Source organism: Danio aesculapii, chromosome 16 (assembly GCF_903798145.1).
Source record: "Danio aesculapii chromosome 16, fDanAes4.1, whole genome shotgun sequence".
NCBI classification, from domain to species: domain Eukaryota; kingdom Metazoa; phylum Chordata; class Actinopteri; order Cypriniformes; family Danionidae; genus Danio; species Danio aesculapii.
Window position 1 is genome coordinate 15,009,218 of NC_079450.1, and position 72,089 is coordinate 15,081,306.

General features: G+C 34.9%; 2 protein-coding genes across 4 annotated transcripts in view; one reads left to right on the forward strand and one right to left on the reverse strand.

The window, feature by feature from the left end:
• Positions 1-1,470: 1,470 nt before the first annotated feature.
• si:dkey-199f5.8 (beta-1,4-galactosyltransferase 3) lies at positions 1,471-56,870 on the forward strand. Its single transcript, XM_056474847.1, has 7 exons — positions 1,471-1,577; positions 29,441-30,502; positions 33,149-33,384; positions 42,361-42,548; positions 44,583-44,705; positions 48,721-48,825; positions 51,273-56,870. Exons 2-7 carry the CDS (start codon positions 30,244-30,246, stop codon positions 51,436-51,438), a joined length of 1,077 nt encoding a protein of 358 aa, XP_056330822.1. The 5' UTR covers positions 1,471-1,577; positions 29,441-30,243; the 3' UTR covers positions 51,439-56,870.
• A 4,704-nt stretch (positions 56,871-61,574) lies between these two features.
• The window catches only part of mtdhb (metadherin b), an 18,983-nt gene continuing 8,468 nt past the window's right edge, over positions 61,575-72,089 (reverse strand). For 2 of the 3 annotated variants that reach the window (XM_056475462.1, XM_056475460.1), the window contains 7 exons: positions 70,788-70,847; positions 70,582-70,644; positions 70,371-70,492; positions 67,662-67,772; positions 67,493-67,567; positions 67,306-67,414; positions 61,575-64,269 (listed from right to left, as the gene is read on the reverse strand). In XM_056475462.1, coding sequence (XP_056331437.1) covers positions 64,202-64,269; positions 67,306-67,414; positions 67,493-67,567; positions 67,662-67,772; positions 70,371-70,492; positions 70,582-70,644; positions 70,788-70,847 — 608 coding nt within the window. In that variant the 3' untranslated portion in view covers positions 61,575-64,201. The remainder of the gene's footprint in view (positions 64,270-67,305; positions 67,415-67,492; positions 67,568-67,661; positions 67,773-70,370; positions 70,493-70,581; positions 70,645-70,787; positions 70,848-72,089) is intronic. The other variant, XM_056475461.1, reaches the window with a different exon arrangement.

Here is a 72,089-nt window from a genome sequence, read left to right on the forward strand (position 1 = left end):
ACACCACCAACAACAGCCTGAACCTTTGAAACAAGGCAGGATGGATCCATGCTTTCATGTTGTTAATGTCAAATTCTGACCCTACCATCCGAATGTTGCAGCAGAAATAATCAGACTCATCAGAGCAGGCAATGTTTTTACAATCATCTATTGTCTAATTTTGGAGAGCCTGTGCAAACTGTAGTCTCAGTTTCCTGTTCATAGCTGACAGGAGTGGCACCCGGTGTGGTCTTCTGCTGCTGTAGCCCATCCACCTCAAGGTTTGATGTATTGTGTGTTCAGAGATGCTCTCCTGCACACCTCAGTTATAATGAGTGGTTATTTGTGAAAAAAACTGTGAATGTGATAAAAGGTAAAAATAAATAATCCAGTCCACAGTTACTTTTTATATTGAAAATACATCATTTTGTGTGTTTTTTTTACACTAAATCAGTGACATAATTTATGAATTTGGCAGTTAAAGAGTTAAAAGTCTGTAAAACAATTTAGTAGTCTTGATCAGGACCGATGTTGATTGACAGATTTATGCAAAAGTATTAGAATTTTTTTTTGATCTGATGCATTTTTACAGCAGTTTAATCTAGTGAATGTTTTTATCCTCAACATAACAAAAGGGTAGTCAACCGTGCACAAGGGTTAAGAGATTCAGAGCACTCAAAACATTACTTACAATACTCATTCTCTTTATGTGTATATAGTTCAACAACTTCAAATGGCTTTTCAAAATGTATAGACTTACCATATACGATTTTTTAAATTCTAAATATAAAAAACATATTGCACAAAATAATGTGCCTATCTATATTATATCTAACTATCTATATTTCTGTTGACATTACATTAATAAATAATTGATTTAAGAATTTCCAAATCCAAAAACTAAGTAAACAAATAATTAAATAGAGATCAAATAATGATTTTAGCATGAATAGTATAAAATATAAAAGTATAAAATAAATCTATAGCCACTTAGAAATTTGTTTCAGAGATGAAATAACGATATAAGATGACAGTGAATGATGATTTTGAAGATTTTATTTGCTTATAAAGAATGTGTAGATATAAAATAATACAACTTTAATGTTGCTTTTTGAGAGTAAATACAATTTAGGTGATAAATTAACCTAATTTATGCATTGTGACCTTGTTAATATCTGCTAATTGATCATACTTATTTTATACATCTTAAAAAGATTCATTAAAAATTTCATATTCATAAATACGACAACTGTTTTGCCAATTTCAGTGCGCAAATCACAGTGAATCAGGCTAAAGTAGGCTAGTACTCTTTTACATCCACAATCTTTATCGATGAGTAATATAAGCTGATGGTTTAATTAAAATTACTATGACACGGAGTACAAATAATTACACAGGGCGTAATTTCAAGGCAAAAAGAAGAAGTGTCCTCCTGCGCGTGCACACAAACTCAGCACAGCGTGAGCGCGCATCACTTCCTGTGCATGCAGCGCTTTCAACTCCGACAGGACAAGCGAGAGTCGACGAACTCACACGAAAACACAGGAGTAACGGAATATCTGACCGAATACTCCACCAAACTGTCCCGGGCTGGTCAGGTAAGTTCTAAAATCTTATTTCAAGATCTTTTCCCCTCCATTTGGCCTGTGTATGAGTAAATTTCCCCCATCTTTCGGAGGTTTGTGAGTATGTGAGGAGCCCCAGTTGTGCTAGCCTGCTGTAGCTAATCGCGCTGGCTCTGGCGGTGGGCGGCTCAGCATCGTTTCCTCTCAAGTTGAGGACTAAAACAAAACCCGTGTTTTTCGGGGAAACTGATTCTGGGGGGTTTCACGCGCTCTCTAATGACACCTCCAGCTTTAGGCTTTGAGGTTAAAGTGTGTCATATCCAGCTGCGACTGTTAAACAGAATTATCACGACGCGCCACTCTTACACAATCTGTATTTATCTCTTCATATTCGATCTCTACTTGTCTGGAAAAAACGCAGATTATTATTTGTTAATAGTTATTTAGATTTTGAAATTTTATAAATCTTCATTTTTTATTTCTAAACTATCAGTCTCACTGAACGTATTTTTTGTTAGTGCATCATTTCTTTTGTCGTAGATGCAAAGTGTTTTTGCGGTGTGTATGGTTAAGATAATGGTGAAGCTTAACTTAATATGAGATCATTTACTGTTTAAGTTTGTTTTTTGGACTGTAAACTTGTTGTTAACTCAGTTTAGGGTCTCTTCTGATTTAATTTATTCTGATAATTAATTGCTAACGTTAAGACTGAACTACACAATTCCAATTTACTATGATCTTTTATGTGAAGCTGCTTTGACACAATCTACATTGTAAAAGCGCTATACATATAAACGTGAATTGAAAGACTTTAGTTATATGTTCATTTAAACGTTTGCTGATATAACGTTAGCCTTATCTATCTGTCTATCTATCTATCTATCTATCTATCTATCTATCTATCTATCTATCTATCTATCTATCTATCTATCTATCTATCTATCTATCTATCTATCTATCAAGGCTGCACAATATATCGTTTCAGCATCGATATCGCAATGTGCGTATAGTCACATAGTCAAAGATGCAATTTTGAGTCTGAATTAAACTTGTTGTTTACTCAGTTTAGGCTCTCTTCTGATATAATTGATTCTTATTAATAATTACTAAGACTTTAGCTATGTGCTCATTTAAACTTTCTAAAACAACGTTCGCCTTAACTTTGTGTTCTATCTATCTATCTATCTATCTATCTATCTATCTATCTATCTATCTAGTAGGACTGCATGATACTTTGTTTTAGCATCGATATCACAATGTGCGCATCCGTAATAGTCACATCGCAAATATATGGAATGTTAAGTCTGAATTGACCAGGAGCTACAGAATTCTATTTAATTTCTGTATTTGTACAGAATTTATATGATTTATGCGAAAGAAAAAAAAAATCTTATTCTTCAGATATCTACATTTCAAAGGGAAAAACAGATTATTTGACTTACCCCACCGGCAGATAATTTAGCTTGTTTTAAGGAAAATCTCTTAATTGTGAATTATTTTTTTTTTACTCTTAATTTTTTTTTGTTAATGGTTATAAAAAGGTTAAGCTTAATTATTATGAGATCATTTAATGTTTAAGTTAGTTTTTTTGGACTGTAAACTTGTTTACTCAGTTTAGGGTCTCTTCTGATTTAATTGATTCTGATTAATAATTGCTAAGACTTTAGCTATGTGTTCATTTAAACTTTTGCTAATATAACGTTAGCCTTAACTTTGTGTTCTGTCTGTCTGTCTAAGTTTGAAAAGTTTGAAGAGAATTTTTTTTCTCGAATTTTAATCGTTTCTAGTTCAGATATCTACATTTAAAAGTGAAAACCAGATTGTTTCACTTATCCCACTGGCAGATAATTTAGCTTGTTTTAAGGAAAATCCTCTAATTGTGATTTATTTCTTCTGTCAAATACTATCAAATATAGCTATTCAAGTTATCTTGTGAAACAATATTGTGATCAAAATACTTATCGCAGAAAAATAAAATATCGCAATATCAGATTTTTCCAATAATGTGCAGCCCTAATATCTATATCTCCCAACAAGGAACAGTTATATTCATGTTAACTGGCTTTACCAAAAATGAGTAAATACTGGAACCATTGCATTGGTCTTTCATAGTTAATTCATAAACCAACCTTAATTATTTGGCTGGTGTGCATTAAATAGTTCCTTTTAATTATACTTTTGTCTAGTGTCATTTACTGGTGGCATGATATTGACTGTTATTGACTGCTGTTTTTGTAGGTAACATGTAGGTAACTTTTAATGTTAGCTGTGTCAAAAAAAAGATGTAAAGAAAAGATATAAATAAATTGATTGTCAGATTAGTGCTGTTTATATCATAAGCTGGTTTAACCCAATACTATTTAGTAAAAACTGGCTCAGTTTCTTTTCTGCAGGCTAGTCTGGTTTAGAGTTTCTGGAGATTGTGCAACAATTTTACTGCGCAACAGTTTCTGCAAATCAGGTCAGATAAATATCAACACTTGATAAGTTTCACAGTTCATCATCTGCTGTTAGACGAGTGTTGCTTAGGCCCCGTTTACACTACGTTTTCGTTTTAAAATGCATAAGTTTTGCTACGGCTACACCATCCGTCCACACTACGTCGGAGTTTTTGTGCACCGAAAACGGAGCTTTTTTAAAACGCTGAAGAGGCTGGTTTCATTCTAAAACGCTGCTGCTCCTTCTCAGTGTAGATGGGGGGGAAAACTGAGACATCTGAAAACCGAGGCTGATTGGGGCTTTTTCCTCCATATTAAGTAGCCTACACACAGTTCTTTTTCTTGCATCCTCTCCTTGTAAGTTCAGACTTGGCAAGTTTGATATGGAAAACAAACTCATGAGGACACGTCGGGTAAATCTTCAAAGGGTAAATGTGTACTTTATAACCTCATTCACATCACCCTGGCTATGTTGTTTCACTAACTTAACAATAAAATGAAAACATGATATAAGGAACTGCCTATTTTCATTTCGATCTTAGCAACTTAAGAGACACCAAAAATGTTGAGGCGTCGTGTAGCTACATATTTATATGACCGTCATCTTCACGTTATGCATATTTATAATGAAATAGAGCCTATAACAGAACTGCCTCCTTTAATTTTCATTGAAAATACGAAACATACCCTGTCTTTTGCTGAATATCAGATTCTATAATCAATAATGGCCATTATAAAAGTATAACGTACAAGTTTATACAATATAGGAAAAAAAGGCAAGCAATCAATCAATATGCAGAATCCGTGTACGCGGTTACATTAATTAATATATTAACCTAACTTATCTTTGCGCCCAACCAAAACACGTTACCTGAGAACAAATAATAGATTCAAAAGATCAAAGTCGGGGAATATGTCGTTAAATATAGATAACAAGATGAATTCAATATCACGTTTAACAAATATATTGAGATTAGATCGTGCACAGCTCTCCTATGGGTAGATGTGCTCAAAGCACGCTGCAGTGCATGCCAGAGTGTGTGTATGGTCACATGATGTGCGTTTTCAGCGGTGTAATGTAGGCGCAGAGTTGTTCAAAAACGCTGGGTGAAACTCTGGTGTGGACGCAGATCGTTTTCATTCTAAAACGACGTTTTAAAACTAAAACGTATTAGTGTAAACGGGACCTTAGTTAAAAGTGGTTTTCTGATTTCAAAGAAAAAAAGGTTTACACCCTGTAGTTCTGTAGTTTACCCTGTTACCCCATGTCTCTATTTTTATGCTGCGTCATGCAAATCCAATTTATTTTGTAATGTAGAAAGCTTTGCATACATAGTTTGCTGATAGTTAATAAAAAAGGGTTTGTGTTTGGCAGAGCTGCTTAGGTAAATATCGCAGTGAATAGATTTATTTGGCTGTTTAAACACTTGTTGGAAAGGATCATAACGAATAAAACGTCACTGAAGCATTTAAACTTTCTTTGAGGAAGAGGGGGTTTATACTCCAATAAGAAAGCTCAAGAATTCAGAACCTTTATGCTTTTTTGTTGGTGATTACGATCCGCTTAATCCTGTGTGTTTTAATAAAAAAGAATTTGCATTTATTTTAGTGTGTTCGTTTAGACATGGCAGACTTGGCTAGGTTAATTCAAACTCTGGTGTGAGTGCTGTGCAAGTGTGGTTTATTTGAAAAACGGGTGACTACTTTAATCTGAGCCTTGCTGCACGAGTCCAGTTGACCACTGAAAAGATGGGTTTGTCCATTTCTAAACTGCGCGATGTGGTTTGACTGCATTCTGAACACACAACACAGACCAAAGACATCTAAACAAACCAATAACAGAGCATGGTGTCGCAAGTTGCATGGTGTTTAGTTGCGATATTGGCTATCACCGTTCAGCACAGGTGTCAGAAAGATGTTATCTGTGTGTGACAGGAATTCCTGCTCCTGTTCTGAGAGAATTCTGATAGTGATACTGTCACATGTATGTGCACATAACACAACTGTGTTTTGTCCCACACGCAGGATTGTTTTGGATGTTCTCTAAACTTGTTTAACCTTGGCAGATTTGGTTAGATTAAAACAAACTCTGGTTGCTTGGTTAATACAGTTACTCTGAATAAATGTGAAAGCTGCCATCTAAATATTGGTCTGCACCAAAACAAAAACAGCTAACCAAAACTCCTCAAAGGTTGGGTTATGCCAGTAGTAGATTATGCTAGTATGTGAATAGTGACGATTCATAAATATCAATTTATTAAATGTTAAATTAAATTTCAAAATGACAGGAAAACAACTGTAGTGTGTGTAATAAAAATGAAAGTCGAGCATGATTCATGGACACTTTAAAGGGCCATGCAACCCCCCTTTCTCAGCAGGGTGTTTTCACACCTCTAGTTTGAAAAAAGTCAGGAAAGTGGATGGGTCCAGCTTTGTTTAGGTGTGTCGAGTGGCGAAAGAGGGAAGGGTTTGCATGAAAAGGGAACTTTCATTACGTGCACTACAGCTGATTTTCACAGCGCCAACACAAACACACATGGGGAGATGGACAATGATTTGGAGAGCAGCATTCACAGAGGATCACAGAGCTGTGTGGAAGTGGAGGATTTTCAGTCCATAATATTGTAGTGGTATTACTGTAAACTTAGTAACTAAATCATTTTGACTTAGGTATGTTTTATGTAAAGAGTACTGCTGATGAGACGAACTAACTTTGCCATCTGAATAAACATAAACAACAAACACTGATCAGACACTTACCAAATCCGTAGAGACAGAACAATCAACACCAACTGTACCCGCGTCTTTTTTCAATAGAAGACGAGCGGCAAATCCGGATTTCACCATTTCCAGATGCGAAAAGCTCTCGGGTAAAAAATATTCCTTACTAACATGTTGTTGTGTGTTAGCAGACCACTATAATCCAACTGCTTGGGTCCACATGCGAACTGTGCTTTCATCGCAGGGAAATGGAAATGCGTATATATGACTATCAACATCTCAAAAAATGCGTTTTGGTGTTTTGTGACCCTTTAAGAAACGGATCAAGGAGAACAGCATTAAACGTATTAATTTTACAGTTCAAGTGTGATTTGTTGTGTTGACCATAGCGGAGTGCACTGTCAACTAGCTAAAGCACGTGTTGTGGTCAGTTTAAAATAGCTCAATATTTTGCTTGGTTGTTCTGACAGGACAAGGGCTGGACAATACAGGGAAATTATGCTATATTGCTGTTGAATGTTGCGATACTGGCTACTTTATTAGGTACACCTGTCCAACTGCTTGTTAACGCAAATAATTAATCATAATTTCTCATTTTAAACCTAGCAATAGAATGGGGAAGAAAGGTGATTTAAGTGACTTTGAACGTGGCATGTTTGTTGGTGCCAGAGTTCTGAGTATGTCAGAAACTGCTTATCTACTGCTTTTTTTTCATGCACAACCATCTCTAGGGTTTACAGAGAATGGTCTGAAAATAGGCAGATTGGTTCCAGCAAGGCATGGGACAATAACCGTGTTCAAGGTATACCGCGGTTTGGAAAAGTCAAGGTTTTCTGCTATACCGTTCCTAAGCTATGAGTAAGGTTTTTAGGACAGCAATAGCTTCAGCAGATAAGTTGCGATTTTTAAATTGTACAAAAATCTGTGTTTTTGAAAGAAATAAAGACAGCAGATGTTCATAAATCATTGAAATTATTTAGCCTGACATGTTTACTGCTCCAAAATATTGAAAATGTTTCTCAAATTAAAACATATTGTGTACAAAGGGGGAAAAGGTTTTTTTTTTACCCAGACATTTAAAAAGAATATTTTTTAGAGCAGTAATTACAATACTGTGATACCGTGAAATTTATATACAAGGTTATCATACCGTCAGAATCTTACACCGGCCCATGCCTAGTTCCAGCTAATAGAAAGGCAACAGTAACTCTCAGTAACCACTTTTTACAACTGAGATATACAGAAGAGCATTTTTGAATGCACAACACATCGAACCTTGAGGCGGATTGGCAACAGCAGCAGAATCAACGGTTCAGGCTGGTGGTGGTGGTGTAATGGTGTGGGGAATATTTTCTTGGCAAACTTTGAGCCCATTAGTACCAATTGAGCATCGTGTCAACGCCACCGCCTACCTGAGTATTGTTGCTGACCATGTCCATTCCTTTATGACCACAATCTTCTGATGGCTACCTCCAGCAGGATAAGCGCGAATCATCTCAGACTGGTTTCTTAAACATGACAATGAGTTCACTCAAATGAGTATACTCAAATGGCCTCTACCGCCACCAGAACTCAATCCTATAGAGCACCTTTGGGCTGTGGTGGAACGGGAGATTCGCATTATGGATGTGCAGCCGACAAACCTGCAGCATGGACCAAAATGTCTGAGGAATAGTTCCAGGACCTTGTTGAATCTGTCACAAATAATTAAGGCAGTTCTGAAGGCAAAAGGTGGTCCAACCAGGTACTAGCAAGGTGTACCTAATAAAGTGGCCAGTGAGTGTAAATTGTGATATAAATTTTGGCCATATCGTCTGGTCCAGCCCTACCTTTTAATCATAATCAAATCATGAGGGGCTTTAGATTGCACACTCCTACTGAAAAGGTGCGTCTCCGGCCACTTGCCAACAAGCTTTTGTTGATCATTGGTGAATGTTGTCGATCGGTCCTGTTTCGCTTACTGCACAGCTATTCCTGATCATAAATTGCTGTGCTTTGTTTTCCTGTGTGAGAGGTTTCTTTAATGGGTTGATGTTTTTATTCCCCCAGGATTTTATCGCATGGTTACAGGTCCAAGCAGCAGGTAGCTCTGCTTGCTCTCAGGGCTTTGCTTTCCCTGTAGCTTTGTCACAGACACAAAGTAGGAACACTGAAATGCAAAATAGGTCCGCAAAAAATGTCTGGTTTTACACCAGCAGTCTCATTTTAAACCATCAAGGTCAGCAAAATGAAATCTGGTGAGAGTTAATTGTTTATTATTTATACTTGAAACAGTGACATTGTAAATGAGGCAAAATGTTTGCTAGACTTTTTGTCGCATTCTAACTTGCAATGTAATTTGCAGGTCTTGCACAACAAGGGATTTCACCAACTCGAAGCATTTTAGGACTAGTTAGCACAGGCCAAGTTATTTTTTAAATATTTTAATTTTTTTCTAACGATGCTTGCAGAATCACTGGAATATCATATCCAGGCTTATTTCCTATCTGGATATGTTCTACCAAAGCTTTATCCAACACTTATGTGGATATTATGAAGGCTTCAAGCCACGTGGACTTCAGTTGGTTTCAATTAGGCCAGGTGTTTTTTTTTTTCGTGTGTGTGTGTTTATCCTGTATCAAATGTCTTTTATGTTTCATCATAATAAGTCAGCCTGTCCTGTCCAGACCTCAGCTGACTAAATGTCTGGGAATTTTAGCCTAGTTTTGGTCAATAAGAAGTTTTTATTTTATTTGTGTGCAATTGATGATCATAATTGTTATTTGATCCCATGCAATTTCATATAAGCACACAAATCAGGATAATATCCACTCATACACAAGGCTTTTTATCTTTGTTTGACTCATTATGTTATTAAAATTCAATTATCTGCGTATTAAAACTCAAAAACTAAACTGGTGACATTTTTAATGTTAATTTCAGCAATTAAAAATGATTTGCTTTGTATTGTGCCACTCAAGTTATGTGAATGCATTATTACTGCCTATCGAGATTCTTATATAGATTTTTTTTTTTAAGAATTGGTCACTGAGATAGTTTGATTGCAGATTTAATTACAGCTAATAGGCATGTGACACAGATATGCATAACATTTTCACTTGAGCAGATTATCCATGTTTTCAGATCATCAGTGCTTGTTTTCATCAGCATGTGCTCATGGTTACCAGGTTGTGAAGATAAAGTGCAGCACAGGGCATAAAAAGTGTACTTTTAGGAGAAAAGCCTGTGACAGGTTTTAAACTCTTGACATCTGGAAAACAGAAGCATGAAAGCTTGTGGAGGATTGTTATAAAACAGTCTATGATGGGCTCTTATTTTTTTGTTGTTTAAGAAAATATATATTTTAAAAATGTTCTTCACTTTAGTCTTGTGTTTTTGTTAGTGATATTGAATATTGTTTAACAAAGTCAGTCATCTTATCTTAGTTCATGTTTAATTTTGTTAAGATGCATGTTGCTAGCCCAATCACAAGCAGATGATGCAAAATGCAGGTGTAATCCGCTTGTGATGCTGTCTTTGATGATATCTCTTCGTTTCTGTAGTGGGTGTGATGGTGTAGTGTTTTGATTTGTGTTTGAAGTTGTGTGCATGTCACAGTATGAAATTGTGAAGCACTTTGCTCAACTTGTTTTGTTTTTAATTGTGCTCTGAAAATAAAATTGTGCGAAACCTGTTGATCTTGTCCATAGAACTGGACTGTAAATCAAAAAGACGAAGGGTTTGCATGAAAAGGGGATTTTCGTTACGTGCACTACAGCTGATTTTCACACTGGCAACACAAACACTTATGTATGGGAGATAGACAGTGATTCGAAGATCAGCATTTACAGCTGATCTGAGAGCTGTGCAGAAGTGGAGGATTTTCAGTCCATATTATTGTAGTGATATTACTGTAAACTTAGTAACTAAATCATTTGGAAAAGGTATGTTTTTAAAAACCGATAGGGTACTGCTGATGATACTAACTAACTTTGCCATCTGAATAAACATAAATAAAGAACACTGATCACACACTTACAGAGAGACAGGGCAATCAACACCAACTAGAACCGTGTCTTTAAAAAGAAAAAAAAAAAGAAGACGAGCGGCAAATCCGTATTTCACCACTTGCAGATGCAAAAAGCTCTCTGGTAAAAATTGTTCCTTACAAACATATTTTTGTCACATGTTAGCAGACCACTGTAATCCACAAATGTGGGTTTGCATGCGAGCTGTGCTTTCATCGCGGGGAAATGGAAACAAAACCTTCATTGCATCACATTTTTAAATGCAATACTGACGACCCATGTCTCCGAACAATTCTTCTACTACTTTGAACTACGGTTTGCAACACAACGTGGCGTCCCTCTGAAGACTGTAACAGGTAAAAAGAGTCTTCGAAGCTATATCATCCACATTAATGAAGTTGCATCTTGTTCACAGTAGAGTGCGATGATTGGTTCGAACCAGGTCTTTCTCATAAATTAACGAACAGGTGTGCTGAAAACTCAATGACGTCACTTTGTAGCAGCCATTACAGATAGGAAATGTCCACTCTGAAATTCACACAATGATCTCATCGCTGTGACATTGCTTCAAAATTTCCTTTTTAACCAGAAGAATGAATTAGCTCTAAACAACGTAAAAACAACCAATTTATACTTTTTAGTGAAATATATGTGTCCTAATAGTGTTTTTAGCAACGCTGGACATATACAATACATGACTGTCACCATTTAAAAAAAATGTTTTTTTGGTGTTTCGTGACACTTTAAGGCAGGGGTGTCCAAACTCGGTCCTGGAGGGCCGGTGTCCTGGAGAGTTTACCTCCAACTTGCTTCAACACACCTGCCAGGACGTTTGTAGTATATCTAGTAAAAGATTCTGTGTGCGAAATTCTGTCATACAGCGCTGCAAAGAGTTGCAGGATTAAACAAGATGATTTTAAAAAGCGATAGATTGGTCCATATTTTAAATTTCTGTACAGAGAGGTTGTGTTTTGATCCTCGATTGGTCTCACGCAGTCAAATAATGCGATGCGATTTCGCAGGTCAGAGTTCATTAAGCTTGAACTTTCCAATGCAGCGATCTTCTAAGCTTGACGCATGACTTTGCTTTTCCAGTCTGACACATTCCCTTGCGTATGAATGGAAGTCTATGGGGAGAAAAGTCCAGTGTGACCGCAGCTTAACTCTCCAGGTTTGGACATCCCTGCTTTAAGGTTATGATGATAACTGTTAAACTGTGCCATCTGAAGTCATAACTTTGGTTTGAAGTTAAAACTTTTTAAAAAGCAAATGTTTTTTACAAGTTTTAATTCTAACACAAAACCGAAGCATTTAGGTAAAAAGCATAGTTTTGTGCTTATCAGAGCAAAAACTCATTTTTTTTTTGATTGAAAACTAAGTTTTTGATTCGTCCTACAGTGTTCAAATGTAAATTGCATTCAGGGTTGGTCATCCTGTCTATAAAGATGAAGCTTTTAAAATTTTTTTTGTTTGTTTTTTTTTTTTTTTGTGTAAAAGCAACTGGTGAGCACAGTAGTTTGTGGTTTATGGACATTTTTAATGCTCTCTCTCATACATTATTATGAATTCTGGTTGATTCCCTCATTGTTTCCATATGAGAGTTTAGAAGCAGCATTAGTAATCTGAATATTATAGCAGAGGGAAAATATTTCCTGGTACTGTTGCTGTGGGCACAAACTAAATCCCCTAGCATCACAAGGGATTGTCTATGTCGCCATTGATTATTATACCCTCTGCCCTCACGGATCAGGATATTGATATTTTTCCTGATTCTTTTGAACCCGCAGCTTACATAAACAACTCTGGTGTTGTGTATGAATCACGGAGGAATTTCTGTCTGCCTGCTTAGCATTTACTTTCGCTTCAGGTTATGTACAGATGTTATATAAATGCCCTGGATTTGACCGAGTCAAAATTATGACATCCAAATGCCATGGTCCTTAAAGTGTGACCTCTTTCACTGTAGTTTTTTTGGACACACTTTGATCTCTTTTTGACATGAAATTGCTAAATGCCACGCTGTGCTATTGTAAATCAGCTTCATTTATGTTTGCTATATTTATCTATAAAGAGTTATGTTGCTTTTGTAATGTTTTAGTTTCGTTTAGTAGTGTGTAATTTGTTTGCGCATGTATGAAATCTGCCGAATTACAAGGCTTATAGTTTCCCACAGTAAAGAACAAACTACAGACTCAAAACCTGACTAAAATGAGTTGATAGATGGAATTTGATTGGTTAGAATAATGCCTGGCAAACGAAAGTGAATTGTGTTTTCGCCATGTTGAGGAGTCGCTGTGTGCAGTGAAAGAGTGTAAAACATTTTACTCCAGCGATGCTTTCAAATTCAGTTATGATCGATCTGCTTAGTCATCCTTGTTGTCAGAATGGAACTCTGGCTTAAACTGATATGGTAAACCCAAAGCCATTATCTGTTTGTGTATACAGTGGCTTTAGAAACCTTGGAAGCCTGAAACTAATTATTAGAAGCCTGAAACTAACGATTATGGTTAAAGGCTGTTACACATGCTTTATGTGCTTGGCCAGCCACAATGTTCTGGGTTAGCTGGCTATTCTGAGCAGCCAGGGGATTTTGGAATTGGGAACTTTGCAGTAGTAATTTCCTTAATGAAAACTAAGATGATAAATATTTGCTCATGACTGGTTTTCCTTGAAGAGGAGGAGATTAACTGGTGTAATTACATGGTAATCGCTATATCACAATAGGTAAAGTCTAGAAAGGATACAGCTGTGGATACACACATCAATAGTGCATCATTTTTGTGACGCTGTATAACAAGATATATTATTATTTTTACAGCACTGTGACTGTAGGGGTAGGGGTTAAATACAATTTATTGGGTAATTTAATAAATGGCATAAATATTACTCTGTACAACTACTGTTTTTACATTACTGTGGCAGTTGGGTTCGGGGTAGGGGTAGACGTTAATACAATTAATGGGAATTTTGGTAAATAATATAAATAATTCTCATCAGCTTTCAGCCGCACCTGTATATAATCTAGCAACAATTATCACAGTGACTATATATTGATTTAAACTCTACTTTTTGTATTAATATTATATGTTAAGCACCTAGGGCCTGAGATTAACGTAATTTCGATTATCTGTATGTCTCGTACATGTGGTTGAATTGACAATTAAGCTGACTTTGACTTGACTTGATTAGCATGGTTCAAAAAGGATGATACTAAAATTTGGCAAAATTTCTCTGTAGTTTTTTACCCAAAAAAATAGGAGAAAAAAATGTAATGGACTGTTTTAAACAAACCTCCATATAGAAGTAAGCACATTTGATAGGTGTCTATGTAAAATTAAATCGGATATTATAATATGGATTTGATAATTGTAATTATCAATTAAAACATGACTAAAATATGGAGCCAGATTGGTCTCAAAAATAATACATTTACGAAATGAAAGTTCATACAGGCACAGCACAATTCAAATTTACAAAAACCCAATTTGTAAATTCAAAACACAATTCATAAATGCAGCACACAATTTCTGGATTCAAAAGTAAAAATCAAATATTTTTTCCAAATGATTTGTGTATATTAAGAACCGTTTTTTGAAATTACGAATTGTTTTGTGTATAATATTAATTGTTTCTGGAATTTATTAATTAGATTTTCGCATGAATTGCATTTGTGTATTTACAAATTGTGTTTTGTGTGTTTACAAATTGTTTTGCCTATTTATAAATTGTGTTTTGAAATTACGAATTGTTTTCCGTATTTATGAATCATGTTTTGAAATAATGAATTTTCCGTATTCATGAATCGTGTTATGAATTGTGATTTGTGTAGATTATGAATTGTGTCTGGAATTTACAAACTGGATGCGTATTTCTGAATCCATACGTATTTTGAATTCATAAATTGGATTTGTGCATTTACGAATTGTGTTTTGAATTTACGAATTGTTTTGCAGATTTTATGAATCATGTTTTAAATTTACGAATTGTGTTGTGTATTATGAGTTGTGTCTGGAATTTACAAATTCATGAATTAGATTTGTGTGTTTACGAATTGTTTTGCATATTTATCAGTTGTGTTTTGAAATTACGAATTGTATTCTATTTATGAATCATGTTTTGAATTTGTGAATTGTGTGTTGTGTATTTATGAATCCTGTTTTGAACTTTGTTTTTGAAGAATTGGATTTTGTAAATGTATTATTTTTGAGACTGGTCTGGCTCCATACTAAACGTATAATACATTTTCTAGTCATTTAGCCATCTAAGGCATCCCTAAAAAATAGAATATGTTGACTAGATATGATATAAAGGACTTTTAACGCTTAAAACTAAAAAAATATATATCTATCGAAAATAACGCTACCTTGTAGTATTTCAGATAAAGTGCTTCAGATAGACTAGGAAGCAATAATGTAAGGATTGAGAGAGATGTGTTTCTTAAAGACTAAAGCCAGTTGACCTAGTCCAGGGGTCAGAAACCTTTTTTCAGCAAAGAGCCATTTCAGATTTTTTATCAAATGCATTTTTTTAAAGAGCCTAATGAGGTGTGTGTATATAACGACAACCTTTTTTTATTTATAAGCAAAATCTTTATGTCCATGCACAACTAACAAATGTGACTCATCACAATGTATAAAGAAATGACAGTTTACAGATTTTTTTTTTTTCTTTTTGCCTTCGCCACTCATGAATGTTTGAATTTACGTGCATAAATTTACTGTAGAAATGTACCACAGAATGTACGAAATATAATTTGCCCTTTATTGTTGTCGCAATTAAGTTAAACCACAGCACCACATATGTGCTTTGGTTGAAACGACCTTTTATTGTAAACCGAGTTCTTGTTCATTTTGCTGTAGAAAATACAACATAAAGAGAATTGTAATTGTATTTTCAATAGGAAACTGATTTTGACATTTTGAAATGTTATTGAACAGAGACCGCTGGAGAGCCACATATTTTTGGTCAAAGAGCCGCATGTGGCTCCCGAGCAATAGGTTCCCTAACCCTGACCTAGTGTATAAATACCCAGTAACCAAAATAATTTCCTTTTCAAAATGCCATCATGTGGTTTCTTTAATTATAATTTTTAGATGTGACCCTTGATTTAACCAGGAAGTGCCACCTACATTTGTTTGACTTTTTTCATCTGTTTTATTTATTAATGTTTTATTCAAATATCTTTGGGAAGTGTTTTGAAATTTGTGCATGAAAGCACCAACATGTAAATTTCCAGAATGTCAGGGTGTAGATGAATTGTTTTGCAAGGTAACATTTAGTCAGCACAGATCTAAAAAGGAAGCCTATGAGATGATATAATGCGACAACACTTGTCTTCCTTCGGTCATATGAAATGGCTTGAGGGTTTAGCGAAACATTTTTGCAGTGCTGCATGTCATCATAATGAAGCGAGGCACTAATATGTTTTTGTTCTATCAGTGTTATGTAATGGCAATTATAGATGAACAGCTCTACACATATATATATTAAAAAAATAATAATGTTATTTAGGGTTTTTATCTTCTGCATTGATTTGATTAGAAATGCAAATGATGTATTAAGACCTCTAAAAAAACTGCAAAGTTGTTTCATCCCAAATTTGGGTAAATTATATAGAATAATAGATTTCTTGAACACATTAAATTAATAAATAATTTTTTTACTTAAGCAGTTTGATTTGTTTATTTTATTTGAGAAATTTATTAATTTTTGAGTACATATTTTAAAGAAAAATCTCAATATTAAAAAAGCAAACATTAGCTGGACCACAACAGATCATATCAATGTTGTAATGAATGCTAAAATAATGTAGCCTAGTTTACAGCAAGCGTCACGTTTTAGTTAGATTGTGCTATTGTGCTGTCTGTCATATACAGTAGGTCTATAGGCCTGTTATTTTTTCTAAGGAAGATATTTTGTTTATCACCAGAACTATAGAAACTGTATTATGTAAAAAAAAAAAAAGGCACAGTATCAGGATCGCATCTGTATCGGTCGATACTCAGAATTTTGGTTTCGGGATCGGATCTGTTCCAAAAAAATGTTATCGGTGCATCCCTAGTATGTAAAAAAAAAATACCATAATATGTTTGTAGCTATTTAAGAAGCATGCCAAGTGAACATTCAGAACAATCTGAAAAACAATGCTAAAGTCAGATATTCTGCATTGAAAATGTCTGTTACGTGCTGGAAAGTTTGTCTTTGTTTTGGTCTTTTTTTACTCACCTAATGCTAGTTTATGCTAATTATATTTCAGCACTGGGGTTGCCTTTGTGGAAAACAGCGTATTTCATTCATACAGTTATAAAGGCTCTCAAAGCATGCGTCCGTGACCGAAACGTGACCTCCACGCAGCAGACTCCAAATGAGACACAGAGTTCCACATGAGGTGGTTATTAATTGGCAAATAATATAAATATTATGAATGTAAACATTGAGCAGGTTACATTGTAATGCAGTGTCCTAACAACATGCTACGTGACGAGATTTGCAGTGATAAGCAATTGGGCTGTGTACACCAGGTGAAACATGACAGAAATTTAATTACAACCATTCAGAAGCACAGAATAGTGCACTTACTGCACACCAACGAAATGGTAAGGCTCCTGTTGGTGTCATCAATCTGGCAACCTGCGCTTGCGTGTGTTTTGAACCAGGAGTGCAATACCTAATTCAAAAACTAGGTGTTACATACTGCACCTTTAAGAAATCATTCATATTTGATGCTTAGGATTTCATATCATCAATTTGGAAAATGGCTGTGCTGTTAATATGTTTGTGGAATGCTAACAATGTGAAACTTGAATAGTAGTCTAGATTTATTGCTTTGAGTTGAAACAGACATATTCCTAATGCCCTATTCAATAAAGATTTGTTTTTATGACACTGAATATTAATATTACTGAATTATATTACTATTATAAGTGAGGTGTTTTTAGATAGGAGAGCCATGCTTTAGACATTTGGCTTTAACATGTCTAAACCGCAAGCACATGAAAACTTGCTGAGCATTATGTGTTTGTTCTTGTTTATGTCCATGAGCTTTTGTTTAAGGCGGGTCTTGTTGTTTTTAGGACTTTTGTGTTTGGTTCTGTCCATAATTCCCAGTCATAGCTTCCTCTGTGAGACAATCTGCCTTTTGTAGACATGTATGCAAAGTTCTGCCTTTGTAAAACCCTTATATTGGCATTGCGTAAAGCTGCTGGACAGTGTGATGCCGTACTCTTTCTGGCTTACTGTACAGATGGTGTATATTTGAGTGATCATGTATAGGCTTTGGAAGGACACTCTTTTCTATACATGGGCAGATGTTGCTGAATTGGCTGATAGACTGACTGCTGACCTTGTGTGACCGTAAACCAGGAGAACGAGGGATTGTTTCTCTTAAGAGTTGATTGACAGCAGGCTCCAGGATCCAGGGAATCCAAACCCTCCTCTTAAACTCCTTTATTCTTTCACCGTCCTCCATAATCTAACACATGGATTCCAGATGCTTGCTAGCTCCAGTCAGCCTTTCATTTGTCTCGCTGACTTGGCGGAGAATTGAGGTTTGGAGCCTCTCAACTCTTTATTCACTCGTCCTTTTCTTTATAATACTCGCTCTCTTTCAACACTTGTAATTGTTGGAATACACTACTTAAAGTACTTTTTTGATTTATTATTGATGATTATTGGTTGTTACTGGCCTTTAAATTAAATGTGCTTTTTTTCTACAGTGAAATTAGACGTGTGTTGTATATACTGTAATATTTCAATAAGCTTTTGCATTAATATATGCTGAATTTCCATTGCTATAGACAACATAATACTTGCTACAGTAATATTACAATATCTGTCTGTCTCACCCTCACTCTCTTTATGTAATTCTTTGGTTTTTAAAGTATACATTATAAACAATACAATTTAATAAATTTTTTTTTTTAGTTGGCAGATTTTTACTTATTTTTATTATCTTTGCTCACTAAAAGACACCCACCGGCCACTTTATTATGCACTGTATTTATAGATACACACATGCATGCATATGTTTGATATGATGTTTATTTATATTTATAAGTAAAATATATGTATATGATGCAAATTATATATACATTTTTAAAAAATCTATGTAACAGTTTGTTGTATAGGCGACGTGGTGGCGCAGTAGGTAGTGCTGTCGCCTAACAGCAAGAAGGTCGCTAGAGTTTGCATGTTCTCCACGTGTTCGCGTGGGTTTCCCCCACAAGTCCAAAGATGTGGTACAGATGAATTAGATAAGCTAAATTGTCCGTAGTGTATGTGTGTGAATGGAAGTTTCCCAGTGATGGGTTGCGGCTGGAAGGGCATCCGCTGCGTAAAAACGTGCTAAATGAGTTGGCGGTTCATTCCGCTGTGGCGACCCCAGATTAATAAAGGGACTAAGCCGAAAAGAAAATGAATGAATTTGTTGTATAGTTTTGTTTTATGTATACTCACAGGCCACTTTATTAAGCACACCGAACTAGTACTGTGTTGGACCCATTTTGCTTTCAGAACTGTTTTAATCCTTTGTGGCATAGATTCAACAAGGTACTGGAAATATTCCTCAGAGATTTTGGTCCATATTGACATGATAGCATCACGCAGTTGCTGCACAGCCATGATGCGAATCTTTCATTCCACCACATCCCAAAGGTGCTCTATTGGATTGAGATATGGTGACTGTGGAGGCCATTTGAGTACAGTGAACTCATTGTCATGTTCTAGAAACCAGCCTGAGATGATTTGTGCTTTATGACATGGTGTGTTATCCTGCTGGAAGTAGCCATCAGAAGATGGGTACACTGTGGTCATAAAAGGATGGACATGGTCAGCAACAATACTCAGGTAGGCTGTGGCGTTGAAACAATACTCAACTGGTACTAATGGGCCCAAAGTGTGCCAAGAAAATATGCCACACACCATTAGACCACCACCACCAGCCTGAACCTTTGATACAAGGCAGGGTGGATCCATGCTTTCATGTTGTTGACACCAAATTCTGACCCTACCATCCGAATGTCGCAGCAGAAATTGAGACTCATCAGACAAGGCAACGTTTTTACTATCTTCTATTGTCTAATTTTGGTGAGCCTGTGACTTGTAGCCTCAGTTTCCTGTTCTTAGCTGACAGGAGTGTCACCTGGTGTGGTCTTCTGCTGCTGTAGCCCAACTGCCTTGTAGATTAGCAACCGAGTTGCTGCCATGTGATTGGCTGATTGGAAATGTGCACTAACGAGCAGTTGGACAGGTGTACCTAATAAAGTGGCCAGTGAGTGTATATGAAAACACAAAACATTATTTTTAGAAAAATATAGACATGATGCAGACCTATTCAATTGATTAGCCAGTCTGGCACTATTGTTTGCAGTAATAGACTGAAATGACCAAATTTGGTCGAAGAAACATTTTGTTTAATGGCCTGAAAGATATTTTTACCAAGTGAACTAGCCACTGGCCTATTTACTTTGTCCTTTAGTTAAGGACAGTCCTCTAACACCATTTTCCCTCTGTGACTTCATGGGTATTGTAAATGCCAGGATAGATGCAATCTCATTATTGGGTTAAGCCGTACTGTTCTAAGCTTCATCTCAGCGCTATGCGGTTTTTCACTTTTCTCTCTGCTATACTGATAAGCAAAGCCCCACGAGTCGCCACAGGCCATGCAGCAGGAAAGAGCTCTCTGTATATTTATGTTAATGGACTTTATATTTGACCATTCATTTTCCCATTCTACTGCATTTCTGTGTAGGCTGTGAGTATATGAAAAAATATTGAAGCCCTCAGGCACTCTGTATTGTTCCTGACTCTCTTAGATGAACGTTCGCTGTCGCGTGAGGGAGGAGAATGAAAGAAAGAAGATAAAAGGTTGTGTGTGTCTTGGCTTGTGAAGATGGAGTTAGTCATGCCAGTGCTGTCCCTCTGAATCCAGAATGCTAGGAGGACGGGGAGGACATGTGCTCTGGCAAAGAAAGAAAAGGACACGGCATTCTCTTTCCATCTTTATCCCATTTAAATATTGGTTCTCCATCCGTCACTCTTCATATCTTCATGTGGATTAGTGAGACTGTTATATTGTTCCAGTCCAATGGCCACAGACCTGCCACGCTTGACTTGGTGTCCCTTCCCAGAAGGCTTTTTAGTTTTCTTGAATGCTTGTAAGTAGATTATTAAATTAATTTGGATGAATAAGGCCTAAAAGTGACCAGATTTGAGTTTTGGTGACTAATAGTATCACTCGAGGCTTATACACTAGTGTTTTTAATGTAAGGTTTTGGTTTTGGGTTTAATGTGTAGCTACATTATCTGTCGGCTGCTATGGGGAAAAAAAAAGACGATTGTGCTGCAGTTTATAAATTGAGGGTTTGGAGGGATGTGGGGGTAGTTGGTAAGCTGTACAGTGTGTTGTTTTTTTTTTGTTTTTTACAGTTCATCATTATAATCATTATTTGCTCCATTATTCTAGGAAGTGATGATTGATTTTGTTGAATGCAACGTATGTAGAGTTTTAATAAGTAAATTGTTGATTGCCTAGAAACTGCTTGCAGTCTTAAAAGAATAGGATAAAAAACTGTATCTTGAGCTGGTTTCATGAGCTGTACCATAAAATCACATTCATCATCGCAGGATATGAAATCCACCCCCCTTGAAAGTATATATATATATATATAGCACCACATCAAAACAGTGGTCATTTAAGATTATTTTCCTGCAAAACAGGTCTATACTTAGTTCTTTTATTAAACATGCAAAATAGCCTTATTTTATTCATCTTGACTTGACTTCATGCAATTTCTTCTCTAAATAAGTGCTGTCACGATACTGCTGTAACTTTAAAAATGTCCATTTCCCGCTAACATTTGAGCGCTTGAACATCTTAGATCAATATAGTTAAAAAGACCAGAGCTTATTATTGTTATTGACATCAATTTTATCGTGATTCGACATAATGTCGTTTATCAGCCCAGGCCTACCATGAAGGTCATCAGTTCACCAAACTCACAGCTGTTTTCTAAGTGTAACCACAGATACAGGGATGCTGGAGCATTTTAAAGCCATGAAGATCAGTTGATTTATCAGTGGATGTTTAAGAACGTGCTCTAATGTTAGCGGGAAATGAATGTTTTTAAAATTTCAATGCGGATTGGTATCGAATTCCAGTATCGTGACAACACTACTCTGGATTGTTACATGTTTTACTGTTCTCTGCTCTGTTGATGACACAATTCTTGAAAATAACTTATTCTTGAAATGACCCCCTAGTCCACGTATACCCATTTTAACAATTTTAGGTTTTAGACAGTGAGTGGGCCTATTTAAAGATTCAAGGAGTACTTTTTTGAGATTTTAACAGCTTTGTTTGTGTTGAGCAACAGTTAAGAAGTTTGAGCTTTTGTCAACTAATTTCATCTTCCGGGTTTAAAATATTTTGTGAGGCGGGATCAAAATCGGTGACGTGGCACGAATATACTAGTGAAGTGATGATGTGTCGGTTTCTCATTATTATTCATAGCGGAATTTTCTTATCCTATGAGAAGACTTCTGCTTCTTAATTCTTCATGAGAGCACATGCTTTCCATCTATGGTGCATTCTGATGACAGACCACAGTTTGTGTGCAGCAAAGCATTTTTGTCGGGAGAGATGTACGAGAATTGAAGAATGGTGGACTTTGTCTTTTATCAGTTGAGTTTGTTACCATTCAGGCACATTGCCTACATCTGTGTTGCTGTGTTCGCCTATGGTTAAAACATCCAGATTACTGGCAGGACTAATGGTTGGGATTAGAGCTGTGCAATTTGGGGAAAATATTTAATTGTGAATTTTTTTTTATTTTATTTATTTTTTTAACATATTGTGATTTGATTTGTGATTTAATTTTTTAAACAAACTTCAGCTCAATAATCTGTATCATAGCTTCTTACTGCTAAAATCCAATGAGTGTTAGTTAAAAAAGAAGCTGAAAAGATATTAACTTAGTCCAACATTTATTCAAATTTGTTTTTAAGTATTCAGAAATTAAACACTCGTTTTTCTCTAGAGCAATACATAAACACAAATAAAATGACCTTACATGTGTGTGAACAAGTTCAACTCAAATTAGGGAGATAGAGTAGTTTATTATACAAAGGAAAAAAATAATTAAAAATACAGAACACTCAGCAAACTAATTTGGCTGAAAAGAGCCTTTCTGTAGCTTATATTGTCTAAAAACTAAATAATAATCATAGATGCTACACAAAATATCACAACTTTCAACGTACAGCTGTGGTACTGCAAAAGGGCTAGAATATGTGCGAATATGTTTATATTAGTGGTGTAACAAATCACAAATGATGAGGTTCAGACAATATTATGTTTTTTTTTTTTTTTTTTTTTGTCATGGATTGGACCATATTTCGGATCAGCTAAAAAGGGAAGGAGACAAATGTAATTTGCCTTGCATTTATTACAAAAACAGCACTGCAAGAAACTTTTGGTTAACAAACAGAACTTAGAAGCTGTAATCTTTTATAATCAGCTGCTTAAAAATAAATTGTAAAATATCCAGTACTCTGAAAAACTCTTCTACTGTTGCTGATAATGTAGAAATCTAACTATGTAATTTGTACAACACATTTATTTTTAGTCTCATTTTCAATAAATAATGGAGTTATTCACACAAAACTTTGTTTCATTGCTAGATGAATTATTTTTGAAGAATTATTCAGTGGCATTTTTTTGGTAGCTGGTTGTGGCCACCTTTTGGTTAAATAATGTAATTGCTGCCAACAACTTTCATTTTTGAGCATATGGCGGTGATTTTAATCTTTACCATAAGCATCAGTGGTTTTAACTAAATTATAAAACGGTTATGCCAGTACTTCTGTGTAATTTGACTGTAAACTAAAGACTGAAAATCTTGATTTTTGCGTTTTTCAAACACAAATTTGGACGCAGCGATTGGAAGGATTAATACATTGCAATGATACAGGCTGAACAAGTAATGACAGAAAACACCTTTAACCTAAGAAACTCACCACATTCCAAATAACCCACCACAACTTTCCGTCATCATTATATTTTACAGGAAGCCTAAATGCTTTCATACATGTAATTTGAATGACGCGAGAGGTGATCTCTCTGCGATCGTTACACATTTAGGATTAATCCACAAAAAATGTATTAATCCGTGGGGTCATGTGTGTTCCGAACCGTGGTTGGGATCTGTATGAATCACAGATCAACCGTGATCTGTTACACTCCTAGTTCATATGGTGTAACAGCCGCAAACAACTCTGAAATTGCTGTTGCTTGCTACTAGACTGAGTGTCACTGGCAATACGTTCAGTTGACGTTTTAGCATGACACTCCTCATAAAGCCACTTGTTGTGCTTTTTTTTTAGGTGCTGCTTTTTGTATTTCCTCGTGATGTGACAACAATTGTGCGAAAGCTGTTACAAATGACCTGTTTTTGTTCGGTGTCTGTGACTAAGATATTCCCATATTACTTGCTGTTTTTCTTTGATATTAATTCGTCTATTAATGCCTCTGAAGCGGCAGACACCATCATCCCACTCATCTGCGCTTTCCCATTTGTTTGTTTGTTTCATTGTAGGCATTCCGCATAGTTCTGTTGCGCAATTCTGATTAGCCAGAATGAAAGTGTGCTCACTCAATTGGCTAGTAAGACTGTCACACACAGGCAGCAGTCACAAATTTGCTCTGGGCGAGAGAAATATAAATATTTCATATCGCAGCCTTTATTTATTTATCGCAGCCGATTTAGCTAATCACAATGTTTCTAATTGCGATTCGATTTTCAATTAATTACACAGCCCTAGTTGGAATAGATAGGGCAAGAGAAGTGCTGTACTGCTATCCACTGTGTTTGCATTCAGACCCGGGGATTCAGGAGGAGAAAAGTCCCCCTCATTTATAGTGTTTCTATAAACATGATTATCTTTATAATGATATAACAAATTGTGGATATTATATGAAATTATTAATAGTATATCGTAGATGTCACAGAATTAAATTACGTACTGTTTTTATTTTTATTTTTTTTGTTTTGTAAACTATAAAATCATGCATCTCCTCACATGTGAGCACTGGTGAGCCAACTGAAAAGCTCATCTTTTTCCCCTGCAGTGGCCACGCTCACTCCTCCCTCAGCTCACAATGCTCCACGCTCATCTCAGAGCAATTTTGAAAAAATTCTAAGGTAGACTTTAACTGAAAGAGGGGGTTTTCATGGCCCTTTAGGGCTTTTTCTGGTCTTTCGAAGTTCTTAAAGTTTACATTGGAACATTAAAGACAACTGAAAGTGATGAGCAGAACAGCAGCTGTGGTTTCTGCTCTGATGGCCACAGATACACAGAATGCTGTGGGTTTGTCTTAGAATCTCAGATTTTTTCACCTTTAGCACTGTTTAGTATCAGTCACTTTTTTGATTCAATATTATGCCACAGATCTAGTCTGTATACAATAAAAGGAGAAATTAGAAAACATAAATTTTTAAATATTCATCTTATTAGCCAAGTCTGAGACAGAATGTGAGTCTTAGTCATCACAGAGAAAAATGCTCTGACCTCATTTACTATAGAGGAAAGATGTCATTTACAGCATTTTTGCCAGCCTTTCACTTATTGCTACTGTCTTGGACTTTCTCTTCCTTCATCAAGTAGAGATGTACACTAACGGTCAAAAGTTTGAGGTCAGGGTTCACGTTTTTTTTTTTAATTTTTATTTTTTAATTTTTTTTTTTTTTTTAAGAAAATTATTCTGTTCATCAAGGCGGCATTTATTAAATGTAATTTAAAAAAAATATTACTTAAAATATTAAATAACTGCTTTATTGTATACATGCACTGTAAAATATGCAGGGTTCCACACAATTCATTCAAGTTGTCCCAACACAAATCGATTAAGTTAACCTAACACATAAAAAAAGAAAGAAAAGTTGTCTCAATGAATTCTCAAGAATTGTTTCAGCTCATTTTAAATAAGTAGGTTAGTTTTAAGTGAAATGATTACTCCAGTCATTATTGCTTTTTATTACTATTATTATTATTATTATTATTATTATTAATAATAATAATAATAATAATAATAATTATTATTATTATTGTTATCATTATTTAATATTATTAATAATTAATATTAGAGTGATTTCTAAAGGATTATGTGACTGAAGACTGGAGTAATGAAGCTGAAAATTCATCATTAAAATCTCTGGAATAAGTTATTAAATTAAACTAAATGGCGCGTCAAAACAAAAAACGAGCATGATGCATTTTTTTAAAAAATGACGATTTTACACCTGGCATTTTGCGCGTTGTGTGCATGATCACACTGGCGGCCCTATAGTCGCGAGGCGTTAAACGTCGACGGAAAACGCGAGCACCGCGTCCCGGTGTGCATGGGCCTTTATCTTCTTTTTTTTTTTTTTGAATGAATGAATGAATGAACATTTTATTGTTGTTTTCATTAAAGCTATATCTTCTTGATTTGAACAAAGATCATTTAAATTAATAGACTTTCTTCAACTAGACAAATATAGTTTGCACCAGGTTATTTAAAATTGCTCTGGAGATAGATAATATTAAGGCAAACTGTTTATTATTCATTGGGTCATGGGATAAAGTTTAGATGTGAACCATTACACTCATTTTCTTTAATTGGATTGGATGAATGGAAGCATTTGTCCTGTGTAGTGCAATAACATTTCACAATTTTATCAGTTGTACTGTATTTTTGATCAAATAAATGCAGCCTTAAGCAGAATAAACTTATTTTTTATATTATATTTTGACCGGTGGTGTATACAACGGTCTCCAATTCTTCCTGAATGCACAGGTCCCTTTACCATAAGGGTTTAAGGGATTGGCTGAAGATGGGATTAGTAAGAGATGACACTACACCACACACCGTCGCCTCATCCTCCCTTTTGTGCCAATCCACCAATGCCTGCGCTATTCCCCAGATTAGGATTATCGTCTGTGAGTGGTGCTTTTAATGAGCTGTAATTGATTTGTAAGCACAGATCCAGTAGACTGTGTCAGGGAGATTAAATGAAGCTTGTTTGAAGCCCCGGGTCTTTTTTTTTTTCCCCCCAAGCAAATGATCCTGGTTGTGAGACAGAATTCCCAGCAGGGGCGATGTGGTTTTTGAGACCGATCTTACAGAGTTCTTGCCGTCCTGCTGAGGGTTTTGCCTCCTTCCCCTTGGACAAGGCTTATGTCTGGGAAGTCAGCCATGTTGGAACCAATTGCAGGCTTTATTCAACTGAACACATTTTAGTGGAACGGAGGGGGGAGTGAGACAAGCTGGTAGTGTTTGCTCTCCAACAGATGTACATAGGGTCTAAAATTAACTTTTTGCCACACCTGCCAATGATGAGTGTGTTGAGGAAATTTACTGGCTTTAAATATTTCTAATTAGCTTAGCTTTAAAACCATTAAATGATTTTGTTCTTTAAAATATACTATCATAACAACTACTAATATTATTGTAGTTATCAATATAATAAATAATTGATAACAGTAATTATCATTGTAAAACAGTGGAAATCATTGAAAAACTGGAAATTCATTTATAAAGTTATAAAGCACAGCATTTGTTTGAAATGTGTTTTTCTAAGCTTTTTGTAACATGCGTTTTACTGTAATTTTCAGTTTAATCTATCTATACTAGATGAAATACTATAATCTATGGCTGCAAAATATTGGAAAAATCTAATTAGGTCTGGGAGATATTGCGAAATAAATTATCACGATATCATGTTTCATATCATTCGAAATCGATAATTATTGAATATTTTTTTAACAATCCATTTAGGAATATTAGGATTTTTTATTTATTTAACCACTTTCTTTTAATTTACCAACATTACTAGATTTAATAGTAAGAAACCATATTTAAACACAATATCTGATCTCTTTACAATAAAATAAACATAACTGTTAAAGAGACTCTTAAACTTGATAGATAAAATATTATATAGTGTGTGCAATGGTGAAGGTAGGTCAACATCTGTAAGGTGTGAATAATTATAATACAGTAAACCTCAAACTCTGTAAATAAAACAAATTATTATGATTAAATCTTAGCTTTCAAGTAAAGGAACTAACCATCATCATTCAAATACATACTACAACATTACAAATTGTCAAGTTGAATGACTACATAACCCCTATGCTAAAAGCTCTTTCAGATGGGGTGCTAGTGGCTGGGATGCACAATAAAAGAAACCAAAAAGCCACTCTGGCGACATCTTTTTTTATTTACGGTCTCCTCACTGCTGTTAAACGGCACTCATTTTTGTGTGTTATTTTGACCTGAAGTGACGAGCACGAGCTGTGGTTTGGTGGTTTTCTGGTGAGTCTAACAGTAATTAGGTACAAAAATGGAATAATCGCAATGCAAAAATGCCTTTCTTCCTTTGCTTTGTCATGTTTCTAGTCCAAATATCTAAAAATTCTTAGATCAAGTAAAAATATTGTTTTGTTTTCACCTTCAGAAGAAATGAATAGTTTTTCCCCTTAAAACAAGCAAAATTATCTGCCAATGTGGTAAGTGAAATAATCTTGTTTTCGCTTTGAATTGTAGATATTTGGACTAGAAACAAGACAAAAACTATAAGTTAGAAAAACTTTTGTTGTTGCATAAATCGTATGAATTCTGTATAAATAATTAAATTAAATAAAATTTTGTTACACCTCAATTCAATTCATCTTTTTTTCTGTAGCGCTTTTACATTGTAGATTGTGTCAAAGCAGCTTCACATAGAAGATTATAGTAAATTGAAACCGTGTCAGTCCAGTTGTCAGTGTTGAAGTTTGGTTCAGTGTGGTTTAATTAACACTGCTGAAAGTCCAAACACTGAAGAGTAAATCCATCGATGCACAGCTCCACAAGTCCAGAACCATGCAAGCCAGTGGCGACAGCGGCAAGTAAAAAACTTCACAAATCGGCGAAAGTGAAGGATTAAAAAACCTCGAGAGAAACCAGGCTCAGTTAGGCATGACCATTTCTCCTATGGCCAAACGTCTTGTGCAGAGGTGCAGTCTAGGCACCGAAAATATCGAAATGTCAGAAATTTCCAATATCGTGCAGCCCTTATTCCTAGTATCTAAACTTTTGAACTAAATGTTTTTATGTTTTCCGTCTATATGGTGGTTGTTGCTAAATCGGACATGGTTGTGGCAGGAAGTTAACGAGAATTTTTATATTATTTAATAAATTTTCCCATTTATTGTAGTTTATTAACGTCTACCCCCACCCCAACCGTCACAGTAATGTAAAAACAGTAGTTGTACTGAGAATTATTTATGATATCTAATAAATTACCCAATAAATTGTATTTTTTAACGCCAACCCTAAACCCAACCTTCACAGTATTGTAAAAGTATTAATTATTGTCATAGTGTCAAAAAAATGCTGCTTTAATGATGCATATCGCACTTCTGGCCGGCCTCATATCCAATCTAGACTTTACCCGCAATGGTATTTCTTAGCCATTTTCTTTGTGTATTAGTTACAGAAACACAACTCAGTTGTGTCACTTGGAGTATCATGTATTCATTAACAATGCGTTTTCATAAAAATGTCGAGACCACTGTTTGATTTTTGTAACCCGATCATCGACGAGTTTGTGTGAATTAGTACAGAGCACCCAGGCAAATAAACAAACTTAACATATTGTAAAGCGTCTGTTCAGGGTCACTCTTCATGTCTCTCTTTTTTGTTTTTCAGACACTTGACTCCTGTCATTGGACCAGCTGGCATTGGACGGGGTGTCGGACCCTCCCCCTGCATGGCAGCAAAATTAGACAATAGCTGGGGGTGTTCAATATCATCCCTCCCCCCTTCTCTTTGTTTCCCCCTCCTACATATCCAAGACGCAGATACATATTGACTATCTTACACCAACACGTTATAAAACAATACCCTGGGATACCTCTGTGGCCCCACACTTTGTAGGGGCCATGAGACTTTTCCAGGACTGCTGCTGCTAAGGACCAACTGGGAACAAAATCCGTTTCCTTCCAGCGACTGGACACATCCTTCCAGTTCCTACGTCTTTGCTAGAGCTAGACGGAAGCTCGGTTGATCATTAAGTCATGAAAACACCAGAGGACCATTGGGAGTTTCCATTCCGAGTTGAATATTAACAGGCTGAAAGACTGCAAAGCTAAATCAACCTGCAGCAAATATCTCAACATATCTTTTAGAATAAACGATACCTCTCCTTAGCAGATTCATCCACATCTGAAGTGCCTTGTGCTTCATCAAACTTGTTTACATCTATTCCACATATCTAAGCCGTTTGCCAATCCTTGAAATTAGACTTATTGTTTACATCTCTACGCCTTACAGCTTTCCAAACCATATCTGTTTCATTGGTGTCTTCTGTTTGGGTGCATAAGAGTCGCCGTCTCGTATATCAGAGATACAAGGAATGAGATCACCAATAGAGTTCAGTTCCTCAAACTCATCCAAACTTAAATCGCTCTTCATTTGACTCTCAGTGGTGCACTACTAGCTTGAGTGTCACCATGTACACGCTGCAGACCAAATGGCGTTACTTGATCATGTTTTTGGGCGTCCAGTTAGTGGTCATGGCTCTTCTGTCTAGAGAAGGCTACCAGAAAAGAGTGTCGTATTTTTTCCGGATTTTCCGTAAGCCGGATTCCTCGGCAGGAAGCATGGTTGGTGGACGCAACCATACAGATGTCTATGCCAACCTTTCCCGGTTAGGTCCTCCTCTAAATAGAGATGACATGCCCTACTGCCCCAAGCAATCTCCACACCTAGGTGAGTTTGATAGGAAGAGTGCTATCAAATATCTGATCTCTCTCTCTCACTCTCTCTTTTTTCTTTCTCTTTATTGTCTAAATCTGAATGCATCAATATCAGTTTGCTACTACTTGGGTAACAAAAGGTGTCTGGGAACTTCTTACAGAGATGACCTGGAGACATATATTCTAGTGTTTCCTCTGATTTTTTTTCCAGCTGTGGCGGCAGGCCTTTTACACATCTACCAACTGCTTATGGCATTATTTCAATGACAAATGTTGTAAGCGCAGATCGTGATCGCATTCATGCGATTATGGGCATGAAAACCTCTTTGCTTGCGCGCCGATTTCCTTTGTTCATGCACAAAACTTCTTGCACGCCCTCAGATATACGCTGCTCAAGCGCAAATTTTCTTGTGTGCTCTGAAATAAACGCTGCTGAAGTCTGATTTGGTGTGTTTATGTAACGAGGGTGTCTCAAACATTTATTAGATTTGCTAGGAATATTTATGAATGTCTCCAATAGACCTACAGAGTGTCATTAATGCGTCCTGAAGTAAAGTGAAACGGTTATAAACTCCAGCAAGATAAAGTCATTGTATGCAAAACCATAGACCTTTATCTATAAAATATAATTATGGAAACTGTTAATCTTAACAGAAAGCTACGTTGTGTTTGCTAGCCTCACGCATCACGCACCTGTCAGTCAGCACGTCACCTTAAAGGGTTAAACAAATAACGCACAGCAGTACTACGGTTACAGAAAAGTTTGCGCTGTTATATTTCACTTACCTTTTAATACGTTTTGGTGCGATTTATAACCCGCTACAAAAAAAATAAAACGACTGAATGTTTTGAATGGGAAGCTGTAATGTAGCCGTGGCAGGATTTATTTTGGTCTGGAAGAGTAAATGTAGTGGAAACCATGATATATTCCCTATTTAAGCAATTTATAACAACTGAAGTAAAAAAAACGAATCGTTACTTTTTTTTTTATTAGGGATACACGAAAATTATCATCAGCCAAAAATGGACGAAACTTTTAAAAAAAGTTTCCGATAAATGAGGCTATGCTGTGCCTCATGCTGGTTTTACTATACATCCCACTGTAGTCACTAGCTATGTTTCCATACAAAAATGCTAATTAAATGTATGCGCTGTCCGCCACATTCTGTCTTTATTTTATGCACTGTGTTTGTGATAAAGTTATCTGTAGCTCAAATGACAGCATTCTGTATTTATCTTTTCGCTTGTACGGTGGCTCTGAACTGTCACAGAGCTTTTTCTGATGCGAAAAGTGGAAAAAAAATATAACCTGGTTCGTTTCAGTGGCATTTTTTAAAATGCGCATACTGGAATTTGTTCGGTAAAAGTGTTTCTGTTGTAGTTTATGCGCATCTTTTCTTATCGAATAAAAGTTTATCCTACTCAGTTATGCATTTTTTTTTTCGCATTTTCTAAATCAATGCACATCTTGTCGTTTTCGTCAATAATTTATGCGCATATCCAAAATGCACATAAAAATAGGTGGATGGAAACAAAGCTAAGGCAAGGTCTGAACCAAACATGCTCACCAGAAAAGCAAAGATTGCTCAAATAACTCACAGATTGGACATTTCTATGTTGTGTTTTTTTTTTTTTTTTTGGCGTTTTCAAAAGCACTACTGTGCTGTCATCGTAATGCTGCTAAAATAACGACTAAAATATTTTTTTTGTGATTTAAGTTATTGAGTTAAATTGAGAATCTTATAAAGTTACTTTATATTATTTAATAAAACTAAATAATTATTACAAAATATTTTCAACCAAGTGCCTCTCTAATTTACATCATCGCTGTGTTTGTGGAGCTTCGCTTTAGGTGCACGTGACATGATTTCGGCTGGCAGAGCGCATTTTTTAAGACTCGAGCGAACAGTTCGCATGGCGCCGCATTTGAGTTGAATATGAATCACTTTTAATTTTGTCTGAAACGGGTACGACTGTACAGACATCTTTATGATCCGTCCATGCGTGATCATAGGGATAACCTGATGGACTATAATTATTGGCTAGAAACTGTAATGGGAAGAAAGTTTTTGTTAAGTTTAGAAAAGCTTGAGGGATAAGTTTGTTAACCAAATAGACAGCCTATGGGAAAAGTGGAGACCCCGGTGGTTTAAATATTACAGAATATGTTTTACACTAATGTATATATTACAACCCATGTTTTGTTGTCATTAATATTTTAAATTAGAACTGTCCGAGATATGAACGAAAGCGAGTGATGCAGCAAAGTTTAAATAAAAAAAATCTGGAATGGTTATAAAATCATAATTATTAAAATAAATAATAAAAAAAATCAAAATAATTACGATATTAGTGAAATGAGGTAGTTCCGGAAACTTTCTACTTCTATGTTTAGCCGTCTGACTTTACAGTGAGTTTTTATTGACTGCCCCCTGTCGTTTTAAAGAATATTACAACTGCGAAGTATTAAAGCCTCATCTGTTTCATGAGATGTGCATGCAGTCGGTGGATGTGCGCGACGCAATGCTAGGCGAAAGTATAAATCAGCCTTAAGATATGAGTGATGATTTAAAAAGAGAAACAAGTCACCATGCATGATCTGACTTCCCAAATTGCAAGAGTCATTCACTCAAAAATTCTGCTTTATTCTTATTTTTAGTTGGACCAATTCATGTCACTTTCCCCTCCGGGCTCACACTTGGCGACGTGGAGAGGAAGAATCCCCTTGTTGTCCGTGGAGGCCGCTATAGGCCGCCCAACTGTGAGGCTCGCCACCGCACCGCAATAATCATTCCTCACAGAAGCCGGGAGCACCATCTCAAGTTCCTCCTCTACTATCTGCACCCCTTCCTACAGCGCCAGCAGCTCAACTACGGCATCTATGTCATTCACCAGGTGCGTCTGCAGCCTCTTGTTGTTTAGTAATGCAGAAAGTATTTAGAAAATGTATGGTCAGTAGGTTGTTGTGTCTCTCTCGGGATTACATCGTCTATCAATGAAATGACAGCAAGGCACAATCCCAATTCTACCCCTTAGCCCTTCCCCTTACCTGTTGTCCCAATTCTCTTTAGCTTGAAGGCATAGGGCTAAGAGGAAGGGCTAGGTAGCTCTTGAAAATTTACCAGGACCATACTAGAAACCTAGAGGTATAAAAAAAATTCCCTGAATACACTAGCTACTTCACCAACATGGCTGCACATGCGAGTCAGGAGATGCACAAATTAAAGTATTTTTTGGCATTATTAAGAATTTTTACAGCAAACAAGCATACATTTTATTACTTTTCATAACGATGTTTGTTTTACGATCATGTTTAAAAAAAAAAAAACAACATTTCGCTATCTATAATTTTTAATAACACCTGTATAGTAGTCCCACAACATACTTTCATATCTGTCACTCGAATACCATGTCAGAATAGTCTAGTGCAGTGTTTCTCAACCACATTCCTGAAGGACCATCAACTCTGCACATTTTCCATGTCTCCTTAACCAAACACACCTGTTTCAGATCATCAGCTCATTAGCAGAGACTGAAAGACCTGTATTGGGTGTGACAGACAAACAAGACATCCAAAACATGCAGTGTTGGTGGTCCTCCAGGAATGCAGTTGAGAAACACTGGTCTAGTGGCTGAGGATTACCTTTTTACAGTGTCTGGTATAACATTAATGTTGTTTTATTGTGTTTAAAAGACGCAAGTGACGTAACACGATTTTTCTGCTCGGAGTTGACATTTCCAACTGCGACTCCAACTCCAACTTAATTCCAACTCCAACTTAAAACAAAGCGTGCAATGGCAAAAAAAACGAGGCGCAGCAGGCGGTTAACTCGAAGTGCACAGGGCACATAAGCAGCACGCAAAATGCCATTAGCAGGGCTTAAAGTATTCCGGCACCGTGCAAAATCTTCGGTGTGTGGCTGTGAGAGAAAATCTTTTTTTAGAGCCTGCGCATGTGGTTTAATTAGGGATGCTCAAAATAATCGATTAACTGTTAACCAAAAGGGTGCGTTTGAAACCGATTTATGGTATCAGTTAAATGATTAAAAATATTATTTTTAAAGTTTGACTGCATAAGGGGCCGATAACAGCGAATGCACTTTTTGCGTTGAGAGGCATATCTCTTTACTAACAGCCGCGAGTGTTTTACACGCTGCTTGTGCGCCCTGGGCGCCTCATGTTTTGCCGTTGCCCGCTGTGTGCTTGAGCAGAAAAACGTGTTACGTCAGTCGCGTCTTTTTCATTGTTCAATCAAACGAAAACTGAGGCGGAGTTTCTGTTGAGGTGACAGCAGGGTTTGTGTTGTCAAGACGACTACGGCGAACTTTTGAGGATGGAGGAGAGACTTGTGGTCACTGTTTCAAGTTATCCAGAGCTGTATGACTTTATAGATCTTGAATATGACAATTTTATAAAAAATTACAATTATAACATCGACAGCAACACGACTTGCGCACAATACGGGTCAGTACGTTTCCTAGTGACATACAAAAGACTTTGTTGACAAACCAGCGCTGATGCTGATTTCCTCTGTGCTGCATGGAGCCACGTCATAAACTTAATAAATAGGCTATTGATGATTTATTGTACAACCAATAAACCAACCTTTTTTCCACTTGGAAAATTACAGTTATTAATAGTTCTTATATAAGTTTTTAAAATAGCCTATGTAATCTACAAATCAAACAAATCCCAAAATTTTCTAGATGTTTGTATAATGATAACTTTGCACCAAAGTGAGGCTTTCATTTCACAGCCTGTAAAACATGTATGCAAATTAATGCAATATCCTATCTAAACAACAACATTTTTTTGTGAAATAATACTAACAGCGGAGCATTAATTAATTGCAGTTTTGCTGTGGAGCGATCAATTTGAGGTAGCCTGATATTTTTATTTGACGGTAGAAAAAAACATGATTTGGACAAACAGCAGACCCTCAGCTTCATCCGCTCCATCTTCTGGTCCAACTGTCTTAAAAAGAAAGAGTTTGCAGGACTTTGCTTACATCCAAGAAAAAATAAGTGATAATGGCCTTGATTTCACTTCTGATCTTCAGTTTAGCAGTTCAGTTCTTTAGCACTTTATGCACTTGTTATTGTTTAGAAGAAAACACTTTATTTGACTTGGTACTTTTAAATAAATGGTGCAAAGCATAATCATTTGAAGAGAGTCAATCTGAGTCTCAATTTACCATTTTTTAAGAACTTTAAGCTCTTGCTTTATTTTTGTTATTATCGTCAATATTTGAAGTAAGTCCTTCTGTGCAGTTTCTATTCTGTGCAGTCCCCACCCCAAACAAAAGTTCAGGCTCAGGATTATTTTTACTTTAATCGCTGCATTAGTAAATAATTCAAAAAAGACACTTTAACGTAAATCGGTTTGATCGGCTTCATTTGAGCTTATTGCCACATTATATCATTATGACAACATATATCCTTGCCCTCTGTGATTTCCTAAAGACAAATACCAAAAAAAATGCAATTGGAATAACTACAGCAGTTGCCATCTTCAATCTTATATGAAGTAAGAGCTTGTGATGACATATGATTACATGTGCTGGCGTTGTAGTGGTGTCCCATTTCTTAGGGGTAAATTTGTAGTTTCAAGGTCCAAGGGGAAAGGGTAGGGCTACAAAAATAGAATTGGGATTACAATGTTGCATTTGCAACTCTCATTTAATAAAATTGTCAAAATGTGGGTGACTTTTTGTTACAGTAGATAATTAAAGAAGATTTTTAGATAACATGGTGGTTATTGGTGATTCATGTAATGTAACGTAAGTCACTTGTAAAAAAATAAGTTGGTGCAATTTAATATGTTGCTTCTGACAATATATTGAAGTTTGTTTTAAGAAACTGAATGTAATTTACAATATTATTACTTTTAATTCAACGCCTTAATGACTTGCCAACCAGACATAACACTGTTTTAAACTTCATTGTTTTGAACTCGGGGGCAAAATTGAAGTTTGTGTCATTGTCAGGTAGATGTACTGTATGTAATAGTGTATACATGACATCATTTTGTGATTATGTAAACAAACCGACGAGTCAGTTCTGTGAACTGTGTGAAAGAGCCAGTTCATGGAAAAGGATCAGATTTGCCTGAGGATTTGGATTACAGGTAATTATAAGGTTGTATATATTGTTCAGTTTTTGGCACAGGTTAATTTTTCACTTCATAAGACCTCAATTTATTGTTAGGAGCAACAGATACTAATGTAGTTTTGCCTTTTTTTTTTGTTCTCAGAGTGAGTAAGCATTAGGGTTGAGTATTGTTTGGCGTTATTTCGATACTGGTGCTAAATCGATACTTTTTAAACGGTACCGGTGCCTGAACCGATACTTTTAAGCCACAAAATTATGGTGGATGACTCTAGAAAAATATTTTATTTGACATAATCTTTAAAAAAAAAAATTTTTTAATAGAACAATACAATTTAAGTTTAAAGTAAACATCAATTTATATTTTATATATTAGAATTGCATTAATATATTTCCTTTGATCATTTGTTGGTTAGCATGAATTTAAGATTTGCATTATGAAATTACATTAGCTTACTACTAACCTGTGGAAAGGCTGTCATCAAAATACTGAACTCATTTTTTCTAGGGTTGAGGCTTGTGACTGTTTACATGGTTATCAGGGATCTAATAATTTGCCTTAATCTGAATAAGACAACAATATGATCAAGGTGTTTACATGAGTTGCTTTTTGAATGTTTCTTTCATGATCACACTTTAACATATATCACAAAATACTTTTAAAAAATATTCTAAGTATTTTTTTTATCTTCATAAACAAGATAATTAAATAAGTTAAACTCAAAATAATCTTCCGTGTTCATTTATTTGACAAGTAACTTTGTACTAGTGTAGGATAACACATTTCTAACATTCAAGTACATTAAGGCACATTGTTGCACCTGTAAACTTTAACAGATAGGCCTACAGTTGAAGTCAATTTATTTTGCCCTCCCATTCATTAAAAATAATGTTTCTGAACATTTTCACAGTGTTTCCTAAAAAAATTATTCTGGAGTCATAAGTCGTATTTCTTATTGTTTATTTCTTGAATAAAAGCAGTTTTAAAAAATTAAATTAAGGTCAGTATTGTTAGCCTCCTTAGGAAATATTTACTGTATATTTTTGATATACACAACAAATCAGTTACAAAATAATTGGACTAATTTCAACTTTCATAGTTAACTGATTAAGTCTTTAACTTACACTTTAATCTGAATAAAAGACTAAAATACTTGAAGGGACTTTGTCTGAATACAACTGTCTTGCAAAATATCTAGTAAAATGTTATGCACTGACTGTCACCATAGGAAAGATAAAAAGTAGATATTAGAAATTAGTTAGTTAAACTATTATGTTTAAAAATGTGTTTTAAATCATGTGTTAAAGACGGAAATAAAAAATGAATGAAGACAAAATTAAAGGAGTTGAATGACTTTTACATGAGCGTGACTGATCAAATGTAGTCTTCAATGTGCTACATCTGTTCTTACTTGCTGACTGTTTGTAAATTCAATACTGCATTTCCCAATGTAAAACTATGTACACTAGATTTTTGATTAATAATGGTCTCTGCATAGCCGAGCACTTCCTATATTAAAAGTGTTAAAATCCCTATTGCCTGTCAATTTGGGTGTCAACCTCTGACAAATGCGGGGAACTAGGCTAATGCGCGCAGCACCATCACTGACAGAGACAGCAAGTGCGCGCGTTGCTGTGTCAGAATCCTTGCTTGTAAAATATGCTTTAGAACGCTTAGTTTAAGCAAATTTGATGAACGCTATCATGCGTGTTGATCTGATGAGAGTCGCTCTCGATCACCGAATACGCTGTATTGCGTGCGTCCGTTCCCAAAGCAACGAGAACAAACACCTGACATCACCTGTCTGTATTCCTCAAAGTTGTTTGGAATTAAATATTTAGAGATGGTGTGACAACGCGGACCTATCTGTGCCTTTAATGCACCCCTTGATGCTTCTTACATCTTCTTACATCCTTGTCGCAGCACCAGTGGCACCGAAATTAGGCACTGAAATTCATATGCTGATTTGATCCGGTACACACCGGTTACAAATGTTATAATGGCACCGGGTTTCGGTACCCAACCCTAGTAAGCATTGACTTGCCTTTTAATCATCAATGAACACCGTTTTATCTTAACATGTGTTGGAAAAATGAGAACACAAACTGGGAGACTCGACAAGCAGAATTCTTTGAGATGTGTTTGTTGTTCCGCAGTCAAAAAGCATCTTCAAGAAGTCTGTGAGTCTGCAAGAGCCTACAAGAGTAGTTTTAAAATGAGTCCAACACAAGTCTGAAACAAGTCTATAATGAGTCTGATCTGAGACCGAGCGATCCTGTCTATATTATGTTTTTAGCAGGGGCAGTGTATAGAAAACGAGCATGACTAGTTTTAGTTGAAAATCTTGTTTTAGGGTCTTGAATAGATCCTGAGTTTTCACCTGCCCTGACCAGCTTGAAAGTATCACCCAAAGACAAAGGCACAGTCGTTGGGGCCCTGCCTTTAGTGTTTGCATCACTTTGTCTCAACCAGCACTCAGGAATCAAGAGGTTTTAATATCTCTTACACCCTAGCTAGAGTTATGAATGAAATGAGATAATTAAAAATGAAAGAATATAATTTTTCTGTATGTGTGGGTAAATAAATAAATAAATATATGTATGCATGTGTCTGTATGTATGTGTGTTTATGTATGTGCGTGTGCGCGTGCGCATGCGTGTGTATGTATGTATGTATGTATGTGTGTATATATATATATATATATATATATATATATATATATATATATATATATATATATATATATATATATATATATATATATATATATATATATATATATATATATATATAATTATATAGGAGCATTAGCAGACAAATTCATATCAAAGAAAAACTGCATGGGAAAATTTTGGTTTAAATAGTGTTCAGTTGCACGTCTTGCTCCACCTTTTGGTACCCTTTTGTAGTGCTAGGTATGGTTTTTGGTATCTTTTGACACTGAAAACGGCCATAAAAGCATACTGAATAGTACCGTACCACTAAGTGGAAACGGGCCATAAGGTGCTAATTGCAAAAAAAGATATTTGCACTCTTTAAAAAAAAAATAATAATAATCATCTTTGTGATTTAATTCACTCGCATCAACAAAACCCCATTAATCTGACTTTAATCCTAATTTAAACCATGCATTGTTTATTTTATATTTGGTTGTCAAAACAGTTTTTTTAATTCTCATTTGGCACATGCGGAGTGTTAATTTTAGACCCCCAGATTCACATGTTGTACACGGATGCATTTGTTGCTTGGTTACCTGTGGAATATGCAGCTGTATTATCAACTCAGCTGTGCTTCTTGCTGTTTCCGGTGCGAGCCTGTTGTAATCACTTTATCCTGTTATAGCATTCAATCTCAAAGCAAACCTGCACAACTCACTCTAACAGGTCAATCACTGGTCATCTTCTGCTCTGTTCTCTGGATGATCTCTCATTTTTCCAATGCAAATGATCCTAATATAACAGTGTGCTAGATTCAGACAGGCTTTGTTATTATTGTTTCCTAGGTTAATACAGTTTTAGGTAGGATTATAGATGTACGGCATTACATTTTTTTGAGTTTTGAATTGTTTTTGCTGGTGACCTGAGAGGCTCAATGAGATTGAAATCCTATTTGTGCCAGATGAGTTTACAGTATATGGGCTTTTATTTGATCACAGGGTATGTTGAGGAGTTATTATTCTTACAATATGCGTTATGTAAAAGCAAAGGTTAAAGATGCAAAGAAATGGTTTAAAGCATCAAAAGATTAATAAACTTTTTTTCACCTAATTATTATGGGACATAAATTTATCCATATTTGGACTTTTTCTCCCAAAAAGTTATTTGAAACTTTTAAATTGGACAATACTAGCCTTTAATATGCTTTTTATTTTAATAAACGTTTTTTTTTTGTCAATTTTAGACACCAAAATCCTGCACCTGACCTAATATGTTTGTTTGTTTGTTTGCTTTTTTATGACTTAAGTGTTTATTTAACCTAATTTAACCTAATCATGTTATTTATATTAAGTTAATGTTATAGGCTTTATGTCTGTTTCGTTTTAAATTTAGTTAATGGTGCAGTATTGACACTCTGTGGTTAGACTAGGGATTGCACTCCTGGTTCAAAACACACGCAAGTGCAGGTTGCCAGCTTGACGACATCAACAGGAGTGTGCCTGACCTTCGAGCCTAAAGGCTGATTTAAGGCTGATTTGAACAGTTTTCTAACTAAAAGCAACAGCACGCAACAGAAGGAATATTTTCCATATTAAAATGAGTTGAAAACCTGATATTTCTGTTTTAAAAATGGCTTCTATTTCTCACAGGTGAAACAACAGGTCAAACTGATCACCTTAGGTACACCTCATGTGCTGTATTCAGTGCTAAATGCTAATAATGTGATTTGAATGCCATTTTACATGACATTTAGTGCCATACTACTGAAAGCAGCAGCAGATAGTTCACCTCACATCTTGAAAACAAACTAAACCGTTAGAAATTAAACTTTAGAACTATGACCCAGTGCAAGCCAACACATATCAGTGATGTACATTTATTAATGTTAAAGATGTTTATATGTATAATTAGGTGCACTATTCTGTGCTTCAGAATGGCTGTATTTAAATTTCTATCATGTTTTGTCTGGTACAAACAACCAAATTGCTTATCACTCATCTCATAGCATGTTGTTAGAGCACAAGGTTACAATGTAACCTGCTCACCTAATGTTTACATTCATAATTATATTATTTGCTAATTAATAACCACCTCATGTGGAACTCTGAAATCTGTGTCTCATTTTGGAGTCTGCTACTGTCCACCGGAGGTCACGTTTCGGTCACGGACGCATGCTTTGAGAGCCTTCATAACTATGAATGAAATGCGCTGTTTTCCACCAAGGCAACCCCAGTGCTGAAATATTATTTGCTAAACTGTCCGTGGACGGGTTAAAGGGACCAAAACAAAGACAGACGTTCCAGCATGTAATGCACATATTTAAAGCAGAATATCTGACTTTAGCATTGTTTTTCAGATAAACATATATGTTCACTTGGCATGTTTATTAAATATCTGCAAACATTTTATGGTATTTTTATGCTTTAGAAGAGTCAAAAACTTACAGCACCTTTAGCTATTAATTTATTTAAAGAAATTTGTCTTTAAGTATGTATTAAAGAGGTATTTAAAAAAATAAAATTGTCATTTACTCACCCATGACTTGTTCCAAACCAGTTTGTTTTTCTGTTGAACACAAACGAGGATATTTTGTGAATTCTGGAAACTGCTAACCATTTACATCGATTGTAGAAAACACTGACAGTAAAAGTGAGTAAATGATGACATTTTAATTTTTGGGAGAACTACCCCCTTTAACCTTTAAAAATTACAAACTTGAATATTATGACAAAAAATATATCTAAAAATAAAAGCTGTGCCTGAACGAGACTGCGATTGATTACAATAAGAAAAACAAATCCTCTCCTTGCTTATGTTCCTGACTTTGATATTGCCACCTCACGTCAAGAGGGCAAGGATTAGACCGTAATCCATATTAATCTGCTCTCAAAAAAAATCCTGAGCACATTATAGATTCAGTCCATTTTGTTATATGAGTATGAATATATATTATTCAGGCTGCACCGCCTCATTTCATCAGTATTTGCTTAATTGGATTTATATGGATTCACTCCTTACAGGCACTTAATGATGATTAAACCTGCATGCTGAGTTTTTTTTTTTTGATTATGAATTGTTCAATAGCGATGACTGTCTGTGTGTGTAGGCTGGTAATTACACCTTTAACCGAGCGAAGCTGATGAACGTGGGCTTTCGTGAGGCCATGAGGGACGAGGACTGGGACTGTCTCTTCTTTCATGACGTGGACCTCATTCCAGAGGACGACCGCAACACCTACATCTGCGACGCTCACCCTAAACACGCTGCCATCGCCATGGACAAATTTGGCTACAAGTATGCTTTTACAGCCAAATGCTACAAACCTGCATTTCATTTGAATTCATTTGCCTGTGATTTCCCTGCGCATAGGAGGAAGCACATGTATAGTATGTGTTTGTGGAGTAAACACACATTCGTAGAGTAAAATAATCCAAAAGCTACTTTTTAATGTATATTGAAACCTAAACTATCAATTATTAAGAACATTTGAGTAGATTTCTAAAGAATACGGCTTAATAAATATGGCTTAAATAAACGGTCACAACACCTAAAAAAGATTTTACAATAACATTAAAGCCTATAACATATTATAACATTCAGTTTGTTTTAGTATTGGAATATATTACACAAATAAGTTATTCAAATTATTCATTAAAAATGGTAATTTAGAGCATTTTTTTTTTTTTTTGTTTTTTCAGAAAATTACAATTTCTAAAAATTGTATATGTTCATGAAAGTTTGGGTTATACAAAACTGTACTCATTTCTTAACTTTATTTATTAATTGATTGATTGATTGATTGATTTGTTTATTATTTTCTCAAAAATAAAAAAACCTGTCCCAAATTATAAAAAAGTTATATAGAACATTTTATTAGTTTTGTGAAAATTTGACATTTGTTTAAAATAGTAAATGTTCATAAAAGTCTGGGTTATACAAAACTGCATTTTTTACTTTATTTATTATATCGTTTAGTATTTTTCTCAAAAATAAAACCATTCCCAATTATTACTAAAAATAATATTATAATTTAGAACATTTTTGTTAGTTTTGTGAAAAATTTACTTTTTTTTTTTTAAATAGTAAATGTACATGAAAGTCTGGGTTATACCACCAAAAGTGCATATCTTAACTTTATTCATTCATTTAACAATAAAAAAAATAAAAATGTTCCAAATTAATTTAAAAAAATGTTATTTAGAAAGTTTAGTTAGTTTTGTAAAAAATGTAAAAAAAAAATGTTTAAATGAGAAATGTACATGAAAGTCAGGATTATTCCAACAAAATTGCATTTCTTAAATTCATTCATTCATTTATTTATTCATTTAGCATTTTTCTCAAAATAACAACATTCCAAATTATTTAAAAAATGTTATTTAGAACCTTTTATTAGTTTTGTGAAAAATTTAAAATTTTTCAAAATAGAAAATATGTACATGAATATCTGGGTCATTCCACCAAATGTCCATTTCTTAATTTTCATTAATTCATTCATTAATTGAGCATTTTTCTCAAACATAAAAATGTTCCAAATTTTTAAAAACTATATTTAGAAAATATTTGTTGGTTTTGTGAAAAAAATAAAAAATAAATAAAATTCTAAATTTACTCGTCAGGATCATTCCTAAAAAATTGCATTTCTTCACCCTATTCGTCCGTCCATCCATCCATCCATCCATCCAAGTATTTTTCTCAAAAATAAAAACCTGTCCCAAATTATTACTAAAAATAATTTTGTCATTTAGAACTTATTTGTTAGTGTTCTGAAAAATTGACAATTTTTCAAAATAGAAAATGTTCATGAAAGTCTGGGTTATTCCAACAAAAGTGCACTTCTTAACTTAATTCATTCAATCATTTATTCCTTCATTTGGCATTTTTCTCAAAAATAAAAACCTGTTTCAAATTATGTATGAAAAAATATTGTCCTTTTTAGAATTTATTTATTTTTTTTAAGTTTTGTGAAAAAGTATCAGTTTTTAAAAATAGTAAATGTACATGAAAGTCAGAATTATTATAACAAAATTGCATTTCTTAACTTTTTGATAGTTTTTTGAAAAATGGATCATTTTTCATAATAATTTATGGACATGAAAGTCTGGGTTATACCACCAAAAGTGCATTCATTCATTCATTCATTCATTCATTGCATTTTTCTCAAAAATAAAAACCTGTTCCAACCAGCACAGACATTCAGCACTAATAAAAGCATTTCTGAAGTTGCGTGAACACTCAAAAAGCACAAATCAATATGCCACTGAACTAAACTAAAATGATGAATAGCATGACATTTATATTGTCGTGCCTCTCCTGCCTGTTCCCCCTCAGGTTGCCTTATAAAATGTATTTTGGTGGAGTGTCGGCTCTGAGTCCTGATCAATACCTCAAGATGAACGGCTTCCCGAATAATTACTGGGGCTGGGGTGGAGAAGATGACGACATTGGCGTCCGGTGAGCAGCTCTTATTTATTTGTTTTGTAGGGGTTGAACGAGAGAGAGAGTGTGTGTGTTGGTTAATGGAGGGGTCTGTGTGGGTGGAGATCTGTCCATGAACCACCTGTCTTTTTAAAGCTTTGTCAAGTGTCCACATTTGAAGCTCTGCTGCTGTTTGCTTTATAGGGGCATGTGTGCTACGTTTATTTGCTCGTCTGCTCAGCCACATTGCAGAGCATCAAAAAATGTTATGCTGTAGTTAAAATACAGTAAGAAAATATTGATATTGTGCATGATGAATTTAAAATAACAGCTTTCTGTTTTTATGTTTCTATTTAATTTGTGTGAAATTTTAGTAGCCATTATTCTGGTCTTCTGTGTCACAGGATCCTTCAGAAATCATTCTAACATGATAATATAATATAATATAATATAATATAATATAATATAATATAATATAATATAATATAATATAATATAATATAATATAATATAATGGTACGGTGACTCAGTTTTTACCCCTGTCGCCTCACAGCAAGAGAACCACTGGTTCGAGTCCCAGCTGGCCAAGTTGGCATTTCTGTGTGGAGTTTGCATGTTCTCTCCATCTTGCCGTAAATTGGATTAACTTAATTGGTCATAGTGTATGAGTGTGTGCGTGAATGCGAGAGTGTATGGGTGTTTCCCAGTACTGGGTTGCAACTGGAAGGGCACATGCTGGAATAGTTGATGGTTCATTCCGCTGTGGCAACCCCTGATAAATAAGGGACTAAGCTGAATAATATAATGTATTGTAATGTAATATGATGTTATAAAAAATAATAAATTTTGGTTTTTGGATTTGGATTTTGCTAAAAATTTATATTTTTTTCAGGATTTTTAAAATATGTGTAGTTTACCATCACTTATAATAGTCAGTTTAAAGCAGCAATGCCCAAACTAGGGACCGCGGGCCAAAGTTGGCCCATGGTAAATTTTGTTTTGGCCTGCCATCCCATCTGAGAATGGTTACGAGATTGTGATTTCATATTTAATGTAACATGTATTTGTTTGTTTTATTGTTAAGCTACAAAAAAAGCTATCTGAAGTCAAATGTTTCAATTCAAATGATGCAAGTTAATTAGATTTAGTTCAAATGTACATACGACAGATAGAGGACAATGCAGAGACTTCAGTGAGCGAATCAATGCAAAGGCATATTTGCTATATTTGTTATATATGTAATTGTTTGTTTTTATTCTAATAAGTTATAATTTAAAAAGTTATACTGCATTAGTTAATACAATTCAAAGTGATGTTTTCTATTTATTTTTTTATATTATGAAATGAATTAGTAAATTACCTATAACAACTTTAAAGTAAAATAGTTTGGTAAATTTGTCTTCGGCCCATGGCTCTCCAATGATATTTGGTTTTTGACCCTTCATACAAAAGCGTTTAAGTCCATCTCAGAATAATGATAAAAAAACAGCAACTTATGGGTGTGGAAAGCTGTGAGCAGAAGCTAGGACTGGACAAAGCAGGAGAGAAAAAGAGTAACTGTCATCTGTCCATGGCACATACTGACTTGTAAAACATGAGAAAATGCACTATTTTTATATTTAAAGAGTGCTTATTTTAAAATTTAGACACATACATACCCAGAAAGCATAGCTTGACCAAATATTTCAGATGCAGTATCTTCTCAGTAGATAAGAACTCGAGTCTCATGAATAATAATTAAGCCATATTTATCGGGGCAGTTGTACTGCAGATGCTTCAGATTTTAAATCCGGAAGTTCAAATTAGGGGGGGAGCTCCAGTTTAGACTGTTTTCCCTACAATTAAAGCTAACAGATTAAAACATTGTCTTATTTGATGTTCAACACACACAAATCTATTAAATTCTCAAATTCAGTCAAAGGATTCATGCCCTTTAAAAGTGGAAGTGAAGCAGTCAGTCAAGTTTATATTATTTTGTAAATTGGCTTCTCCTTTAATGAAAATATATTAAACAAGCTCGATTAATGTAACCGTTTCGAAGAGCATGTTTTACTATAGCTTTTAGCGCAAAGGCGCTGCCATCTTGCAATATTCAGACCAATGCAATGATTAAAGAGCCCCAATTATGGTGTTTTGCAAATGACCTTCCATGCAATGTGCAACACAGCACTAAGTGAATGAAAGCATCCAGGGGGGGTTTGGGAACAAATGAATCGCTGAACAAATCATATGGGAGTCATTGGGATAATTAGGTCAAAATAAATGCATATTATAAGACAATAAAAGTGTTTTTTTTTTTTTTACCCTGTGTGCAAATCAGACCCCCAAATCCAAAATATGACCTTTTATCAAAGGTCTCAAACTCAATTCCTGGAGGCTCGCAACTCTGCACAGTTTTGCTCCTACCCTATTTAAACACAGACAGCTGATCCAAATAATCAAAGTGTTCAAGGCTGTTTCTCAATTCCAAGAATGCAGAGAACGGACTTGTGTTCTTGTGAAGACTGGTCTTGCAAGGTCACTTTGGTAGAATGAACTTGGGAGACCGCGAAAACAGAACGTGTCCTGTGAGAAATGAGATGCTGCGTTCTTCCCAATGGTCACATGACCCTTGCGCATCTTTAACCAAAAATTATTTACACATTACAGCATTCATACAACAATTTATCGTTTTCCCCCGTTTCACAATATATACTATGCATATAAACTTTACAAATATACTTGCACAATACAAATAAAACAGATTTTAATCAGAATTTCAGCAAATAATCCCCCTTAATGTGTTTTTGCCTCTATTAAGATTTTCATGGTAATGTTTACTTTCCTGAGGTAAATAAGTTATATCTCTGAACTTTAATAATAAATCTGTGTAAAATGCTGCGCTTCCCACCTCCAGTTGCAGAGACTTCTGGAGCTTCTAGAGCGAGTGCTGCACTCAAGTCTGAATCAATGCATCCTCTATATCAAGAACACATCCAGGAACTTTCACGCACCCTCCGTTCTTGCGGTCTTGAGTATTAAAACTGAACTTTGGCTGTTGATGATGATGTCACACAGGGACGCAAGATCACTGAAGAACGCATATTGAGAAACGGCCCAAGAGTAGCCTTGAATACCTTGATTTGTTGAATCAGGTGTGTTTGGATAAGGTTGGAGCAAATCTGTGCAGAGCTGCAACCCTCTAGGAATTGAGTTTGAGACCTATGCCTTTTATAATGCAAAATAGGGCTCTTTAAAATAATACATGATTTCACTCTTTATTAAATCATGTCTTTTGTGGATTATGTCAAGACATATTCCCTTTTCAAGTCGATCAACTGGATCTCTCAACATTTATGAAGGACGTGGCGATCTTAGTTTAGTTTGAGCAAGAAGAGGTGAGGGCTGCAGTAGTAAAAAGTGAAAGTAGAGTGGACCAATGTGCATCAAATAATTGAGAAATAAAAGGGGAAAAAAGAAAAATAGAATAAATATTTATTTTTATATTAGACACACAGCTGATGCTTGTATTTGCACCAGCTCCATGCCCACAACTTCATGCATTGGGTTAAATTAGGGTTTCCGGTCCATAATTTCCACTGTATCTGTTCCAAGATACATTACGACTGGATACATACAAGATATATACGAGTTTGTTTAATATACTTTCATTAAAGTGGAAACCACTTTACAAATTAATGTAAACTTGACTGACTGCTCCACTTTAATGCATCCTTGCTGAATAAAAGTAATCATTTAATTAAAATATATTAAAAGCCTAAAGAAAATTCTTACTGATCATAAACTTTCAGGTGTTCATTTTTTTTGCACTGTTGCAAATAACTTTTTGTGGCTCAGAATACAAGAATACCTTATTTACCAGAATGTATAACCGGTGTTGAATTACCTAGAATACATTTAAATAAAGCCATTATTCTGATGCAAAGTGTTGTGGCGACTGGCCTGTATTTCAGTTAAATTATCCCTGGTAAACTGAATGCCTATTTCCTCAAATATGTTCCTATGCTTGTATACATTTCAAAACCGTTTGTGACTTTCTTTCTCCTCTAAGGGTTTCGCTTGGAGGAATGGTGATCAGCCGTCCATCCATAACCGTGGGCCGATATAAGATGATCAAACACAAGCACGACAAAGGCAATGAAGTGAATCCCAAAAGGTAGAATCGCATTACAAACACCAGTCAATGTTTATTTTAGGTTGTCCTTGTTAGTGTGCAAACTTTCATTTAAACACTGAGTTATATTAATTAATTAGATGTACTTACTATGTGGTTAGGGTTTGGGACAGGGTTGTCCAAGCTCTGTCCTGGAGGGCGGTTGTCCTGGAGTGTTTACAGCTACTGTTTCCAATTTCCAGCTAAACTCAGCAGGACACCGGCCCTCCGGGACCGAGTTTGGACACCCCTGGTTTAGGAAAAGGATTAGGGTTAGTTAAATGTCATTTTCTGTAGTTTGTTGTCATTTACACAGAACATGAACAACAAGAACACCATACAATAAAGTGTTAACCATGCACCTAATAAATGCACAATAACTTCTAAGAATTCAATTGAATCAGTGGTTTGTTGAGGAATTTGTGGCTTTGTGTTTAAATAAATTCATTTACAATAACATTCTCAGTTTTCGTAAGGATAATCAGCCAATTTGGCTTGACTAATTCAGGGAGCATTACTTGTTTATTAATCTAATTTTAAAGACTAGTATTCACAACAGAAGACGAACTATCAACTGCTGTTTATTGTTATTAGGGATGCAACTATTATAGATTTTGGTGGTATGATTGTAGTCTGAAGAATAATGATGGTTATCCTATTATTATGCATTTATTAATTTCAAAACAGTACTAGTTTAGAAAATCACATGAAAACTCCTTGTATTTTAAAGTGTTATTTGTTGCTACTCAGTAACCAAATAATACAGCACATAATAATAAACAAACAATGGCCCATTTCTCTTTGTATTTAAAGTAAGTGAAAGTGAGTTATTGGCATTTAAATAAAGGATTTTACACTGAAGATAAATGACAGAACAATGAATAAGTAAATAAAAATAAGAATTAATAAAAAATAATTTTTGTCTAATGTAAATCTAAGCTACATATTAGCTAAGTGTTTTCCTTTTAATGAGAACAAAAGTAGCCAAAGGCTGCTAAACCTCTGTCTGAAATGCATCTCTGCATTTTTAAAATATTTTTTTTATATAACAGTTCTGTCTGGTTCTCGAATCTAGCTGATAACAGTGCGACATTCTGCAAAATCAGAACTCATACAGCCTCTTCACACTTGTGTATTACTTCGCCCGCACAGAGTGACAGCAGATCAATGAACTCACTACAGTTTGAATACTATTGCAGCTGCTGGACAGGCTTTTTTAGGCGAGAATGTTGTTGTTTAGATTGCATCTATGCAAAGACCACATTATAAGCCCTTAGAGGAGGAAAACCCAGCATAATTTTAAACTAAAGCTGATCAAATCATTATAAAACGGGTAAGTGACTTTCTAAATCTATCTCTGTCTTTTGTATGTTGTAGTCCTGTATTTATGCCATAGTAATTGTAGTATGTTAAGTGTGAGATGGGACTTACTGCAGACTAGTTCAGTAAACGGAAAGAAAGAACAAATGCCTGCATGTGTTAGCGTTTTTCCTTATTACAAACACAACAGTAATCTGGTAGCGATTGCGCTGCTTTGGCTTTTTCAGGGTTAATTATTGTGATAACTCGATTACAACAGAGAAAAACATAGAAATCTCTGTAGACTAATGGCATTTCATGCTGTTCAGCCTTATAATGTTAAAATGTTTTGTCATCACTTTAGACATTACGCTAGAGAATCATTCAAACACTGGCTCTAAAGTGACGTTGGTGAAGTGGCAACAGTTTTGACGTCAGCTGCAGATGTGAATGAATGGCTAAAGAAAGTAGTTCCTCATACAAAAGGATTTTGAGACTCTCCTTGTTTTTCTATATATATATATATATATATATATATATATATATATATATATATATATATATATATATATATATATATATATATATATATATATATATATATATATATATATATATATATATATATATAAAATTATTATTAATATTATTATTATTTTTTTTTTATATATATACACTATTATGCCATCAAACTGTTGCATAACTGCAATCTCACACTTGTGTAGCAGTGCGATGTGACTGTATATTGTCACTGACTCCCGATATACAGCCACATTGCACTGCTACTCATGTTGTTGTTTTTTTTTTTGTTTTTTTTTTTTTGTTTTTATTCAAACACTTAAAAAAAAAATCATACATTTAGAGAAACTGAAATTAGAATCTTATAATTTTTTCCATATTTTTACTTGTACAGAAATAACTTTCAAACCAAGAAGCGTTCAGTTGATTAGTGCTTCATGTCCAGCTTAAAATCATTGATCACTTTGAAATCCACAGTTGTGCTGATTTATTATTAAAACAAATATTTTTCACTCTGTAAAAATTCCCAGAACAGCATTAAAAGTGACCACACCTTAGCACAAACAAAGGTGAAATGCTGACTTCATCTCCCAGTCTTTCCTCCTTCCTCAAGTCTGTTTCCTCTCCCGCAGGTTTAACATGTTGGCCAAGACCCGTCAAACGTGGAAAGAAGACGGCATGAATACAGTGGAGTATGAGATCATATCCCGGGATTACCAATCGCTCTACACCAACATCACAGTCAACATCGGCACAGAGGCAGGCCTGCACCCGACCAAAAATAAACCAGCTTCCTAACCAGCTCCCAGAATTCATGCCCATCCCCAAATGCTGACCACTCTCCCACAATGCACATGGCCAGTGAATCCACAGGAAGCCTTTACCGCACCACAGACCTTCAGTTTCCTCTGGTGCCATCTAGTGGTCTCACGATTCTTTAGTTTCTTTCTCTTCCTCCAAAGTTTGATCCTGTGTTCACTGGTTCACTTTATCAGTCAGGACGCTGCAGAAACTGGGGATCGCTCTGCAGGAAGGATGCGTTTTCCTGACGGACAAACTCCTCATGCATCCTCCGTGCCCCGTCAGCACCATTTATAAACCTCTGTTGCCTTAGAATCAAGCTGCACTCGCTCCTTACATTTCTTTCATGACTATTGAAGCATCACGGTTGATGTTTCAGGCCGACTTTTAGGAGAGGACGATGTTAGTTTTTCTGCCACACGAATGAGATAGTGAAGCAGGCCGATGTGCTGCATACGTTTGCTGCACTACTCTGTGAGTCAGTTGCATTTCCTATGCGGTAAATTAGTGCTTTTGATTACGTACTGTATTGTTTTCCTGATGGGTGGAGTAATGGAGATATATATACTGGCCTCTTTGGTAGTAATAACCACTCGACTTGTACTGAATTTCTCTTTACTTCTTTATTTTTTTTTTCATTCCCGAATTGCCTTTTGGTTGGCTGAGTAATAATGTTAGCTTTTATAATCAACACGCTGCCTCTCCTTATCATGATTTATTCCACACGTTATATTTTATTTTATCTGCATGAGTTTTGTTTTATTGCTGGTTGTGTGCGGTCGTTTGCTTTGGATTAGAAGTGGGGTTGTTGAATGTAGCCCTTTCTTTCTCCTCGATGAGGAAATGTCATATTAGGGCAAAGAGCATCGTGTTGTGGCCGTTCAGTTAGGAAGTCTTCAAGTTTTTGTCTCGTTCCCATTTGAGTCCAGCATTTGTTTATAAAAAAAAAAATAAGAGCCTCTTGCATTTATTATCCGAAAGCTTCAGAAAGCATCTCCGTTAAATTGAATTCAATCAAAAAATTAGATTAAATCGTTAATAAAGAAGTATTGTTAAAATGTTCAAAAAAGTACATTTAATATTTTTTTTTATCATTTTTACGTTAACAGTTATATAGAATCAAATGCAGTACCAATTGTAAAACCGTATTTTACCATTAAACCATAAATTACTGAAATGATTATATACATTTATAAACCATATTCACATACACTTTTGCAGTGAATCAAAGCTAACTCTCACAAAGCATTAAACATGTTAAAATTGTGCTGTTAAATTCGATTTGTTGCATTCAAATGCATTGCTATAAAACCGATTTTATGTGAAGTGGTGAAACAAATAGTGCGCTAACATTTGTAAAACCATTGGTTGTTAAATGTGCCAATATTATACATTAAATGTGCAAGCGTGCATAATTTAGTATGGTTCAGGTGAAATGCTGCGTTTAGATAACTGCTCGAATATCTGTAAATTCATTCTTGCATAAATTGGTTGATTTTGCATAAAAATACTATGTCTTATTTAAATTAATGCATTACATGCCCATAAAGCATTAGGGAGAGTTCACCCTCGAGTGAAAATTGTCATATTTAGTCATTCTTGACTCGTTCCAAACCAGTTTGATATTCTTTGTCCTGTTGGGCACAAAAAAAGATATTTTGAAGAATGTTGGAAACTGGTAACCATAGACTTTCATACTCAAACAGATACTCTGGACGTGTCATTTGTTACTGGTTTCAACTGAACACTAAAATCCAAACTGGTTTTGAAAATTCAAGGATGAGTCAGAATTAAATCTTTGGATGAACTGTCCCTTTAAATTGAATGCACCAATATCCTTAATCTTTCAATAATTTTGATCCAAAATCATTGTTTGAAATTTATCTTTCAAGTAATTTGATTTACAACTTCACAAATGCACTAACAATCATAAAAGTACATTTGCTCTTTGAATTGCACACACTTGGATAAATAAACCATTCAATGCAACTTTGGATGGATTAGAAATAATTGACATGTTGTAAAGAAATAAAGTATATTCTCAAATGTAATTTTACAAATGAGCAGTTGACCGATGATTAAAGTCTCGGTTAAATTGAATTAGACAAATATTGTAATTAATTGTTGACATAAAATCATTCTTTAGTTCAGTTAAAACATGCTAAAGGACATTACGTTGATTTATTTTTGGAACCATTTTTACATTAGTAGTTATAGAGAATGAAATGCGGTAACATTTGAAAAAACTGTATTTTGTCAGAAATTATTCATTTACAAAATATTACTATATTATTTTTATGGCATTACTATAAAAACCATTTTTATGTCAAGTGGTGAAACGAATAAAGTCGCTAACATTTGTAAAACCATTGCGTGTTAAATGCGGCAATGTTAAACATTAACTGTGCAAGCGTGCATAATTTAGTATGGTTCAGGTGAAATGCTCCTTTTCGATAACAGCTTGAATATCTGTAAATTCGTTCTTGCATAAATTGGTTGAATGGATCAAAAGAACTTGCGTGAAAATACTCTGCCTTATTTCAATTAATGTGTTAAACGTTATGATCATAAAACTTTAAGAAAAGTGTTGCACTAAAGGGATATTTCACCAAAAAAATAAAACCGTCATCATTTACTAAAATCCTTGACTTCTTTCAAACCTGTTTGACATTCTTTGTCCTGTTGAGCACAAAAAAAGAGATATTTTAAAGAATGTTGTAAACTGGTAACCATTGACTTTCATATTCCAACACATACTATGGGAGTCAGTTGTTAAAGGTTTCCAACATTCTTTAAAATATTTCCTATTTTTGCGCAACCGAACAATAAAATCCAAACTGGTTTGGAACAATTGAAGTATGAGGCATAGTTAAATTTGAAGAACTGTTCTTTTAAATTGAATGCACCAATATCCTTTTCGATACCTCTCATCCGAAATCATTGTTTGAAAACCGTCCTTTGCATAAATCATTTACATTTTTACAAATGTGCTAACAATCGTAAAACCATTCATGAAAGTACATTTGCCCTTTGAATTGCACACACTTATATAAATAAACCATTCAATGCAACTTCTTACATTTGAATTAGAAATAATTGACATGCTGTAAAGAAATAAAGTATATTCTCAAATGTAATTTTACAAATGAGCAATTGACCGATGATGAAAGTCTCGGTTAAATGAATTCAACAAAAAAATTCTAATTAATTGTTGATATAAAATCATTCTTTAGTTCAGTTAAAATATGTTAAAGGACATTACATTGATTTATTTGTGGAATTATTCTTACATTAGTAGTTATAGAGAATGAAATGCGGTAACATTTAAAAAAACAGTTTTTTAACTCTTTTTAAATTTTTTTTTTTTTTTTCATTTTCATTGAAAAACACCTTAATACATTACATACAGTACTGCCTAAATCCTTACAAGGAGATATACCATATATCAAAATTCTCTTGGAAGTACTCACTACAGTACTTACTACAAAAGGGAACTCAAAACCCTCCCCCACCCCCAAAAAATATTTACCATACATCATTTAAAACTATAAATTTGTAAGCCGTTTAACACACACTTTTGAAGTGAATCAATGCTAACTCTCACAAAACGTTAAACACATTTAAATTGTGCCGTTAAATTAAATGCTATGATATTCATAAAGTTCATCAGTTTTTTTAAGTTGGCACATCCTTATTCTATTTTTATGCAAACCATTGCATTCAAATGCATTGCTATAAAAACATTTTGTGAAGTGGTGAAATTAATGAAGTGCGCTCGCATCTGTAAAACCATCGGCTGTTAAATGTGCCAATATTATACATTGAACTGTGCAAGTGTGCATAATTTAGTATGGTTCGCGTAAAATGCTGCTCGAATATTTGTAAATTCGTAGTTGCATAAATTGGTTGAATGAATCGAAAGAACTTGCATAAAAATACTCTGCCTTATAACATTAATGCATTGTTATGTCCATAAAACATTGTGTTGCATTAAAGGGATAGTTCACACAAAATGAAAATGATCATTATTTACTAATCCTTGACTTCCAAACCTGTTTGACATCATTTGTCCTGTTGAGCACAAAAGAAGATATTTTGAAGAATGTTTTAAATCATTGACTTTCATACTGAAACAAATACTACGTTAGTCAATCGTTACTGGTTTCCAACATTCTTCAAAATATCTTCTTTTGTGCTCAACAGAACAACCAAATCCAAACTGGTTTGGAACAATTCAAGTATGAGGCATAATTAAATTGGATGAACGGCCCATTTAAATTGAATGCACCAATATCCTTAGACTTTTTCTGATACCTCTCATATGAAATCCATCCTTTGCATAAATCATTTACATTTTTACAAATGTGCTAACAATCGTAAAACCATTCATACAAGTACATTTGCCTTTTGAATTGCACACACTTATATAAATCAAACCATTCAATGCAACTTCTTACCTTTGAATTAGAAATAATTGACATGTTGTAAAGAAATGAAGTATATTCTCAAAAGTAATTTTACAAATGAGCAGGAGAGCGATGATGATGACAAACGAACACAAAAGCAGTGCTGAAAATTAGCGAACAATTTCCTTACATTGAAACGGCATCGTCCCTGTCTAAATGTCCTACAGTTTCATAGTGAAACAGACTCTTGACGGTCCGGCTATTAAAAAACACGGCCGTTTCAGATGGATCTGTGCATGCGTGAGGTGAATGACAGCAAATGTACGTCTCAGATTTGTGTTTGTGAGGCTGACAAAACTCTACTTCGTTATTCAGAAGCTGCTGATTTCGGGGTGAATGTGAAAGGTGGAGGTTTCAATCTCTTTAATATGTTTGCTGTGTTTGGAGATTATAAGTGCTCGTTCGAATGAAAAATAATGGTGTTGGGTTGAGGCAGAGATACCAAAAAATAATCATATCATATTTTTTAAAGCATGCTTTCTTTCTTTTTTTTTCCTGTTTTGCTTAGTCATTTTTAATGCAAAGATGTAGGTGGTCAATTATGGTCAGGTTAATTAAACCTGTCTATTTACTACACCAGTCTGTTGTCACATAGAAATATCACCAGAGTGTAATTTTTGACTTTTGATTTTGGGATGTAATGGGTGACTGGAGATGTTTATGCTTCATCTTTGAGAATTTATATTTGATAACTATCCCGATCGCCATCATAGAAGGTACTACTTTTTTTGGCGCTGTTCAGCCACGAATGCTATAGTTTGATATGTACAGATGATGGGCTGCACACTACTCAGGTGGGATGATGATCAGACATTTCTAAATGTGCCTTATTGGGCGTCCGTAATCTCAAGTTCTTCGGTGGGCAGTGCTCTCGGTGCGAGGCATTCGATTCTCTTTATGAAGTCTGCACACTACTCAGCGGCCTTATGATGATTTAATAAAAACAGATGTTAATGTATGAAATGGCTGCCGTCTTTTGTGTCTGCTGCATGGGTTATTAGTGATTTGTTTGATTCTTAAAGTCTGAGTGAGACTTTTATGTCAGTATGTTGAGGTACTTCCAACTGAAATGGAATATTGAGTAGGGGGCGGGGCTTTGTTTTAACAGTAAGAGGGGCGTGGTTTAGAATATTGTGACTGAAGGCATCAAAATGACAGAGTTTGATTGGTCAGAGTTTCATTGATTGAAGATTACCAAACAACCTTTTCTTTTTCATCTAAAGCAGGGGTGCCCAAACATTTCCGTATGAAGGGCAAAAAAAACCCGAATATCATTGACAGCCATGAGCCAAAGGTAAACATACCAAACTATATTAAATTAAAGGTCATTTCCTCAGTTATTTTCTAATATTTAAAAAAATAAATGGAAAACAATACTTTCAATCATGTTAACTAAGGCAGTATAATTCTTTAAATTATAATATAATAATAACATAAGCAATCACATTTGCATTGCATTGTCCTCAATCCGTCGACTGACAGTTTGTACATTTAAAAAAATCTGATTCATTTACAAAGTTTAATTGAAACGTTTCATCCTAATTCGCTTTTTGTAGCTCATCAATAAAACAAGCAAACAAAAGGTTACATTAAATCAGAAATGACAGTCTGTACCCCATCCTCACTATTCTTCCTCTATTCTCAGATGGGATGGTGGGCTGTAATTTGGGCACCTCTGATCTAAAGAGTAACAATGTTCACAATACATTTTGATTTTAAACTGACTTTTAAAGGGTATTAAGGATTTTGTAATGACAGGGTTAACAAATGATGCTTTCAAAAATCATTTACAAACCCGTCATAAGAATAAAAATGAGAGATTTTACACTATGTGCCAAAGTACTAATAAATACTGTCTGGATTTGCTAAAGTTGAATAAATTAATTAAATTGTATGTGACATTAGTATGCATCTAATTCACCCTTTAGGCGCACTGTGAAAAATATTGAGTTTTATTTTGTGATTCATGTTTTTTTTTCCTACTTATTAATGCTTTTGAATTGCGTATTGGGTCCTTGATCTTTCCTCCAAAAGCTTTTAATTCAATTAATATCAAGTTTATTTCTATAGCACTTTTGCAATGTAGACTGTGTCAAACCCACTTGGCATAGAAGTTCTAGTTAAGTCCTGATTTCAGAGTTGAAGTTCAGTTCAGTTCAGTTCAGTGTGGTTTTAATTTCATTGCTGAAGGTTTAAATGCTGAAGAGCAAATCCATCGATGCGCAGCTCCACAAGTCCCAAACCAAACAAGCCAGTGGCGAGGAAAAAAAACTTCACCAACTGACGAAGTGAAGGAAACAAACCTGGAGAGAAAGCAGGCTCAGTTAAGCACGACCATTTTAATGTTGAAATTTTTAAAATAATTTTTAATCATTTAAAGTGATATATTGTCTGGGTTGGTGTTGTAAATTACGCTACAAAAACCTGGTGATAAGCTGCCAGTACTTTTTTCGGAGTAGAGCGGTTGCTTCACATCGAAAGAAGTCAGCTGAGGTGGCTCGGACATCTGTTTTGGATGCCTCCTGAACGCCTATCTAGGGAGATGTTCCAGGGATGTCTCACTGGGAGGAGGTCTGGAGTTCTCTCCTGAGACAGCTGCCCCCTGAGACTTGGCCCTGGGAAAAAAAGTGGATGAAAACGAATGAATGAGTTCTCTATATAGTATTTCTTGAACAATATCTAGTCTCAAACTACTAAAATGACAATGAAAGTCACTCAGTTAAAACTGCAGAGTTGAATTTTCAACATCAACACTGGACAGAGCAGAGATAAAACTTTCATAATACAATTCAGAACCATAATAAACGGAAAACACGTGTGAATCACAAAATACAGTCCCTGTTAGATAATAACAGATATTTTTACAGAGTGGTGATTACAATGTTTGCGCCTGAAAGCTGTAAAATCCGAACACCTCGTGTAAACCTGATTAATTGTTTGCGTGCACTTGGCGAATAATAAAACCTTTTAAAAAAATTTTTTATTGAATTTGCTGAACATTTTCCATCAAATGCATAACAAATCTCACAATAGGATATTCACATTTTAGCATAACATCTGTAAGCAAGATAAAAAGAAAAAAAGGAGAGAAAGAAAAATAACAAAGAACAAGAGCGGGTATACATAACATTTAACATAGAGAAGAGGACTTTAGCTTTTGAAGTATGTTCACAGTTCTGGTCGCTTTACGACTTGAAAGTCCTTTTCAAAATAAATGTTTAAATCAGCCTTGAGATGGAAGATGCTAGGCTTCCTCTTTGACCATTTACACTTGTGTATATGAAACTTGCCTAACAATATCAAAAGATTTAACACAAACGGAAGATTCTTATCTATATCTTTTGTTTTTTCCTCATAAAATATGGCATCGCTTTTCTTTATATTGATTCTATATTAAATAGACATTCAACATCAAACCAGATATATTTAACGAACATACAATCAAAAAACAAATGCAAAACAATCATACAATCAAAATACAAATGTCTCAACCTCCATTCCGCAAAAAACAAGATTCAGAATAATAAAGCTCACTCTGATCAATATTTCAAGATTGGTTTTATTTTGGATGCTTTGCCGATGTTCGCCACTACGCGGCGGTGTTTTACCCAAAATATTCGAATCAGCAAATCTGAAAGCACAACAGTAAAAATACGGACAAAAAGCGCTTCAAACACACCTGACTAATCAATAAAGAAGTGAAATTAGCTGTTACGGACGACGACAGAGGTGAAGCAAGTCTGTGAACGGGGGAAACACACTCTGATCCGTTAAAAAGTGTAGAAATCGACAGGTGAGTGATCTTTCATTAATTTTAAACTTGACAACACTACAAAAGAAACTCAAATGTGCGTTAATTACACGCTGCAAACACGTTTAGATATCTACTCATGCTTGCACGTGCATTAGATTGCAACCGAGTATTAATTGAAAGTGGAAGCTGGAACCACGGTATACTTTGAAAATCTATACCTTATCGTCCCATGCCTATAGTGTACTCTTTAACATTCTATACCTTATCGCCCCATGCCTAGTGTTCTCTTTTTAACATTTTTTGTTGATATATTTTTCAAATAAACTGTGAAATCCTGTCTCCACTGTAAACAACTTCAGTTCAACATTGATTTTGTCGTCTTCTAATGTTATCGAGGTTTAATTAATGATATTTTGCACCTGATCACAAGTGATTCACAGATTATTATAATGAATAAGAAAAATCTAGGTGTGCATTACAGTTGACACCAACATAAACACTTTGCTGTGGGTTTTACTGTCATTTATTGCTGACTAAAGATGGGTGCTTTTTTATAGTTTAATATAAATATTAATTATAAATTAAATAGTTGACACTTAGATAAACACTTTACAACTGATGATTCTGTGACTAATTTCAGTGCTATTGAAGTTAAAAAAGTGCATACAAATATTGTATGTACCTTTAGAGACGGTCCCTACATTTGCTAATATCAATTGTCCAATGTCAACCTACTTTATGCCAGTAGTTTACCCACATTTTAGAAGTGTAGCGAGTGTCATATTAGTGTGGAGTTTCAGTACCCATATAAATCAAGATATGCTAAATATTAAACGTTATTATAAGATTTACATTTTTACATTTAGTCATTTAGCAGACGCTTTTATCCCAAGCGACTCACAAATGAGGACAAGGAAGCAATTTACACAACTATAAGAGCAGCAGTGAACAAGTGCTATAGACAAGTTTCAGGTGTGTAAAGTCTAAGAAGCAAAGCATTAGTAAAAAATTTATTTATTTATTTTTAATTCCTACCCACATAAACCTGGAAAATAGCAACTTTTCGTCTGTCTTCATACATGATGGAACTACAGAAGACTCAAGCTTTAAATAGGAAAATGATCAAAACAGTTTTTTTTTTTTTTTGAGCAAGATGCTAATGGTCTAATCTGATTCAATGATTTATGCTAAGCTAAGCTAAAAGCACCCCAGAGATCGGCTGAATAGGTTCAAAAACCCTAAAACTGAACTGTTTAGCTCTAGGTGACCTGTAAAATCAGCCTATTTCCAAAAGAAAAAGTGGAGTGTTCCTTTAAAAATTTATGGTTATTAAAATAAGTTTTGTTTAATAACATTAAAGCAAAACAGTTTTTATTAACTAACATGTGTTGCTCATTGTCAAATCCAAAATTTGCTAATATATAAACTAATATTAATTAATATAAACTAAAGGTGGCTCAGTGGTTAGCACTGTCGTCTCATCACAAGAAGTCGCTGGTTTGAGTTCCGGCTGGGCCAGTTGGCATTTTTGTATGAAGTTTGTATGTTCTTCTTGTGTTGGTGTGGGTTTCCTCCAGGTGCTCCAATTTCCCCAACAGTCCAAAGACATGCTCTATAGGTGAATTGGATTAACTAAATTGGCCATACTGTATGAGTGCATGTGTGAATATAAGAATGCTTGGGTGTTTCCCAGTACTGGGTTGCGGCTGGAAAGGCATCCGCTGCATAAAACATATGCTGGAAGAGTTGGTGGTTCATTCCCACTGTGGTGACCCTTGATCAATAAGGAACTATGCTGAAGGAAAATGAATGAATGAATGCATTTGGATATTAGAAAAGTTGGCTATTGTAAATGACATGAGGTTGAATAAATTGGGTGAAATCATGATTAATAATCAGACACTGACGCATGATGCAAAGAAACTCTTAAATTTTATTACTTGTTAAACACAACGTAACCAATAAATACGAAAGAGGAAACAGCATGCAGCTGACAGATTGTTGCTGCCGTCTTGCACAACACAAGTTAAGGCATTAATTTTCCTGACACTGCTGTACCTGGTATAACACTGATCACGAAAAAAAAAAACCCGGCCGACGTCACTACTACTTCACCAAAGCGTACGGTTAAGAAGTTGTTTGTCAGATAATAGCGTCATCTACTCGCACTCGCCAGCAGCAAGTCTTTCAGAGTTTGTCACGGTTTTCACATATGGCTTGATTTGCTGCTTTTCCTCCTAATGATAGTAAAACAAACCAGCAAAGTTAGTGCACTCTTATCCATCTCAGTGTTTTTCATGAATGAAGGATGAGACAAAGCTCACCATGTTATGTAACAGCTTAATGATCTATAGGTTCTTGTGTGCGTTTCTTAAAGGGACAGTCCATCCCCCCCAAAAAATTGTCATTTACTCACTTGTTTAAGACGCAAGTTTTTTTTTTTTATGATATTTTGAAGAAATCTGGCAACCAGATTTTGTTTTCTACAGATAAAAAAACTCTGGAACAACTTGAGAGTGAGTAAATGTTCATTTTTTGGGTCAACTATCGCTTTAAAAGAACACTCCACTTTATATTCGAGTCCCCTGGAGTAAATAGTTAATTTTAACCATTTTTGAATCCATACGGCTGATCTCCAGGTCTCTCAAGAACATTTTTAGCTTAGCTTAGCATAGATCATTGAATCGGATTAGACCATTAGCATCTCAAAAAAAAGTTTTTTAGTTTTCCTATTTACAGCAGAAAAATTCCTTGATTATTGCGCAAGAATAAGAGTATAGTTCCTACACACATCAACCTAGAAAATAGCAACTTCATACATGAAGTAACTACAGATGACTCAAGCTTTAAATAGGATTATTATCAAAACACTTTTTTTGAGCAGGGTGCTAATGGTCTTATCCGATTCAATTAATTATGCTAAGCTAAAAGCACTCCAGCTAGTCTCAGAGATTGGTTGAATAGTTTCAAAAATGTTAAAACTGAACTGTTTAGTCCTAGGTGACTTCTAAAATTAGCCAAAGACTTGTAAAATTTCCAAAAGAAAAGGTGGGGTGTTCCATTAAATTTTCTTGATGCGTCCCTAGTGCTTTTTACAAGACGTTTTGATAATTAACCCATTTATGGCTGTAAAGTTCTTATGTCAGAATAAGAGTATAGTTCCTCCACACATCAACCTAGAAAATAGCTTCTGTCTTAATACACAATGTAACTACAGAAGACTTGAGCTTTAAATCAAAAAAATATCAAAACTCAAATTTGAGCAAGATGCTAATGGTCTAATCCGAATTAAATGATTTATGCTAAGTTAAGCTAAAATCACCCTCGCCAGACCCAGAAATCAGCTGAATGATTTTAAAAACAGTAAAATTTAACTTTTAACTCTAGGTGACTTGTAAAATGAGCATATTTACAAAAGAAAAAGTGGAGTGTTCCTTTGAATGTTCTTGATGAGTCCCTGGTGCTTTTTATGAGAAGTTTTGATACAAAAAAAAAAAGTTCCTTGATTGTTACATCAGGATAAGAGTATAATTCCTACCCACATCAACCTAGAAAATAGCAACTTTTCATTTTTCATCTGTCTTCATACATGATGTAACTACAGATTACTCAAGCTTTTAAATAAGAAAATTCTCAAAACTTCTTTTAAATTTGAGCAAGATGCTAATGGTCTAATCAGATTCAATGATTTATGCTAAGCTAAGCTAAAAGCATTCCAGAGATCGGCTGAATGGCTTAAAAACTATAAAACTGAACGATTTGTAAAATCAGCCTATTTCCAAAAGAAAAGGTGGAGTGTTCCTTTAAATGTTCTTGATAAGTCCCTAGTGCGTTTTATGAGATGTTTCGATAATTATCCTATTGATAGCAGAAAAGTTCCTTGATTATTACGCCAGAATAAGAGTATAGTTCCTACACATATCAACCTAGAAAATAGCAACTTTTCATTTTTCATCTGTCTTCATACATGATGTAACTACAGAAGACTCAAGCTTTATATAGGAAAATTACCAAAACTCTCTTTTAAAATTGAGCAAGATGCTAATGGTCTAATCAGATTCAATGATTTATGCTAAGCTAAGCTAAAAGCGCACTAGAGATTGGCTGAATGGCTTCAAGAACGGTAAAATTGAATGGTTTAGCTCTAGGTGACTTGTAAAATGAGCCTATTTCCTAAAGGAAAAAGTGGAGTGCTTTTAAGTGTTCTTCTGGATACGTCCCTAGTGCTTTCCCGAGGATCACCAGGATCTTCTTACAGAAAACATTTTGCTGCAAATACAAATCATATCAAATTGACAGTATAATTAGCAATTAACGTACATTAAAAAAGAGAATCTATTTCCGAATGAAGCGTCCTTCATGTGACGTGTAGCGTTACAGTACATTGTCATCTAGAGATACCTAATGGGATGTGGACACTAGGATGGGATTCACAACACATTCGATGAAGGGTATCAAAAAAAACAAAACGAATCACTAAGGAAGTATGAAATTCTGTACAGCCCAAGATTGCATATGTCGTCTCGTCTCATTCGTTTCTTCATGTCTCTCGTCTAGCTTTCTTCTTTTTAATGGGTTTGACGGACTCCAAGGTGTCGTCTGTTTTTTCTGGTGGGGAAAAGGTAGAAAGTGGTTTATGAACTTGAAGTCTTGGTTTTAGAAAAGTAAATTTGATGAACTGATTGGTTGTAAGCTCTGAGGTTGATTATGATTGCTGCTGAACCCATCTGCACACATTAATCTAGTTTATTTTTTAAATGCATTTTCAACAGAGGGTTTTAACAGAGGGTTTTAACTTTCATACTGTGCTATGAAAGTACGTGTGTGTTTGGTGTACTTTTCAATGAACTTAAAACATTGTTTCAATAGATTAGAACCAATAGAACCATTACATGATAATCACTAAATGAATAGTTTTAGATTTATTTTTTTGTTTTAAAGTTTGAGACGTCTAAAGCATAAAAATACCATCAAATGTTTAGCAGGTGTTTAGAAAACATGGTAGGTGAACATACTTGTTTATCTGACAAACAGCAAAGTCAGTTACTCTTCTTGGAAAATGTCTTTTTGGTGTGTAACTCCGCCCACAGCTAGTTTACCCAATTAGATTTTGGCACCCCGGGTTGACGAATTGAACATATTGAAATGTACACAGCCTAAATGTATACAGGCAGTTTTATAGAATTATCTGTTGTCTTAGACCCGAGAATTAATGTTATGAAGTCTTACCTCCCTGACTTTTTATCCCTCTCTTCTGTTTTATAGCCATGCATAGTGAAATTAACATCATCATCATCATATTATATAACTTTAGTTTTGTTGACTTTCAAAACTCGCTGTGTGCCGACACCTCTGCACAAAAGGCTGTTACTCTGGTTTCATGGCACATGAGCGGCGTATATTTTATCGGCGTGCATGCAAACAACCGCGATGAGGTGCACGGGAATGGTTTTCTGCATGCATGCGTCAGTCTGCTTTCTCCAGCGTTGTTTTGGTTGCAAAAGAAGCCAAATGTGAATTGCCCCTCACGTCTTTATTCTGGGATAACCACTCTAAATTAATATACTTGCATAAAGTAAATCCTATCTCAAAGCTTTTACTAGGGGACTTTTTTTTTGCACCGTCTCCCCGTACTGCCCCCAGCAAGATCCACTCTGGGCGATCACCCATATTCAGGGTTTCTGCAAGGTCTTAAAGTCTAACAATTAAAAATCTACATGTTAGGCCTTAAAAAGTCTTAAATTCGCTGCTCTAGGTCTTAAATATTTCCGATGTCCATGTATCACTATATCTAATGTTTTAGTTTTTTTTTGTTGTTGTTGCTTGGTTTTCGTGGTGTTGTAGTCCTTTATTTCAATTGTCCAAATGTAATTTGTGGTATTACAACTACAAATGAGACCAACATACAATAGCCAATCAGCTGTCTGTTATTGAACTCATGTGACATCATCGTTGTGTTTGCAGACGTTCGCTTTCAGTGCGCTCTATATGATTTCGGCTGGCGGATTGAACAGATTTCGGGTGAACAGTTTGCACGGCACAGCGTTTGATTTGAGTTGAATATGAATCACTTTGAAGAGATTTTATCTGAATCGGGTATGACATTACAGACATCTTTATGATCCGTCCATGCGTGATCATCGAGATAACCAGATGACCAATAATTCTTGGCTAGAAATTGCAAAATCAATGGGAAAAGAGGATAGTTTTTGTAAAAGTTTAGAAAAACCTGAGGAAGAAGTTTGTTAAAACAAAAAAAAGAGGCCATGGCAAAAGAGGAGACCCAGGTGGTTTTAATATTACTATTGGTTTTAGTTTTACCACCTTTTATAGGTTTTACACTGATGTGTATATATTACAATTTTGAAGTTAAAACAATGTAATAGCTACAAACTAAAAATTAAGTAAAAAATTGTCTTTGATAACTGGAAAAAAAATATTTGAACCTATCAGTTTACAATATACTGATGCCCAATTTCTAGGCTGTATTGCTGATTGGTGCTTTAATTGGTGACCATGGTTGCCTTATCATTAAAATAATTTATAAAAATAATTAGTTTAAAAATAAAGAATATCACAACTGCGAACGTGTCAAGTATAAAAGCCTTGTCTATTTGGTGAGGTGCGCGCACAGTCAGCGGAGGTCCGCGATGCAGCGCTAGGCGAAAGTTTAAATTAGCCTTTTTTTTAAATGGTGCATCTAACCTGTCTTTAGTACTGTTCAATTTAAATAAGTTTATTTTACCACTAATTTTCTGATTTTGCATTTTCTCTCGCATGTTTTTGATATTGTTATATTGGTCTTAAATTTTATACTTGGTCTTAAAAAGTCTTAAATTTGACATTTATGATATCTGCAGAAACCCTGCATATTGCCCAAGCCTAAATTCACCACTGTATGCAGGTACCCGAAAATGTGACCTCCAGAGGGCAGAAGCAGCCTCCAAAATGAGACGCAAAATTCAAACACCACATGAGGTGGTTTTTAATTAGCAATTAATATATACATCACAAACATAATAATTAGCTGAGCGTCTTACATTTTTAAGGCTTGATGGTCAGGCACACTTACTCCTGTTTGTGTTGTTAATCTGGCAACCTGAGTGTGCGCCCAGTTCTCAGCGGGTTCATTTGAGAGGAAAAAAAAATAAGCGTATGCTACATACTGCACTTTTAAATTTGATTGTGTCATTTGCAAAATGTCATGGGATTGCAGTTCTTTCCCTTTATAAAATCCATCAAGTGCATGGTCTTTATATGTCTTTTTGTCTGATTTTTAGATACTACTTTGAAAAGATTAGTATGTTATTATTCACATTATGGTTGGTGTGGTTTAGGGCAGTGTATCTCAACCACGTTCTGGGAGGACCACCAGCTCTGCACATTTTCCTGTCTCCTCAACCAAACACACCTGAATCAGATCATCAGCCCATTAGCAGAGACTGAAAGACCTGTAATGGGTGAGACAGACAAAGGAGACATCTAAAAGATGCAGTGTTGGTGGGCCTCCAGGAATGTGGTTGAGAAACACTGGGTTAGTGAGTTAAAAAAAAAAAAAATTTTTACAGGAAAACTACTATAAGAACCAGCACTGCTAAATAAATGTAAACACTGTTAGCTGTCCAGCGTGATGGTTGAACATACTTTGTGTTGGAGCAGGTTTGGATTTGTCGGTTGGCTCAGGTCCACTCTTTTTCTGTTGCGTCTGTACTGGGGCTGATGGTGCAACACGTTGAGCATCTTCAGCACGTGCCTGCAGACATGATGACAACTTTAGGATCTCATTTTATAGCAAACAGTCAGACGAATATTTAAAAAACAGAGCTCTTACCCCTGCTATGGCAGCTGGGACGTTTACTGTCGTGCTCGGAGTCGGTGTCACAATGCTTTCTGCCTTCACCTGTGGCTGAATCAGACACAGATTCTCCATTATATTCCTTGAAAAAGGTCAGGTTGTTTTTAATTTTTTTTTTTTTTAGAATTTATGAAAATTCTCTTACCTGAGCAGAAAGTCCAACGTCTTCCACCTTCTTCTTCTTCTTTTTCTTCTTCTTCGCTTTACCGCTACCAGGGACGCCAGATTCATCTTTATCCTTCTCATTATCAGATTCCTGACAAATGAAAGAAACACCAAGGTGAATAAATAACATTTTACAATTTTAGGTTGCTTTTAAATGTTACAATTTTAATTTGATATTTGTATTATTTAAACAATTCCTTTTTAAAGCTTGTAAAAGCATGTTTTTATGGTAAAATGACATTTAATAATATGCACCCTTTTCACAAGGCCGTTATGGCATGTTTTAATGGTCATTAGCATCTTAAATCCTTTCAAGCAGGGATGCCCAAAGTTTTTCCTATTAAGGGCCAAAAACCAAACTGGATTGAGGGCTGTGGGCCAAATACATACCAAACTGTATTACAATAAATTTTCAAAGGGGAATTTTCTAAACAAATGTTGCTTTAAATTATATTAACTAACGCAGTATATTTTAAGATATTTTATACTGAAATTATTACAGTAAAAACAAACAAGCCTATTTATAACACAATGGAGTTCAATGCAGAATACACTGAGCTGCTCCTGCCTTCACATGCCTTGTGCATTGTCCTCTATCTGTCAAGTGGCAGTATTTACACATTAAAAGTCTGACTCATTTACATTATTTAATTGTATCATTTCATTTCAACTGTTTAAAGCAGTTGCCCCAACCACCTCCCCATCATTCTCCCTTCTATTCAGGACTCCTAACTTCGGCCCGTGGGCCCTACTTGGGCATCTCTACTTTAAAGTTTTTATATATATATATAATTATTTTATTTATTTATTTTTTATATATATATATATATATATATATATATATATATATATATATATATATATATATATATATATATATATATATATACACATTTCAAGTATGTACATTTATATGCACTTTAGTATGTATTATATCTTTGCATCAAATTACTGCGTGTGTGAGTATATGAGCAGAACAGTAATTTTGACAGCTGCTGTCATCAGTCTCACACTGTTGTTTTTTCCTTTTTCTGAAAGTCCTGATAAAAGAAAAACTTGATGATGGTGTTATTTCAGCAAATATGACTGTAAAAAAAAAAAAAAGATTTGTTGTACTATCCTATTCACTGCGCTCTAAGTTTACCAACTATGACGAGAGTCCATTGACTCTTATTTGCTTTGTTGCAATTGAAAATTCCAATCAAAGTCAGAGCAGAACATTCGCGATTCCTGAATGATTCATTTATAAAATAATGGTTATTCCTAAATGAATCGGCTGTATTGAACAAATTGTTTGAATAAATGATTCAATTATTCACCCATTAAAACAAGGATTTGCCACCAGATACAACATCATAATCTTAATCATTTATCTACAGCAGGCCTAAATCAACAAAGGAACCAGCACAATTTTATTGGGTCAATTTTGCATGTTTTTGGAATGTTGGTCTTAACCACAATCAGTACGTTTAAAGGGATAGTTCACCCAAAAATTAAAGTACTGCCATCATTTACTTGCAACACAAAAGAAGATTTTCTTAAGCATGATAACCACCAACATTTGACATACTATTGAAGCCAATGGGTACAGCTTTTCAAACTGGTTTGGAAGTGAAGGAACAAGTAAATGATGGGAGAATTTTCATCTCTTTAAAGGTCCTGTGAAATTAAAATACATGTTTTTTTAGATGTTCATAATAGTATAGGCCTTTTTCGCAGACGTTTGAATGCACATCCAGTACAGCAATAGTTGCGTATTCATACTTCCGGCCAACACAATGGAGTCAGATATACTAGTTTTCACTACCTCTTTGAAACCTTTACCTCAGCGGATGTAATCGTCTTGTGGACCGACATTCTATCACTCCACACTCTAAACTTAAGAGATACGTTTTTTTTTCATGAAATTTACATTAATTACATTTTTTAAACTACATTTTTCATTTAATTTAGTGATGATCCATTCGTTAGCATGGTTAAGGAAACCTGATAACATTACCATAAATGCTGTTTAGATTTATGCAAAATGTACCTTTACCATAGTGAAGGCTCAAGAATAGTTTTAAACTGATCAGATATAAGGGAGGTAGCGTATAATAATAATAATAATAATAATAATAATAATAATAATATGTAAATAGTCACACCTCGATGTTTCTTCAGCCATTGTTGTTTAGACCGGAAACCGCTTTACGCAACTAACGGTTCTTCTGCATTCCAATCCCACATGTATGAAAAAGGCCTATTGTTAGTTTGAAATATATCTATAAGCTAGTGTGCTCTAAAACAGTGGCAAAATGAATGTTTATAAAATATGAAGTTTGTCAGTTCTGCCATTAATTTGTTCACATTTTTTGATGTCACCTCATACTTCACGGTTTCTCTTTTGCTGTACGTTTGATGTGCTTGAGCTCAACCACTCTCACTGGCAGAGCTGTGATAAAAATGAAACACTATTGGCTGCTTTTCTTAAAAGGGGAGGAGCTACTCAATGCCCCACCCTCTCTTCATGATTCAGTTGAGATTACGTCAAACATCGAATAAAAAAAAATGCACATCACAGGACCTTTAAATGTAGAAAAGATTCTGAATTCTCACTGCAGTCAAACCCTGATTTTGACTACTTCTCATGATTAATTAAAATTTTTAAAAAGTGTTTCCACAGGCATCCAGGGCACATCGGTCTGACCTGCATCACTTCAGTGCCTGGTTGCTCCAGCGGTGCCGTGCTCACAGGCTGCTGCTCAATATAGTTCCCCCACTCCTCTGATGGAGCGTTCCAGTCACACGATGGGTCTGCAGATGAGCTTTCTGACCAACACAACAGCAACTCTTAGTAAGTCTTAGCAGCACTTTACATATGATGAGAGCATTTTTTGGACATGTATATAAATTCATACTTATTCCGGACCACTCATCATCCACGGGCACAGCAGGCGGAGCGCTCCAACTCAAGTCAGGCACTGCAAATACAAATTACTACATGTTTTATTTTGTTTATAGACCAGGTTGTAGGATATTTTAATGTAGGATGTGATGGATCATGGTTGCAGGATTAATACAAGAGCAATATTGTTATGCATATAGTTTTAAAATGTGTAATTACCAGCAGGCAATCCACTGAATGAAACAGGAATATTAGGTCTATCCACAATAGTCCATGAACCTAAATTAGGAAATAACGCACATTTATTACAATTTCCCATTTCAAAGGGATAGTTCAAACAAAAATAAAATTCTAGTCTTCTGTTGAATACAAAAGATATTTTGAAGAATGTTGGAAACTGGCATCCAAAAAAAAAATCAGTGTATATACACTACCCCAGTTGTAAAAGCAACAAATAATATCTTGACTTCTAGTTGATCATTTGGAAAAGTTGCAAAAGGTAGATTTTTATTTATTTATTTTTTGACAAATCATCTGTTGAACTGCATCATAATCTTCACTAATACCTATTGAACCTGCATGGACCCAAGATTCTCATAGAAATCCATCAAGTTTGGTGAAGGAAAAATCATGGTTTGGGGTTACATTCAGTATGGGGGCGTGCGAGATATCTGCAGAGTGGATGGCAACATCAACAGCCTGAGGTATCAAGACATTTGTGCTGCCCATTACATTACAAACCACAGGAGAGGGCAAATTCTTTAGCAGGATAGCGCTCCTCATACTTCAGCCTCCACATCAAAGTTCCTGAAAGCAAAGAAAGTCAATGTGTTCCTGGATTGGCCAGCCCAGTCACCAGACATGAATTTCTGTTAAGTGACAAGACTTTTGTCTAAGCAAAGTCAGAGCTTTCTGTCCTAATTAAATAATTAAAAATCAAGGCATGATCATATTTTATTTTAGTAAAATAAGCATAATCCAGAGGCCTTTGCCTTTTATATAAGCCACTTCTGATACCAAATGATCAACTAGAAGTCAAGTTATTATTTGTTGTTCCTAAAACTTATTAGGCGACAAGACTTTTGTCAGGTAGTGTATATTTTTTTTTATTTTGGATGTGATTGATTATCAGTTTCCAAGTATCTTATAAAGTTTGGAAACACTTCAGAAGTACATTTAAATTTGAGTGAACTATCCCTTTAATAATGAGACGTCTCATTCTGCTGTTCCCAACAAATAAAATTGTGAATTTTTATTATTATTTTTTTTATTAATTAATTTATTTTTTAAATGCATAGAAAGCATGATAAATTCAAGTATCCCGTCAACTTTAATGTTTCAAATAAACTGTGAGAAAAAAACTAAATCGAATTGGGAGTAAAATGGTGGTTTATCCTCATTTAGAGCAACAGATATATTAAAATACTTATTAAAATATATAATTTGATTGTATTTTAAATTATATAAGAATTTTTGGCCAAAAAACAAAGATTGAACCTAGTGATGAAGTAAAAGAAATGA

What these genes read in the sequence shown, in the direction of transcription:
- si:dkey-199f5.8 (XM_056474847.1), top strand. Translation starts at nt 30,244, where the DNA reads ATGTACACGCTGCAGACCAAATGGCGTTACTTGATCATGTTTTTGGGC. An exon ending in ATGGACAAATTTGGCTACAA is followed by an intron (nt 42,549 to 44,582) that starts GTATGCTTTTAC and finishes GTTCCCCCTCAG; the next exon opens with GTTGCCTTATAAAATGTATT. An exon ending in GATGACGACATTGGCGTCCG is followed by an intron (nt 44,706 to 48,720) that starts GTGAGCAGCTCT and finishes TTCTCCTCTAAG; the next exon opens with GGTTTCGCTTGGAGGAATGG.